This window comes from Oncorhynchus gorbuscha, linkage group LG13 (genome assembly GCF_021184085.1).
Source record: "Oncorhynchus gorbuscha isolate QuinsamMale2020 ecotype Even-year linkage group LG13, OgorEven_v1.0, whole genome shotgun sequence".
Taxonomy (NCBI): domain Eukaryota; kingdom Metazoa; phylum Chordata; class Actinopteri; order Salmoniformes; family Salmonidae; genus Oncorhynchus; species Oncorhynchus gorbuscha.
The window spans coordinates 61,274,890-61,346,978 of NC_060185.1; the positions used below are offsets into that span (position 1 = coordinate 61,274,890).

Genomic DNA, 72,089 nt, shown 5'->3' on the forward strand with positions numbered 1-72,089 from the left:
ATGTGTCTGCTCAAACGGTCAGAAACAGACTCCATGAGGGTGATATGAGGGCCCAACGTCCACAGGTGGGGGTTGTGCTTTCAGCCCAAACCGTGCAGGATGTTTGGCATTTGCCAGAGAACACCAAGATTGGCAAATTCGCCACTGGCTCCCTGTGCTCTTCACAGATGTAAGCAAGCACATGTGACAGACAGATGTGCTCGCCAGATGTAGCTTGACTGCCATTAGGTACCGAGATGAGCTCCTCAGACCCCTTGTGAGACCATATGCTGGTGCGTTTGGCCCTGGGTTCCTCCTAATGCAAGCCAATGCTAGACCTCAAGTGGCTGGAGTGTGTCAGCAGTTCCTGCAAGAGGAAGGCATTGATGCTATGGACTGGCCCGCCTGTTCCCCAGACCTGAATCCAATTGAGCACATCTGGGACATCATGTCTCGCTCCATCCACCAACGCCACGTTGCACCACAGACTGTCCAGGAGTTGGCGGATGCTTTAGTCCAGGTCTGGGAGGAGATCCCTCAGGAGACCATCCGCCACCTCATCAGGAGCATGCCCAGGCGTTGTAGGGAGGTCATACAGGCACGTGGAGGCCACACACACTACTGAGCCTAATTTGGACTTGTTTTAAGGACATTACATCAAAGTTGGATCAGCCTGTAGTGTGGTTTTCCACTTTAATTTTGAGTGTGACTCCAAATCCAGACCTCCATGGGTTGATACATTTGATTTCCATTGATAATTTTTTGTGTGATTTTGTTGTCAGCACATTCAACTATGTAAAGAAAAAAGTATTTAATAAGAATATTTCATTCATTCAGATCTAGGATGTGTTATTTTAGTGTTGCCTTTATTTTTTTGAGCAGTGTATATCCCATAATATTTTAACAGGAATTAGCTGTTCTATCATTCAGCCTACAGTAGCAGCCAATGTGTGGTGTTCAATGTAGGTCTATATTCCATGAGACTTTTGAAAAAAACATGCAGTGCTTGACATTAACCTGTTTATCCACTTTATACCTGTTTATCCACTTTATCCACTGTCTCAAAATACAACACTACCCCTTTAAGACAAAACAAGTGATTTACCTGACTCGCTTTTCAAAGATGTCTAGAAATGTACACGTTTTGTGCTCTTGTAGGAAGCGATCACTACCCTACTGTTGACTACAAATGATCTATAACTGGGCTATTATCTCACTAACTTACAAGGGATATTAACAAAATGTGCAGGTGGCTACATGCAGCTCTTGCCTTGATTTCAGAACAAGCGCTTCTACTCATGACCGCTCATGCTATTAAACATAGTCCAGTTCAAAGTAAATTGCACAGATCCGTATATCCATCTATATCCATATATCCATCTATTTTCATATAGGCCTACTGCAGCTCTGATTGGTTATGCCGCACAGGTCTGTGTAGAGTACATCGTGCTTGTCAATGCAACAGAATCCTACTCAAATGCGTTCTGCCTACAACAAAACCTATCTTGCATAGTTCATTTGTTTCAGTATGTTGCATTGGAAGTGGCTAATATTGCGTTGATTCGATCACAATTGCCACAGGGAAACGTTGATAGTGTTAACAGGGAAAACTCTAGAACAGTGGTCACCAACCTTTTCTAAGTTAAGATAATTTTCTAAGTCAAAATGCTAGCTGAGATCTACCGCTCAGATGTATTTTTTAACATGACCTTCAACAATAGCCTATGTAACATGAACCAATTAAAAACATTACTGTAGAAATGAGGTTTGTGCAGTGTAGGCCCAATACATTATCACTACGTTTTGGCTTTGCTTGAATTGCCCTGTCAATGCATTGTTGTTCAGGACGTTTAAAAATATATATATTTCAAAATGTGGTGTAGGCTGTATGATCACACCAGTAATAGAGCCTTTATTGTATTACTTGTGAGGCACAGCTGAATGAGCATACATTTAACCCTTGTGTGGTGTTCATGTTTTTGTTATTCACCCAATGTTCGCGGGTCTGATGGACCCACAACATGATTGGGTTTTTAAAACAATACAGCCATAACAATTTACATAAATACTTAACCCACCTGTTGTGTTAGTTTCATGTTAATTCATTCTGTGTTCCTGGTCCAAAATGACCACCCCATTATAGCTTATTATAGCTTATTATAAATCTAAACTTTCAGCTCATACAAGGAGAAGACTGATCAGAGATGCAGCCAAGAGGCCCATGATCACTCTGGATGAACTGCAGAGATCTACAGCTGAGGTGGGAGACTCTGTCCATAGGACAACAATCAGTTGTATATTGCACAAATCTGGCCTTTATGGAAGAGTGGCAAGAAGAAAGCAATTTCTTAAAGATATCTATAAAAAGTGTCGTTTAAAGTTTGCCACAAGCCACCTGGGAGACACACCAAACATGTGGAAGAAGGTGCTCTGGTCAGATGAAACCAAAATTGAACTTTTTGGCAACAATGTAAAACGTTATGTTTGGCGTAAAAGCAACACAGCTCATCACCCTGAACACACCATCCCCACTGTCAAACATGGTGGTGGCAGCATCATGGTTTGGGCCTGCTTTTCTTCAGCAGGGACAGGGAAGATGGTTAAAATTGATGGGAAGATGGATGGAGCCAAATACAGGACCATTCTGGAAGAAAACCTGATGAAGTCTGCAAAAGACCTGAGTCTGGGACGGAGATTTGTCTTCCAACAAGACAATGATCCAAAACATAAAGCAAAATCTACAATGGAATGGTTAAAAAATAAACATATCCGGGTGTTAGAATGGCCAAGTCAAAGTCCAGACCTGAACCCAATCGAAAATCTGTGGAAAGAACTGAAAACTGCTGTTCACAAATGCTCTCCATCCAATCTCCCTGAGCTCGAGCTGTTTTGCAAGGAGGAATGGGAAAAAATGTCAGTCTCTCGATGTGCAAAACTGATAGAGACATACCCCAAGCGACTTACAGCTGTAATCGCAGCAAAAGGTGGCGCTACAAAGTATTAACTTAAGGGGGCTGAATAATTTTGCACCCCCATTTTTCAGTTTTTGATTTGTTAAAAAAGTTTGAAATATCCAATAAATGTCGTTCCACTTCATGATTGTGTCCCACTTGTTGTTGATTCTTCACAAATAAATACAGTTTTATATCTTTATGTTTGAAGCCTGAAATGTGGCAAAAGGTCGCAAAGTTCAAGGGGGTCGAATACTTTCGCAAGGCACTGTATGTAAACGTCTGATCCACAGGAATTGTAGTCTGTAAACAATTGTTGGAAAAATGACGTGTGTCATGCACAAGGTAGATGTCCTAACCAACTTGTCAAAACTATAGTTTGTTAACAAGAACATTTTGAAGTGGTTGAAAAACGTGTTTTAATGACTCCAAACTAAGTGTATATAAACTTCCGATTTCAACTGTAAATCTCCAGCTTCAGTGATTTTTGCAATTCGTTCCTGTCATTGGCAGCAGAGAACTGCAAGGAAAGGCAGCCAAAGCAGGAGTTGGCTTTGTGGATGACCAGTGAAATATACCTGCTGGAACACATGCTACGGGAGGGTGTTGCTATGGTGACCAGTGAGCTGAGATAATGCAGGGCATTACCTAGCAAAGACTTATAGATGACCTGGAGCCAGTGGGTTTGTAACGAATATGAAGCGAGGGCCAGCCAACGAGAGCATACAGGTCACAGTGGTGAGTAGTATATGGGGATTGCACTATCACAGATGGCACTGTGATAGACTACATCCAATGATCGGAAGGATAGTCAGTTTTACAAGGGTATGTTAAGCAGCACGAATGATGGAGGCTTTGTTGTGAAATACGGAGCCGATAGGGAGATGCTTTAATGTGAGTCTGGAACGAGAGTTTACAGTCTACCCAGACACCTAGCTATTTGTAGTTATCCACATATTCTAAGTCAGAACTGTCCAGAGTAGTGATGCTAGATGGTTGAAGATCAGTTGAAGAGCATGCATTTAGTTTTACTAGCATTTAAAAGCAGTCGGAGGCCACGGAAGGAGTGTTGTATGGCATTGAAGCTCGTCTGGAGGTTTAACACAGTGCCCAAAGAAGGGCCAGAAGTATACAGAATGGTGTCATCTGTGTAGAGGTGGATCAGAGAATCACCAGCAGCAACATCATTGATATATACAGAGAAAATAGTCAGCCAGAGAATTGAACCCTGTGGCACCCCCATAGAGACTGCCAGAGGTCCGGACAACAGGCCCTCCAATTTGACACACTGAACTCTATCTGAGAAGCAGTTGGTGAACCAGGCGAGTCATTTGAGAAACCAAGGCTGTGAGTCTGCTGATAAGAATGTGATGATTGACAGAGTCGAAAGCCTTGGCCAGGTTGATGAAGACGGCTGCACAGTACTGTCTTTTATTGATGGCGGTTATGATATCGTTTAGGACCTTGAGCGTGGCTGAGGAGCACCCATGACCAGCTAGGAAACCAGATTGCTAAGCGGAGAAGGTACGATGGGATTCGAAATGGTCGGGGGATCTGTTTGTTAACTTGGCTTTCGAAGACTTTAGAAAGGCATGGCAGGATAGATAGAGGTATTTTATTTTATTTCCATTGACGGCCTACCCCATCGAAACCCTAACCCGGACAATGCTAGGACAATTGTGCGCCGCCCTATGGGACTCCCAATCACGGCTGGTTGTGATACACCCTGGCATCAAACCAGGGTCTGTGGTGACACCTGACCAATAGGATATTATTTCAGAACCAAAATTCTAAAACCAAATTAGTATTTTTATAGAATCGGGATATATTGTATAAAAATACTTATTTGTTTTTAGAATATTGGTTCCAAAATAATATCCTATTGGTCAGCCAACTGGTAAATGCAGAGGGTCGTTTACTTAGTTATAAGGAATTCTTATCACTTTACAAGGTCCCTGTAACACCTAAAGATTTCATAATTGTTTTAGATGCCATTCCCTCAGGTGTTGCTCTGTTATTCAGGAACGTGTCAAGACCTGACCCTCAGAACCTACTTTCCATTGAGCCTGTTTACTCATCAGCAGGAAAGATTTGTTTCTCTTTTGGTCCATTCAACAACAGAGCGAAACAAACCTTGTTTCAGCAGGATGTTGTATCTATAACTTATGTCATGCCTTATTGGAATGGATTTATTGATAATATCTGTTGGAAAAAAGTTTGGATGTTGCCACACATACCTACTTGTTAACAAAATTAAGGAAGTTTCCATTAAAATTATTCATAAATATTATCCTGCCAACCACTATATGAAGAAGTTTAAGGAAATCATCAACTCAAATAGTTCCTTTTGTAATGACCACCCAGAAACAGTGTTGCATATATTTTGGAATTGTATTCATGTAAGAAAACTGTAGCAAGACATCAGTAGATTTATAATCAAACACATTTATGAAGATCTTACACTATTGTGGAGATGTACTGCTTGGATTCTTTACCTACGATAGAAATAAGATAAAACATTTATGTATTAAATTTTTCTGTATTTAATTTCATTATTCTTTTGGCCAAATTTAATATTCACACATGTAAATTTACAAACAAAACACCACATTTTCTTACCTTACAAAAATAAATTCAACTGTATTTTAAGACAATACTCTACTAACAAAAAAGCTGTATAATAAGTGTATGTATGTCCCTTAAGGTCCTTGTGTAATGTGATATTGTACCCCCTAGCCCAATTGTCCTTTGTATATTATTTATATATACTTGTTTTCCCACATGTACTTCCTGTATTGATTTTTGTTAAAAAATATGTATAAAAAATAAAAACATTTGCAAGGTTCCGCATAGGATATTTGGATTGATTGTGATTGTGTAAGACGCCGCCTCTTGTATTTGCAGATATCCACGTGATTGGATTAGAAGGGGCACTAGTAGAGGTGGGCGTTGCGTCGAGAGAGAAAGACATTTGTGTCTGCTGCACCCGGTAGATTTTTAAAAAGCTGTCTAAAAATAATTTGACCTTTTATATAAAAAAGTGCGATGTTGTCCAGTCCGGATTGACCCTTCTCTGGGTCCAGACTCAGACCACCAGTTGAGTTTGGCTGGCCTACATTATGATCAAATAGCCACAGTAGCCTACATGGTCACTGTTAAAACTGTAACTTAAAGCAGGTACAGCCAGAGTTCACAATAAACGCACACTGGAAGTTGCATAGAATTTTTACAATATTCAAGTTTGCGCTCAGCAGACGTGAAATTTCACAGTGCCTATTTTTTTTTAGAGGGAACGTTGGTTGAGTGCTATTGTTGATTTTGCCTTTAGAATGTGCTGGCAATACAGAATCCGTATTAACTATTGTAACGAATTCAATGGCCGTGTTCGACAGCATCAAAACCTTGATGGATCATGGGAAAATTGTTTCTGCCTGATCTACAAATCACTACTCATTATTTGTAGATCCGTCAATCGATCACAATTTACCCATGATACATAAGAGTTTTGATCCTCTCGAACACGGTTAAAAACACTGAATGTAAAAAATTCATGAGACTCACCAACAATATCTTTTGAGTCCTCTTTATTTCACCCTCAGAGCTTCTTGTGCCATCTAGTGTCCATAAGATGTAATGGTCAAATCAGCAACATTTTCACAACTTTCATTTTTAACCCAACAGTGTTTTTTTCTAATGGGGGCAGGTATCCTAGCAGTTGGGCCATTAACCGAAAGGTCGCTGATTCGAATAGCCGAACTAACAAGGTGAAAAATCTGCCAATGTGCCCTTGAGCAAGGCACTTAAACCTAACTTGCTCCTGGGGTAACGTACTATGGCTGACCCTGTAAAACCACACATTTACCTGCACCTATCTGGTGTATGTGACAATAAAAAAAAATCTAATGTGGGATGTTATACTCGTGTGCGATGTAAAATACACTAGCTAGTAACCCCATTCCAAAACACCATTTAATTCTTAGACGAAAGCTGGATCATAAACACCTACAGTACCAGTCAAAAATGTAAGTGGCTTTCATATGGGGGAGCCGGCCCTTTAAAGTTAGCAATTAAGATAAATAATTAACCAGAAAAGTTGGAATACTTTTGTTAGTGTTGAAATTATTTACAGCCCAAATCAGTGGACCAGGCTATAGTTATTGGAATTCATCTTGGAACATCTTGCAAAAACAAAGAACAGTATTCATTCTAAAATAATAGTCCATATAAAAAAAGCTTTTAAAATGACCATTTCAATGCATTGTACTTCATATCAATATATTCTTAAAGCATTACAGACTGGTATGACAAATATCATGACACAAATACTAACAAACAATATCTGGATGTTATGAAGAAAAACAAATACAAATAATCCTGGTTAGCAGTAGCCACTCATCTTTCAAATTCTTTAAAAAAAGGTCAACTGATGTGACCAAGATGCCAGAAGCAAGCTTAGGCACAACGTCAGTAAAACCACACTCACTGTTAAATTGAGTATAGTTGAGTGAAATAACATTGGCTGGGTACTGTACAGTGCTTTAAGTGAAAGTGAGTTAAATACAATGAGCTTGGGGGTTTTCATCCAAAGCAGGGGACATCAAAACCACAATTTCTATCTCATGACATCACTGAGAAGCAGACGACAACAGGGCATTGTATAACAAAGCACCCCTCCAAAAAAGTGACCCTCTTGAGGCGAGATGGATGGAAATGCTCCGTTTGGTGCTTTAATTGAGGAGAAGTGGGGGGAGCGGGCATAGGGTCATATAAAACATCAGGGTTCAGGGAATATGGGGATATAGTTCTGTAGCTCGTCCTCCATGTTTCCATCTCGGTGTTCCACAGAAGCTGAGGAGGCTTAGGACACAGGGAGGGTAGTAGAACTGCTATTGGCCAACAGGGAGGCAAGGGAATCAGAATCCAGATGGTGTCAGGACGTTCATGTCCCTGGGTTTGAGTTTGTGTGGGCGGGTCTGGAGGGGTCTGTTGCCCTCGATGCTGTTGATCTCAATCTTGGGGGGGTTGAACTTGGCAGGGTCATCCACCATGAGGTTGACCTGGGTCTTGATGCCCTCCATGGTGCTAGACTTCTGCATGCCAAAGTATGACTTTAGTGTGAAGCCTGAGGAAGAGCAGAGGAGACGAGGTTGTTAACGCACCTGACAAAAAGGTATGGCATCATCAAAGCAAAAAAACTGCAACATCCATTACATTTCAAGTTATTTTTTAGAAACCGAAATGCTGACTTGACCATGACTATAGAAGACTATAATTCACACATTCTCTCTTGGGAACACAAAGTCTATTCTTAGACCCTTCTCACTTAAAAAAAAAAGTATACAAAGAAAGCTCTGCCAACAGTCCTGATAATTGAAACTCCTGAGGGACTGATTTCTCACCTGTGTTGGTTTCTGAACCGGGGTCAGTAGTGGACTTCTGTACTACTGGGCGAGAAGTTCCAAATAAGCTCCACCTCTCCCCTCCCGCTCCACCTCCTCCCTCGTTGCCTCCCATTTCAGGGCTGAGGTTAGGACTACTGAGCTCTGGGGCAGCAAGAAATGGTGCAACAAAGCTGTTAGAGACAGAACAATTGAACCCAATGTGCCATCTGAAAATGTTTCTCAGATTTGAATCTAGTGCTCATTCAGAGGGATGTGGACGTCTATTCTACTACAGGAACTCTTACAAAATAGCCATTTGATACATACCTGCGGTTGAGTATCGGTGAGGAGTTGGGGCTGATGCTGGGGGTAACACAGGGGGTGCTGGAAGGGGTGCCACAAGGGGTGGATTGAGCTGATGTCGTAAGCCTGTCCTCCTTGAAGTCCCCGCTTGGCATTCTCAGCTTCTGCAGAGACAAAGAGGTAGAAAGATGCAGCTTAGACATGTTGTTCAGTAGCACTCTTGTCTGCAGCCCATGAGGGAGCGAGAGGCATGCGTTTTGCATGGTAAAGACACGTATACACAGACAACTACCCAAATGACGAGACCCAAGAGCAAGATTGTGACATTGAGGCGGGTCAAATGATGGTGGGCCACGTAAACACACAAACCAAAGACCAGTTTGGCCTGTTTTCCCCCATCAACATTTGTTTTTGCATCAAACTAAGGATATTTGGAAACTGTTGACCGCAGTCAGTGGGAGAAATGAGTGATTAACCTAAGGGGCCCACCAGGCTACACAATGTCCATTTGACTGGTGCCCAGACTAATGATCTAAGACCCCTCTCTATGCAGGAATAACATTCTTGTCAGCAGTGGTAAAGAGTACAGAGGTAAAAAAAAAAAAACTTGAAAGTACTACTTAAGTAGTTTTTTAGGGTGTCTGTACTTTACTATTTATATTGTTGACAACTTTTACTTTTATTTCACTTACATTCATAAAGAAAATAATGTACTTTATACATTTTCCCTGACACCCAAAAGTACTCGTGCCCTTTTGAATGCTTAGCAGGACAGGAAAATGGTCTAATTCACACACTTATCAAGAGTACATCCCTGGTTATCACTACTGCCTCTGATCTGACGGACTCACTAAACACATGCTTTGTTTGTAAATGATGTCAGTGTTGGAGCATGCCCCTGGCTATTTGTAAAAATAAAATACAAAATGTTCTTTATATAAGGAGTTAGAAATTATTTATACTTTTAGTATATTTTAGCAAATACATTTACATTTGATACTTAAGTATATTTGAACCCAAATACTTTTAGACTTACTCAAGTAGTATTTTACTGGGTGAGTTTTACTTTTTCTAATAAGATATCTTTACTTTAACTCAAGTATGAAAATTCTGTAATTCTTCCACCACTACTCCTCAGTCCAAAATTCTATGATCACTGCATGCCACGTATTTTCATTATACACAAGTATATAACTCAGAGGCATCAAGCCAGGGAGTGTTTTCCCCAGGCCAAATAATAAACAGGCAGACCACAACTGTCCTGCACCCACCAGCACAAGTCAAGACCTGTCACCAAACAACCCCTATTCCCTATATAATCCATAGCAGGGTACCCAGAGTCAAATAAGGTTTCCCAACTAGGTATCAATATTCCCAGAAGACTCAGCCTAGTCTCCTATCTAGAGAGTTTCCCAGCTAATGAAATCCATAGAACCATGATAGGCTAATGAAAAAGCATGCTTCCCAAGCTCCAATCTTCCCTTTTTGAGTCAGTATTAACCAAAATCAACAATCTCTAGAACAATATTCTCTATGTTCCATCATTCTACATTCCTTCTGGGAATGTTGGGAGGAATATCCTATACTTCTGTGTGTATTATGCTCCTGCAATCTCGGTCTGTCCTCACTGTTGCAATCCTTTCCTTTCGAGTTCTGATCACTCTCGTGCTCATCATTTGAATGCAGCGTATACCCTGTTCCCTCTTAGACTGTTAGGAGCAGAGAAAACTATCTAGAGGTTTCTTCTAGGGTGTCAGCAAAAGACCCAAACATATTTGGAACCCTGCCCTTTCGAAACCTAAACTGGTGTTCAGCACAGCACAAGCCGGTTGGGGACCACATTTTGATGTCATACAACCACTTAGCCCTTGATCATGACTCTCAGTTCCATTACATTACAGAAGAATCATGGTGAAGAAGACGTCTTCTGTATGGGGGAGTTTCAGAACAGTAACTCCGTCTGAACAGTAACATGCATCGCTTGTGGTACGGTTTGGGAAGCATAAAGGACCTTATCTTTCATATCAGTGAGAAGCAATTTACAAATAAACAGAACGTTGAAATGACACACACCTTTATAGTAGGGATGCACGATAGAGTCGGTAAGCATATCGGAATCGGCAGATATTAGCAAAAATGCCAATATCGCGTCGGCTCTATGTCTAGTTTAACACCGATGTGCAAAACCGATGTCAAAGCTGACGTGCATATCTATATAACGTAGGTAGATGAGGTAATGACGCCACGAAAAATACAGCCTTCCTAACCGAGCCCACAATGTCTGCTGTGTGGGTCTATTTTGAAGTTTCAAAGGAAGATAACAAAAAGACCATATGCAATGTTTGTGCTGCTATTATTTCCCAAGGACCGGAGAAAATGAAATCTTTTAATACCACAAACTTAACTACTCATTTGAAAGTGCATCCCCCCCAGACGTTCAACAAAGTATTGTTGAAACGCACATCCATGAGCTACTTGCTATGGGCGTCACTGCTATTAGCTTCACAACTGACATTTGGACCAGCGATGTCAGCCCCATGAGCATGCGGAGTCTGACAGCACAGTGGATAGACAAGGATTTCGTACATGCTCAAGAATGTGCTGGTTCTCATACCGCTGCTGCCATTTCAATGGCATTTGAGAACATGTTTGAAACTTGGAAAATCCCCAAGAACAAAGTACATGCTGTGCTACGTGATAATGCACGTAACATGACAAAGGCTTCGGAAGAATGCGGAGTCGACAGTTTGCCATGCATGGCACACACGCTGCAAATGGCTGCGAACAAAGGTGTTTTGGTTCCAATGCAGCATATCTGACAGTGGCAACAGGTAGGAAGATAGTGGGTCATTTTAAACACTCACAGCTAGCATACAGCCACCGCCTGCAAGCAATACATTTACATTTACATTTAAGTCATTTAGCAGACGCTCTTATCCAGAGCGACTTACAAATTGGTGCATTCACCTTATGACATCCAGTGGAACAGCCACTTTACAATAGTGCATCTAAATATTTTAAGGGGGGTGAGAAGGATTACTTTATCCTATCCTAAGTATTCCTTAAAGAGGTGGGGTTTCAGGTGTCTCCGGAAGGTGGTGATTGACTCCGCTGTCCTGGCGTCGTGAGGGAGTTTGTTCCACCATTGGGGAGCCAGAGCAGCGAACAGTTTTGACTGGGCTGAGCGGGAACTGTACTTCCTCAGTGGTAGGGAGACGAGCAGGCCAGAGGTGGATGAACGCAGTGCCCTTATTTGGGTGTAGGGCCTGATCAGAGCCTGGAGGTACTGAGGTGCCGTTCCCCTCACAGCTCCGTAGGCAAGCACCATGGTCTTGTAGCGTATGCGAGCTTCAACTGGAAGCCAGTGGAGAGAGCGGAGGAGCGGGGTGACGTGAGAGAACTTGGGAAGGTTGAACACTAGACGGGCTGCGGCGTTCTGGATGAGTTGTAGGGGTTTAATGGCACAGGCAGGGAGCCCAGCCAACAGCGAGTTGCAGTAATCCAGACGGGAGATGACAAGTGCCTGGATTAGGACCTGAGCCGCTTCCTGTGTGAGGCAGGGTCGTACTCTGCGGATGTTGTAGAGCATGAACCTACAGGAACGGGAGCAGTACAGTACAGGAGCAGCTTGGAGTGAAAACAAAAAGGCTTAAGCAAGACGTTTCCACCCAATGGAACGGTACTTTTTACATGATGGAGAACCTGCTGGAACAGAAATGAGTGCTTGGTGGGTACGCAGCCGACTATCAGTTACCTGCAATAATCAGTACAAACCTGTGGACTCTCATTGAAAACATGAACACACTCCTAGCTCCATTCAAACAACTGACTCGAGAAATAAGCTCATAAACTGCGTCTGCAGCAGACGTGGTACCCTCTTATGGCATTGAAACGCCTGCTCAACAAAACTGCCGACACATATTGCAAAAGTACTCTACTAGAGGCTGTGAACAAGCAATTCGGTGGCATTCTCTCTGAGCCTCTTTACTGTGTTGCCACCATGCTCGATGCTAAGTAGAAGGATTGCTACTTCGATGCAGACAAGCAACAGGGTTTACGTGAAATGTTACAGACGCAGCTGGACAAGATGGAAATGGACAGTGCGCACCGAGGAAGAGGACCCATGACAGAAGAGGCCACGGACAGACTGAGCTGAAACTTCACTGTTTGACATGTATGATGAAATCCTGGTTGAGAATGAAATGACTGATCAAATGAATGAAACAGCACAGCAAGTAAGTTAAATAAATAGGTTTTGATAATGTTTCACTGGTAATGGGGACATACAGTTGAAGTCGGAAGTTTACATACACAGGTTGGAGTCATTAAAACATGTCTGTGGATGTATTTCAAGGCCTACCTTCAAACTTAGTGCCTCTTTGCTTGACATCATGGGAAAATCAAAAGAAATCAGCCAAGACCTCAGAAAAAAGATTGTAGACCTCCACAAGTCTGGTTCATCCTTCTGAACAATTTCCAAACACCTGAAGGTACCACGTTCATCTGTACAAACAATAGTACGCAAGTATAAACACCATGGGACCACGCAGCCATCATACCGCTCAGGAAGGAGACGTGTTCTGTCTACTAGAGATGAACGTACTTTGGTGCGAAATGTGCAAATCAATCCCAGAACAACATCAAAGGACCTTGTGAAGATGCTGGAGGAAACAGGTACAAAAGTATCTATATCAACAGTAAAATGAGTCCTGAAAGACCGCTCATCGACATAACCTGAAAGACCGCTCAGCAAGGAAGAAGCCACTGCTCCAAAACCGCCATAAAAAAAGCCAGACTACGTGGGGACAAGAATGTATGCACACATGGGACAAAGCTAAATCATATATTATTATTATATTATATTATCTTACTTTTTGGAGAAATGTCTGGTCTCTGGTCTGAAGAAACAAAAATAGAACTGTTTGGCCATAATGACCATCTGTCAGAAAGATATCAGTTTGTCTCTGTGAATGGTTTGTCCTCTGACAAATCAACTGTAAATTTCGGTGTTCCTCAAGGTTCCGTTTTAGGACCACTATTGTTTTCACTATATATATTTTACCTCTTGGGGATGTCATTCGAAAACATAATGTTAACTTTCACTGCTATGCGGATGACACACAGCTGTACATTTCAATGAAACATGGTGAAGCCCCAAAATTGCCCACGCTAGAAGCGTGTGTTTCAGACATAAGGAAGTGGATGGCTGCAAACTTTCTACTTTTAAATTAGGACAAAACAGAGATGCTTGTTCTAGGTCCCAAGAAACAGAGATTTTCTGTTGAATCTGACAATTAATCTTAATGGTTGTACAGTCGTCTCAAATAAAACTGAAGGACCTCAGCGTTACTCTGGACCCTGATCTCTCTTTTGACGAACACATCAAGACTGTTTCAAGGACAGCTTTTTTCCATCTACGTAACATTGCATAAATCAGAAACTTTGTCCAAAAATGCAAAAGCATTAATCCATGCTTTTGTTACTTCTAGGTTTGACTACTGCAATGCTCTACTTTCCGGCTTCCTGGATAAAGCACTAAATAAACTTCAGTTAGTGCAAAATACGGCTAATAGAATGCTGACTAGAACAAAACAATTTGATCATATTACTCCAGTGCTAGACTCTCTACACTGGCTTCCTGTCAAAGCAAGGGCTGATTTCAAGGTTTTACTGCAAACCTACAAAGCATTACATGGGCTTGCTCCTACCTATCTTTCTGATTTGGTCCTGCCGTACATACCTACACGTACGCTACGGTTACAAGACGCAGGCCTCCTAATTGTCCCCATATTTCTAAGCAAACAGCTGGAGACAGAGCTTTCTCCTATAGAGCTCCATTTTTATGGAATGGTCTGCCTACCCATGTGAGAGACGCAAACTCGGTCTCAACCTTTAAGTCTTTACTGAAGACTCATCTCTTCAGTGGGTCATATGATTGAGTGTGGTCTGGCCCAGGGGTGTGAAGGTGAACGGAAAGGCTCTGGAGCAACGAACCGCCCTTGCTGTCTCTGCCTGGCCGGTTCACCTGTTTCCACTGGGATTCTCTGAACCAACCGTGAAGCACGGAGGTGGCAGCATCATGTTGTGGGGTGCTTTGCTGCAGGAGGGACTGGTGCACTTCACAAAATAGATGGCATCATGAGGGAGGAAAATTATGTGGATATATTGTAGCAACATCAAGACAGTCAGGAAGTTAAAGCTTGGTCACAAATGGGTCATCCATATGGACAATGACCCCAAGCATACTTCCAAAGTTGTGGCAAACTGGCTTAAGAACAACAAAGCCAAGGTATTGGAGTGACCATCACAAAGCCCTGACCTCAATCCTATAGATAATTTGTGGGCAGAACTGAAAAAGTGTGTGCGAGCAAGGAGGCCTACAAACCTGACAGTTACACCAGCTCTGTCAGGAGGAATGGGCCAAAATTCACCCAACTTATTGTGGTAGCATTATGTAAACTTCTGACCCACTGGGAATGTGATGAAATAAATAAAAGCTATAATCTACTATTATTCTGACATTTCACATTCTTAAAATAAAGTGGTGATCCTAACTGACCTAAAACGGGAAATTTTTACTAGGATTAAATATCAGGAATTGTGAAAAACTGAGTTTAAATGTATTTGACAAAGGTGTATGTAACCTTTGACTTCAACTGTACGGAAATGCCAACAAAACTTTTATGCCAGTGTCTGTTTGTCTCAGAGAGAGATACGCATTGTATTTTCATTTTCTGTTACTACATCGGCCAACATTTGCAAATGTAGACCTATGCCTATTGATACTTTGGAATGCAAGAATAATGCAATCTGTTGTATTAAACGTACTAGGTTTTCAGTGCAGCTTCACACATTGTAGACAAAAAAAGAAACAGACTCTCGTGACAAAGTCTAGCAGGTCCTCTTTGTGAAGAAACACCTCCCCCAAATGTTACAATTGTAAATATGCAGTCATATTGTAACCCAGCCATCTAGAGTCACTGGGGAAAAAATGACTAAGCCCAATGGCTATTCTGTTGTTTATTCATGGCTGGTATAGGTCAAGATTTTCATCTAATTTTAAACAAAGCACTTTTGTTCATTTTCTAAATGAAAGATGAACTGTGTTGTAAATTTTCTCTCATTTTTAAGTTGTGCCATTCATAGCAGTTTAACAGCCTAGAGACAGAAATGTTTTCAAGCAGTTGAAGCTAAAATGCTTAACTGCATTTTTAGTTAACCTGTTACTCCTACCCCCTACTTTTTCAAACATTCTGTTAAAAATCGCGCAACATTTCAGCGCCCTGCTGCTCATGCCAGGAATATAGTATATGCATATGATTAGTATGTGTGGATAGAAAACACTCAGACGTTTATAAAACTGGTTAAATCACTGCTGTGACTATAACAGAACGTGTGTTTCATCGAAAAGTGCAGGAAAATCTGATCACTGAAAATGGAAATAAATATCCATGCGCCACTTCCAGGAATTGTTAAAGAAGAACCAAATTAAATGAGGCCGAGGTTGCAGTACCTACAGCTTCCACGCGATGTCTAGAGTCTTGTCATTTGCTTCGGCTTTGATTCTTGGTCAAACCTGAATCTAGGGAACCGATTCCCTCCGGTCTCTGACCGGATGTTTTGGTTGAGAAATATCCGGACATTTTTTACAGACGGACACCTACAGAATTGACATCGCCTCCTGATGAATTTTATCGCTTATTAACGTGTACTAATACCTAAAGTTGCATTACAAAAGTATTTCGAAGTGTTTTGTGAAAGTTTATCGTCGACTTTTTTAATTTAAAAAAATGACGTTACATTATGAAACGCTATTTTTTTTATCACACAGTCTTCATAGATCGATATCTAGGCTATATATGGACCGATTTAATCGAAGAAAAGACCCAATAGTGATTATGGGACATCTAGGAGTGTCAACAAAGAAGATGGTCAAAGGTAATGAATGTTTTATATTTTATTTGTGCGGTTTGTGTAGCGACGACTATGCTAATTATTTTGTTTACGTCCCCTGCGGGTCTTTTGGGGTGTTACATGCATTCAGATAATAGCTTCTCATGCTTTCGCCGAAAAGCATTTTAAAAATCTGACTTGTTGCCTGGATTCACAACGAGTGTAGCTTTAATTCAATACCCTGCATGTGTATTTTAATGAACGTTTGAGTTTTAACTAATACTATTAGCATTTAGCGTAGTGCATTTGCATTTCCAGATCTCTAGATGGGACGCCTGCGTGCCAGGTAGGAGCAAGAGGTTAACCAATATTTTTTTCAAAGAATTTTTACCTTTCTCCATACAGTCAAGATTGGATAGTAAGAAGAGCCACCAACAACTGAATCATCTTTGTAATGCGGTGCAGCTAAAATATTTGTGTCATGAATGTCTGTTGTGCGATAAAATACATTCATGGATTTGTCATTTACAAGTTATTTAAAAAATCTGTTCCTAACTGAACATATGTTACTTTGTTTCAACTATACTAGAATGCTTAAAAAAAAAACGCTAAAATTGTAAATATTGGTTATCGGTATCTGTATCAGGTATTTTGGTAAGGAAAAGATTGGATATCCAGTAATGGCAAAAATGTTATATCGGTGCATCCATAATTTATAAGGTTAGGGTTAGTTCCCACACATCCATATATCCATGTTACAGCACTTGTTTCCAGAAGACCGATAATTAGCTATCTAGCATGCTCCGAACACCTGTGTGCAATGTTCCCTCTAAGCGGCATGCGGGCTCGCAGCTCCACCGTGACTACCGTGCAGAAGAAATATCGCAGAGAAGCACGAGATTTAACTTTCACCTAACTTTCTAGAGTTTTCCCCGTTAATTAAAACTCTCAATGTTTCCCTTCACTGTGATAATTGTGATCGAATCAATGCAATATTAGCCACTTTCAATGCAACATACCAAAACAAACTATGCAAGAGATTTTGTTGTGGGCAGAACGCATCAGAGTAGGATTCTATTGCATTGACAGACACCACTCAGGCCTGTACTCTACACTGACCGGTGCGCCATAACAAGCAGAGATGCAGTAGGCCTATATACAAATAGACCATTGCCATATATGGATCTGTGCCATTCACTTATACGGGACTTTTTACAGCATGAGCGGTCATGCTTGTTTTGAGATCAAAGCGAAAGCTACACATAGCAACGTGTGCACATTTGTACATATCCTTTGTTAGTGAGGTAATAGCCTAGTTATAAATGATTTGTAGTCAGCATTGGGGCGAGTTGCTTCCTACATGAGCACAAAACATTGGCATTTCTATAGACACTTGAAAAGCAAATCAGGTAATAACTTTTGTTTGTCTTAAAGGGGCAGTGTTGTATTTTGAGACAGGCTTGAATAAGCTAGGTAGCCAATAGGCAGAAGGAAGCATCATTTGCCGGATTCTCTGTAATAGTGTTATGGGAATAATAATTCATTTTATAAAGTGGTATCTTGCATCAAACAACAACATTTTCATTCACCTCCTTATCTGAAGGACAAGTGTATTAACTGTATGTTTTTTTCAAAAGTCTAATGAAATGTAGGCCTATATTGAACACCACACATTGGCTGCTAATGTAGGCTGAACGATAGAACAGTTAATTCCATGTTAAAATGTTATGGGATTAATTTTCACAACATTCAAGTTGGCTGAAATTTGGTCAGTGCCAAAAAATGAGGGAACGTTGCCTGTGTGTAACGAAAAAAGGCTGCCAAAAACATGTTGTCACTGAAAAATACTTTTGCTGCAACTGTGATAAAGCTGGTTAAAACAGTGGACAGTAAGTGTGCATTTAGCATTTATGAAATTATTTTGATGTGAAATGAAAGTAAAGGGCTTTATGTTCCCAGAACCGTTTTGCAATTGAGAATCGATTCACATTTCAATGGAGTATTTGGCTCTCAGAGCCAGTCTACCTCTGAAAATAAAATAAGGTCCTTGGACCTTCAAGAGTAATGGTAATAGAGCCTCCACAGTGGAGGTTTCATAATACCCATAAAACCTAGCAGTCAAACAGGTAAATGGTTCCAATCGTTATCCCACCATTAATTTTCCTATAGGGAATTTTCGAAACAATTAAAATGAGGTGTGTGTTTCGTCTGTGTTTTGTGTAGGCTTACCCTGGCGTGAAATTGTAATAACTATCTTGGACAAGGTGACTTTTATACATTTATTTGTCTCCACTTACTCTCAGATTACGTGCAAATCTACAAATCCCTGCAGGTCATCTCTAGCTGACACCTTTGCTAACAGGTTCTCTGTCAATTTAAAATGTACACAAGACAGTTCACAGAAATGTCATTTGAAAGAAATGTAGCTAAATTATTGATTACTACAATCGAGGCCAAAGGTTTTGAGAATGACAAAATATTAATTTTCACAATGTCTCAGTTTGTATGATGGCAATTTGCATATACTCCAGAATGTTATGAAAAGTGATCAGATGATCAATTCATTGCAAAGTCCCTCTTTGCATTGCAAATGACCTGAATCCCCAAAAACCATTTCCACTGCATTTCAGTCCTGCCGCAAAAGGAACCAGCTGACATGTCAGTGATTCTCTCGTTAAACACAGGTGTGAGTGTTGATGAGGACAAGGCTGGAGATCCCTCTGTCATATCGTTTGAGTTCAAATAACAGACTGGAAGCTTCAAAAGGAGGGTAGTGCTTGGAATCATTGTTCTTCCTCTGTCAGCCATGGTTACCTGCAAGGGAACACATGCAGTCGTCATTGCTTTGCACAAAAAGGGCTTCACAGGCAAGGATATTGCTGCCAGTAAGATTGAACCTAAATCAACCATTTATCAGATCATCAAGAACTTCAAGGAGAGTGGTCCAATTGCACCCAAGAAAGTCCAGCAAGCACCAGGACCATCTCCTAAAGTTGATTCAGCTGCGGGATCGGGGCACCACCAGTACAGAGCTTGCTCAGGAAAGGCAGCAGGCAGGTGTCAGTGCATCTACACGCACAGTGAGGTGAAGACTTTTGGAGGATGGCCTGGTTTCAAGAAGGGCAGCAAAGAAGCCACTTCTCTCCAGGAAAAACATCAGGGACAGACTGATATTCTGCAAAAAGGTACAGGGATTGAACTGCTGAGGACTGGGGTAAAGTCATTTTCTCTGATGAATCCCCTTTCCAATTGTTTGGGGCATCCGTAAAAAAGCTTGTCCAGAGAAGACAGGCTGAGCGCTACCATCAGTCCTGTGTCATGCCAACGGTAAAGCATCCTGAGACCATTCATGTGTGGGGTTGCTTCTCAGCCAAGGGTGTGGGCTCACTCACTATTTTGCCTAAGAATACAGCCATGAATAAAGCATGGTAGCAACACATCCTCCGAGAGCAACTTCTCCCAACCATCCAGGAACAGTTTGGTGATGAACAATGCCTTTTCCAGCATGATGGAGCACCTTGCCATAAGGCAAAAGTGACAACTAAGTTGGAACAAAACATTGATATTTTGGGTCCATGGCCAGGAAACTCCCCAGACCTTAATCCCATTGAGAACTTGTGGTCAATCCTCAAGAGGCGTGTGGACAAACAAAAAGCCACAAATTCTGACAAACTCCAAGTATTGATTATGCAAGAATGGGCTGCCATCAGTCAGGATGTGGCCCAGAAGTTAATTGACAGCATGCCATGGTGGATTGCAGAGGTCTTGAAAAAGAAGGGTCAACACTAGAAGTCGACTGATTAATCGGAATGGCCGATAAATGAGGGCCGATTTCAAGTCTTCATAACAAATCGGAACTTGGCAAGTCGGTTAAGAACACATTCTTATTTTCAATGACTGCCTAGGAACGGTGGGTTAACTGCCTTGTTCAGGGGCAGAACGACAGATTCAGCTCTGGGATTCAATCTTGCAACCTTACGGTTAACTAGTCCAACGCTCTAACCACCTGCTTTACATTACACTCCACGAGGAGCCTGCCTGTTACACGAATGCAGTAAGAAGCCAAGGTATGTTGCTGGCTAGCATTAAACTTATCTTATAAAAAACAAACAAATCAATCTCAATCATAATCACTAGTTAACCAATAATATCATCAACCATGTGTAGTTATCTAGCATTTCCTGCATATAACCGATGTGGTGCGCAGTCGCGAAAAAGGACTGTCGTTGCTCAAACGTGTACCTAACCATAAACATAAATGTCTTTCTTAAAATCAATACACAAGTATATATTTTTAAACCTGCATATTTAGTTAATATTGCCTGGTAACTTGAATTTCTTTTAACTAGGGAAAATGCAGCAGTTTGGGCCGCCTGGCTCCTTGCGAACTGTGTGAAGACTATTTCTTCCTAACAAAGACAGCCAACTTCGCCAAACAGGGGATGATTTAACAAAAGCGCATTTGCGAAAAAAGCAAAATCGTTACACAGAAGTATATATTTTTAAACCTGCATATTTAGCTAAAAGAAATCCAGGTTTGCAGGCAATATTAACCAGGTGAAATTGTGTCACTTCTCTTGCGTTCATTTCACGCAGAGTCAGGGTATATGCAACAGTTTGGGCCGCCTGGCTTGTTGAGAACTAATTTGCCAGAATATTACGTAATTATGACATAACATTGAAGGTTGTGCAATGTAACAGGAATATTTAGAATAATGGATGCCACCCATTAGATAAAATACGGAACAGTTTTGTATTTCACTGAAAGAATAAACATTTTGTTTTCGAGATGATTGTTTCCAGATTCGACCATATCAATGACCTAAGGTTCGTATTTCTGAGTGTTATGTTATAATTAAGTCTATGATTTGATAGAGCAGTCTGACTGAGAAATGGTAGGCACCAGCAGGCTCGTAAGCATTCAGTCAAACAGCACTTTTGTGCTTTTTGCCAGCAGCTCTTTGCAATGCTTCAAGCATTGCGCTGTTTATGACTTCAAGTCTATCAACTCCCGAGATTAGGCTGGTGTAAACGATGTGAAATGGCTAGCTAGTTAGCAGGGTGCGCGCTAATAGCGTTTCAAACGTCACTCGCTCTGAGACTTGGAGCAGTTGCTCTGCAAGGGCCGCGGATTTTGTGGAGCGATGGGAAACAATGCTTCAATGGTGGCTGTTGTCGTTGTGTTGTTGCTGGTTCGAGCCCAGGGAGGAGCGAGGAGAGGGACGGAAGCTATACTGTTACACTGGCAATACTAAAGTGCCTATAAGAACATCCAATAGTCAAATGTTAATGGTAGAGGGAAATGGTCCTATAATTCCTATAATAACTACAACCTAAAAAACTTACCTGGGAATATTGAAGACTCATGTTAAAAGGAACCACCAGCTTTCATATGTTCTCATGTTCCGAGCAAGGAACTGAAATGTTAGCTTTCTTACATAGCACATATTGTACTTTTACTTTCTTCAACACTTTGTTTTTGCATTATTTAAAACAAATTGAACATGTTTCATTATTTACTTGAGGCCAAATTGATTTTATTGATGTATTATATTAAGAGTAAAATAAGTGTTCATTCAGTATTGTTGTAATTGTCATTATTACAAATAAATAAATAAAAATTGGCCAATTAATCGATATCTGCTTTTTGGTCCTCCAATAATCGGTATTGGCGTTGAAAAATCATCGACCTCTAATATACAAACACACACACACAACGAAATATACATATATATATATTTTTTTCCTTCCTCCCTTGCCCCGCAAGTGTATACTCGTCAGACATCAGAGGTGTCCACTTAATTTGAGGGCTGAGGGGATAGGATGTCTTTTAAGTGTTTGGAAAGCAGCCAGGGTTTCCCAAACTCGGTCATGGAGGCCACGTCTTGGTGTTTGCCCTAGCACTACTACACAGCTGATTCAATAATCAAAGCTTGACGAGTTGACTATTTCAATCAGCTGTGTAGTGCTACGACAAAAAAAAACGTGCACCAAGGGCCGAGTTTGGGAAACCAGGTCTAAGAGGTGCGCCAATGGGCCATTTCTGAAACATAGCATAGGCTTATTTGTTTAGCTCGAAATGACAACCAACCATGTGGCTTGACAAATCTTTTGAGTTGGCTAACTAAACAACAACTTAGCTAGCTAACTAACTAACCTGCCACCAAGTAAACTCTTTAAAGGTACCCATAACGTTAGTGTGATGTTTCTTTGACGACAAACACAGCTAGCTAGTAGCTAACGCGTTAGCTAGCCCAGTGAAAACGCGAATATTGCATGGACCAAATTGGCTAGAGCCTGAGCAGCGGTAAACGTCGGCGAACTAAAAAAGCTTAAACTAACGATGTTAGCGTTATTTAACACACAATGATTACAAAAATAACGAACGTTACTTTGCTGTCCTGATACGATATCGGCAGAATACACTCAAAGAGGTACACTTTGTGCTAGCTAAATTCGCTACGTTGACGTTACGTAAAGGTCGGTTAACTATTCAACTGTTGTGCCTTGACAAATAGCAAGATATGGCTCTGATCAAATACCTTTTCATGTGAAGATTTCTTTGACTCTCCAGGCCAATCCACTCTCTCATTTTATCCATTATTCGTTGTTTTTCAAGTGTAATAAACAAATACAGCACGGAGGTACAATGTGTATTGCAGCTACGAACCTAAAAATGGCCTCATTCTCCCTTTGTTACAGGTGTTCTGATTGGCTGTTTTAGGAAAACGTGGGCTCGTCTCATTTTACTGTGTTGCCTGGCAACATGCACAGCACAAATAGCACTCAAATGTGGAACAGGCAGTTCTTCTTTGTTTCAACATTGTTTCAATAATATATAGAACTTTTCTCACAGCTCTGGTATATAAAGTTTTTTTATTCTGCGCTTTTTTATTCTGCCGACAATGCATTCTGTGGCAGCACAATGATCGATATATGTATATATGTATGTGAGGATCTTGATCAAATCTTTGATCATGACACTGGTGAGGAGGAGAGAGGCCAAGAAACTGACTGTGAAGTAGTAGTCTATGATAAATAGCACAATATGTTTCATCTGAGTATTGGTTATAGACAAAATAATCCATACATTGTGCTTTTCTTTACTCAAAAACTATTTGTATGAGCTCAGGTCAATGAGGCCTACAGGCCATAAATAGCCAATTGAAGTTCACAACTTGGAATGTTCACAAGAACTTAAGTTGATAAAAATATCTAACACAACATTAGGTGATAATATATGTATTGTTATGGATTTATATTCAGATATAATGGGGCGGTCATTTTGGACCAGGAACACATAATTAATTTTTATTTATTTATTTATTTCACCTTTATTTAACCAGGTAGGCAAGTTGAGAACAAGTTCTCATTTACAATTGCGACCTGGCCAAGATAAAGCAAAGCAGTTCGACAGATACAACGACACATAGTTACACATGGAGTAAAACAAACATACAGTCAATAATACAGTATAAACAAGTCTATATACAATGTGAGCAAATGAGGTGAGAAGGGAGGTAAAGGCAAAAAAGGCCATGGTGGCAAAGTAAATACAATATAGCAAGTAAAACACTGGAATGGTAGTTTTGCAATGGAAGAATGTGCAAAGTAGACATAAAAATAATGGGGTGCAAAGGAGCAAAATAAATAAATTAAATACAGTTGGGAAAGAGGTAGTTGTTTGGGCTAAATTATAGGTGGGCTATGTGCAGGTGCAGTAATCTGTAAGATGCTCTGACAGTTGGTGCTTAAAGCTAGTGAGGGAGATAAGTGTTTCCAGTTTCAGAGATTTTTGCAGTTCGTTCCAGTCACTGGCAGCAGAGAACTGGAAGGAGAGGCGGCCAAAGAAATAATTGGTTTTGGGGGTGACCAGAGAGATATACCTGCTGGAGCGAGTGCTACAGGTGGGAGATGCTATGGTGACCAGCGAGCTGAGATAAGGGGGACTTTACCTAGCAGGGTCTTGTAGATGACATGGAGCCAGTGGGTTTGGCGACGAGTATGAAGCGAGGGCCAGCCAACGAGAGCGTACAGGTCGCAATGGTGGGTAGTATATGGGGCTTTGGTGACAAAACGGATTGCACTGTGATAGACTGCATCCAATTTGTTGAGTAGGGTATTGGAGGCTATTTTGTAAATGACATCGCCAAAGTCGAGGATTGGTAGGATGGTCAGTTTTACAAGGGTATGTTTGGCAGCATGAGTGAAGGATGCTTTGTTGCGAAATAGGAAGCCAATTCTAGATTTAACTTTGGATTGGAGATGTTTGATATGGGTCTGGAAGGAGAGTTTACAGTCTAACCAGACACCTAAGTATTTGTAGTTGTCCACGTATTCTAAGTCAGAGCCGTCCAGAGTAGTGATGTTGGACAGGCGGATAGGTGCAGGTAGCGATCGGTTGAAGAGCATGGATTTAGTTTTACTTGTATTTAAGAGCAATTGGAGGCCACGGAAGGAGAGTTGTATGGCATTGAAGCTTGCCTGGAGGGTTGTTAACACAGTGTCCAAAGAAGGGCCGGAAGTATACAGAATGGTGTCGTCTGCGTAGAGGTGGATCAGGGACTCACCAGCAGCAAGAGCGACCTCATTGATGTATACAGAGAAGAGAGTCGGTCCAAGAATTGAACCCTGTGGCACCCCCATAGAGACTGCCAGAGGTCCGGACAGCAGACCCTCCGATTTGACACACTGAACTCTATCAGAGAAGTAGTTGGTGAACCAGGCGAGGCAATCATTTGAGAAACCAAGGCTGTCGAGTCTGCCGATGAGGATGTGGTGGTTGACAGAATCGAAAGCCTTGGCCAGATCAATGAATACGGCTGCACAGTAATGTTTCTTATCGATGGTAATAACATGAAACAAATCCAACAGGAGTTCATGCAAGACGTAGAGAACACATATATTTATTAGAAGCTGGAAAGGACATCCGTAGTATAGGCTACCATTTTTGTGTACAGTGTACCTGCAATGTGGCACGAGAGTGCAAGCTTTCCTTCTGTTAGCTAGACCTGTCTCAGGCATCTCTATTTACGTGGAGTGCTCTGCTCTTTTGCAGCCACCAGATGGCACTATTTACAAGATTCCAGGTTCAAAACCATTAACAATGTTCCTTCTCATTTGATACATTTTGCTTTATAACAAAATTATCCAGTGAAACGCATAAAAAAATCACGAGAAAATAGATTTATTAAAGTATTTTAAATCACTTTAGGCAACAACTGTGCAAAACAGAACACAAAAGCATAACATCCCAACACAGACATATGAAATTGAAATATAAAAAAAGTACAAAATAGAAGTATAAAGTTCATTAGAACAAGAAGCTTCTGCATTAAACTGCTTTGACATTGACTTGGTCTTAAACATTCAGAGTGATGGGATGTCAGACCTTATAGGATAACAACACATTTGTCCCGCCGTGCACATTTTATTTTTGTTTTTGCCCTAGCACTACACAGATTAATCAAATCATCAAAGCTTGACTATTTATGGTTATTTGAATCAGCTGTGTAGTGAGTGCTCGGGCAAAAATCTAAACGTGCAGCAAGTGGGGGCCCCAGTACCGAGTTTGGGAAACCAAGCTAAATGGAGTCATAGAGGGAGTCTGAGACAGGGAATCAGATATCAGCAGAGTCAATGCTTCTCTCATTAGAGATGGCCTCAATTGGAGTGGGGACAGTTGGGGGAGAGGACTTATTCCTGTGAATTAAGCAATTGGACACAATGGTGAGACAAGCCCATGCACTTTTCACTCATATGTCCTCAACAAACTGTTGTACTAAATAATAAACAAATGAAATCAACAATGTTAGTTCTTTAAAGAATGATTTAATCTTTCGTACAGTAAATTATGACACTCCTAAAGAGAAAATAAATTGGTTTACATGACTCACATCAGGCGAGCGAGAAGTCTCTGCACTTTCCTCATACTGGGGTCCAGGCAGTACTGCACTCCATTCTTAAGGCTAACACTATCAAGATATAGAATGATTCAATTGGTATTTTCTCATTTTAAATTTTAATTGATGTCATCATATTATCATCATCCTCATCATAACTGATAAGATGATATATACTCACATGAACTCCAGCCTGTCACAGGAGGGAGTTGGAGGATAGATCTGGATGTCCTCAACAGTGTTTGGAGCGCCAAAGCTGTTCCGCACCTTCCGACACAAACATCGCTGGCTCACAGAACCTATACAGTGAATCAGTGGACAATGAATTGAGTACAATCGAGCTACTTGGAATGACTTAATCGCAATACAAAAACAATTAACCATGCTCAAAAAATGTAAACATCATATTGGCATGTAATAAACGTCCCATACCATAGTGATAATAATTATGGTAAAAAAAAGAGGTAGACTCACGCTGGGCGACTGTGATACAGATGGTGACAGCAAGGAGCAGGAGTATTCTGGTGATCATGGTCATGTTTTCAAGGTGTGATGTTCCCTGCGGGTACAGCTGTTGGTCGAGATGAGTCTGTCTGGTGTGAAGAGATGGTGGACTGGAGATAAGATTTGAGTGTGTAAAGAGATATATGAGATGAGATGAGAGAGAGGTGCTATGAGTAGTTGAGAGAAGGGGCCCCTTATATACACAGCCTTTATCTGTCCAGTGATCATAAGAAATGTCCTTTTATGATGGAAACTGAAACTAACTAGCAACCACAAGAACATGCCCCCCGCTCTTATCCACCCACTCTTTTACTCTGCAACCTCACTTATTTATTACATTTTAGTGTGGCTTATAATACATCTGGCTTTTCAAGATTGATAGTTTTTCAATTGGCTTTGAGTCACTGTTTTCAAATTCTAGTTAAATAAATTGTTTAGTCAGAGGAATGGTGACATAAATACAATTTCTATAGATCAGAGGAATAAACAAAATCCCTTTATGTGATGTGGTTAATCTCCCTAATCCAAGTATCTGGAAAATATGTATATGCCTTTAAAAAATATGATTCATTATTATTTCAAATTCTCTGTGGAAAATTATTTTTCACCTCAGTAGGCCTATCACTATGTTAAGTTAATTTAATCTGTTTTGTAGGAACTGAATCGAATAAATTAGGAACTGAAATAATGGATAGAAATATAATTTAATCCCCTAGAACTATCTATGACTGGGATGTATTTTCAATCATCATTTGCTGTATTTTTAATGTCATACATCAAACAATTGTTTCAGAGATGTGGGGGTTAAAATGTGTTGTGTTTGTTGTGTGCCTGCATCTTTATGTGACGGAGGAGGGTAAGTATTAAGGGGTTTCAGACTGTTCCATTGCGAAGTGAGTCTTTGCCGAACTGCTCTCATCACACATCATCAACACATGTAGTATCTCTGCAGATGAACCTCCTCTAATATTTCCAGTGTAAGAAGATTTATAATTCTCACCTTTCTGTTCCCCATCAAAAAAAACATGTCACACATTTTTCCACCAACTGTCCATTTGCTGAGTTATGTGGTCATTGACAAACTGAGTTTTGTCTCTAGGGCTCCCGAGTGGTGCAGCGGTCTAAGGCACTGCATCTCAGTGCTGGAGGTGTCACTACAGACCCTGATTCGATTCCTGGCTGTATCACAACTGGCTGTGATTGGGAGTCCCATAGGGCAGTGCACAATTGGCCCAGTGTTGGCCGGTGTAGGCCGTCATTGTAAATATGAATTTGTTCTTAATTAACTGACTTGCTTAGTTAAATAAAGGTTATACAAATTAATCAATCTGGTTCACATCACGTGTGTAAACTTGATCAGTTGTAATTGCGATAAAGACACTTTAGGTGGGCTTACCATTTTTTTATTGCATATTCTTTCATTGAGACTAATTAAAGTGCCTTCAGAAACTATTCACACCATTTTATTTTGTGCCATTGATCTACACACAATACCCCACAATGTCAAAGTGGAATGTTATTTTTTCAATTTAATAAGAAATTGAAGCTGAAATGTCTTGAGTCAATAAGTATTCAACTCCTTTGTTATGGCAACCTTAAATAAGTTCAAGAGTAAACAGTAGCATGGACTCACTATTTAAGAAATAATTGTGGTTAACATGATTTTTTAAAATGATTACCCCATCTATATACCCAAATACAGTGCATTCAGAAAGTATTCAGACCCCTAAACTTTTTCCACATTTTCTTCCTTTACAGCTATATTCAGTAATGGTGTCACGACTTCGCCGAAATCATTCGCTCTCCTTGTTCTCCGGCGTTGGGCGGTCGACGTCACCAGCCTTCTAGCCATCACCGATCCACTTTTCATTTTCCATTTGTTTTGTCTTTGTTTTACACACCTGGTTTCAATGAATGTTCGGTCCATTATTGTGGGCTCGGTATTACGACATGTTATTGGAATATTTGAGTAAAGTTACTTGTGGTACTCATCCTTGCTGTCCTGCGCCTGACTCCTCTGCACCAGCTACACCCAGACCATTACAAATAGATTAAATACCCATAATGACAAAGCAAAAACTTGTTTTTAGACATTTTTGCAAATGTATAAAATAAAAGAAATATTACATTTACATAAGGATTCAGAACCTTTACTCAGTACTTTGTTGAAGCACCTTTGGCAGCGATTACAGCCCTGAGTCTTCTTGGGTATGACGCTACAAGCTTGGCACACCTGTATTTGGGGAGTTTCTCTGTCAGGTTGGATGGGCAGTGTCGCTGCACAGCTATTTTCAGGTCTCTCTAGAGATGTTCGATCGGGTTCAAGTCTCAGGCTTTGGCTGGGCCACTCAAGGTCATTAAGAGACTTGGCCCCAAGCCACTCCTGCGTTGTCTTGGCTGTGTGCTTAGGGTTGTTGTCCTGTTGGAAGTTGAACCTTTGCCCCAGTCTGAGGTCCTGAACACTCTGGAGCAGGTTTTCATCAAGGATCTCTCTGTACTTTACTCCGTTCATCTTTCCCTCAATCTTGACTAGTCTCCCTGTCCCTGCCACTGAAAAACAACCCCACATTATGATCCTGCCACCACCATGCTTCACCGTAGGGATAGTGCCAGGTTTCCTCCAGATGTGAACCTCGGCATTCAGGCCAAAGAGTTACATTTTAGTTTCAATCAGACCAGAGAATCTTGTTTCTCATAGTCTGGGAGTCCTTTTAGGTGCCTTTAAGCAAGCTCCAAGTGGGCTGTCATGTGCCTTTTACTGAGGAGTGGCTTCCGTCTGACCGCTCTACCATAAAGGCCTGATTGGTGGAGTGCTGCAGAGATGGGTGTCCTTCTGGAAGGTTGTCCCTTTTCCACATAGGAACTCTGGAGGTCTGTCATAGTGACCATCGGGTTCTTTGTCACCTCGCTTACCAATGACATTCTCCCCCGAGTGCTCAGTTTGACCGTGCTGCCAGCTCTTGAAAGAGTCTTGATGGTTCCAACCTTCTTCCATTTAAGAATGATGGAGGCCACTGTGTTCTCGTCGACCTTCAATGCTGCAGAAATGTTTTGGTACCCTACCCCAGATCTGTTCCTCAAAACAATCCTGTTTCGGGGCTCTACAGCCAATTCCTTTGACCTCTTGACCTCTTTGCTCTGACATGCACTCTCAACTGTGGGACCATATATAGACAGGTGAGTACCTTTCCAAATATTGTCCAATCAATTGAATTTACGACATGTTTTAGAGAACGTTTTAGAAATTGTTGCAACCCCTAATACTAGCCTGTTCAACCTCTCTTTCATATCGTCTGAGATTACTAAAGATTGAAAAGCTGCCGCGGTCATCACCCTCTTCAAAGGGGGTGACACTCTAGACCCAAACTGCTACAGACCTATATCTATCCTACCCTGTCTTTCTAATGTCTTCGAAAGCCAAGTTAACAAACAGATTGCCGACCACTTCGAATCCCACCGTACCTTCTCCGCTATGCAATCTGGTTTCAGAGCTGGTCATGGGTGCACCTCAGCCATGTTCAAGGTCCTAAACGACATCATAACCGCCATCGATAAGAGACATTACTGTGCAGCCGTATTCATCGACCTGGCCAAGGCTTTCGACTCTGTCAATCGCGACATTCTTATTGGCAGACTAGACAGCCTTGGTTTCTCAAATGATTGCCTCACCTGGTTTACCAACTACTTCTCTGATAGAGTTCAATGTGTCAAATCGGAGGGCCTGTTGTCCGGACCTCTGTCAGTCTCTATGGGGGTGCTACAGGGTTCAATCCTCGGGCCGACTCTTCTCTGTATACATTAATGATGTTGCTCTTGCTGCTGGTGATTCTCTGATCCACTTCTACGCAGACGACTACTCTGGACGGCTCTGACTTAGAATACGAGGACAACTACAAATACCTAGGTGTCTGGTTAGACTGGAAAATCTCCTTCCAGACTCACATTAAGCATCTCCAATCCAAAGTTAAATCTAGAATTGGCTTCCTATATCGCAACAAAGCATCTTTCACTCATGCATCCCAACATACCCTCGTAAAACTGACCATCCTACCGATCCTCAACTTCGGTGATGTCATCTATAAAATAGCCTCCAACACTCTACTCAACAAACTGGATGCAGTCTATCACAGTGTCATCCGTTTTGTCACCAAAGTCCCATATTCTACCCACCATTGCGACCTGTACGCTCTCGTTGGTTGGCCCTCGCTTCATACTTGTCGCCAAACTCACTGGCTACAGGTTATCTACAAGTCTCTGCTAGGTAAAGCCCCGCCTTATCTCAGCTCACTGGTCACCATAGCAGCACCCACTTGTAGCACGCGCTTCAGCAGGTATATCTCACTGGTCACCCCCAACGCCAATTCTTCCTTTGGTCGTCTTTCCTTCCAGTTTTCTGCTGCCAATGACTGGAACGAACTGCAAACATCTCTGAAGCTGGAGACTCATATCTCCCTCAATACCTTTAAGCACCAGCTGTCAGAGCAGCTCACAGATCACTGCACCTGTATATAGCCCATCTGTAAACAGCCCATCTACCTCATCCCAAATCAAATCAAATCAAATGTTATTTGTCACATACACATGGTTAGCAGATGTTAATGTGAGTGTAGCGAAATGCTTGTGCTTCTAGTTCCGACAATGCAGTGATAACCAACAAGTAATCTAACTAACAATTCCAAAACTACTGTCTTATACACAGTGTAAGGGGATAAAGAATATGTACATAAGGATATATGAATGAGTGATGGTACAGAGCAGCATACAGTAGATGGTATCGAGTACAGTATATACATATGAGATGAGTGTGTAGACAAAGTAAACAAAGTGGCATAGTTAAAGTGGCTAGTGATACATGTATTACATAAGGATGCAGTCGATGATGTAGAGTACAGTATATACGTATGCATATGAGATGAATAATGTAGGGTAAGTAACATTATATAAGGTAGCATTGTTTAAAGTGGCTAGTGATATATTTACATAATTTCCCATCAATTCCCATTATTAAAGTGGCTGGAGTTGGGTCAGTGTCAATGACAGTGTGTTGGCAGCAGCCACTCAATGTTAGTGGTGGCTGTTTAACAGTCTGATGGCCTTGAGATAGAAGCTGTTTTTCAGTCTCTCGGTCCCAGCTTTGATGCACCTGTACTGACCTCGCCTTCTGGATGATAGCGGGGTGAACAGGCAGTGGTTCGGGTGGTTGATGTCCTTGATGATCTTTATGGCCTTCCTGTAACATCGGGTGGTGTAGGTGTCCTGGAGGGCAGGTAGTTTGCCCCCGGTGATGCGTTGTGCAGACCTCACTACCCTCTGGAGAGCCTTACGGTTGTGGGCGGAGCAGTTGCCGTACCAGGCGGTGATACAGCCCGCCAGAATGCTCTCGATTGTGCATCTGTAGAAGTTTGTGAGTGCTTTTGGTGACAAGCCGAATTTCTTCAGCCTCCTGAGGTTGAAGAGGCGCTGCTGCGCCTTCTTCACGACGCTGTCAGTGTGAGTGGACCAATTCAGTTTGTCTGTGATGTGTATGCCGAGGAACTTAAAACTTGCTACCCTCTCCACTACTGTTCCATCGATGTGGATAGGGGGGTGTTCCCTCTGCTGTTTCCTGAAGTCCACAATCATCTCCTTAGTTTTGTTGACGTTGAGTGTGAGGTTATTTTCGTGACACCACACTCCGAGGGCCCTCACCTCCTCCCTGTAGGCCGTCTCGTCGTTGTTGGTAATCAAGCCTACCACTGTTGTGTCGTCCGCAAACTTGATGATTGAGTTGGAGGCGTGCGTGGCCACGCAGTCGTGGGTGAACAGGGAGTACAGGAGAGGGCTCAGAACGCACCCTTGTGGGGCCCCCGTGTTGAGGATCAGCTGGGAGGAAATGTTGTTGCCTACCCTCACCACCTGGGGGCGGCCCGTCAGGAAGTCCAGTACCCAGTTGCACAGGGCGGGGTCGAGACCCAGGGTCTCGAGCTTGATGACGAGCTTGGAGGGTACTATGGTGTACCCTCGCGTCTTGTGACGGCCGGCCGCCCAACAACCTGCCCGCTTGACCCTATCCCCTTCTCTCTTCTCCAGACCATTTCGGGAGACCTTCTCCCTTACCTCACCTCGCTCATCAACTCATCCCTGACTGCTGGCTACGTCCCTTCCGTCTTCAAGAGAGCGAGAGTTGCACCCCTTCTGAAAAAACCTACACTCGATCCCTCCGATGTCAACAACTACAGACCAGTATCCCTTCTTTCTTTTCTCTACAAAACTCTTGAACGTGCCGTCCTTGGCCAGCTCTCCCGCTATCTCTCTCTGAATGACCTTCTTGATCCAAATCAGTCAGGTTTCAAGACTAGTCATTCAACTGAGACTGCTCTTCTCTGTATCACGGAGGCGCTCCGCACTGCTAAAGCTAACTCTCTCTCCTCTGCTCTCATCCTTCTAGATCTATCGGCTGCCTTCGATACTGTGAACCATCAGCTCCTCCTCTCCACCCTCTCCGAGTTGGGCATCTCCGCCGTGGCCCACGCTTGGATTGCGTCCTACCTGACAGGTCGCTCCTACCAGGTGGCGTGGCGAGAATCTGTCTCCTCACCACGCGCTCTCACCACTGGTGTCCCCCAGGGCTCTGTTCTAGGCCCTCTCCTATTCTCGCTATACACCAAGTCACTTGGCTCTGTCATAACCTCACATGGTCTCTCCTATCATTGCTATGCAGACAACACACAATTAATCTTCTCCTTTCCCCCTTCTGATGACCAGGTGGCGAATCACATCTCTGCATGTCTGGCAGACATATCAGTGTGGATGACGGGTCACCACCTCAAGCTGAACCTCGGCAAGACGGAGCTGCTCTTCCTACCGGGGAAGGACTGCCCGTTCCATGATCTCGCCATCACGGTTGACAACTCCATTGTGTCCTCCTCCCAGAGCGCTAAGAACCTTGGCGTGATCCTGGACAACACCCTGTCGTTCTCAACTAACATCAAGGTGGTGGCCCGTTCCTGTAGGTTCATGCTCTACAACATCCGCAGAGTACGACCCTGCCTCACACAGGAAGCGGCGCAGGTCCTAATCCAGGCACTTGTCATCTCCCGTCTGGATTACTGCAACTCGCTGTTGGCTGGGCTCCCTGCCTGTGCCATTAAACCCCTACAACTCATCCAGAACGCCGCAGCCCGTCTGGTGTTCAACCTTCCCAAGTTCTCTCACGTCACCCCGCTCCTCCGCTCTCTCCACTGGCTTCCAGTTGAAGCTCGCATCCGCTACAAGACCATGGTGCTTGCCTACGGAGCTGTGAGGGGAACGGCACCTCAGTACCTCCAGGCTCTGATCAGGCCCTACACCCAAACAAGGGCACTGCGTTCATCCACCTCTGGCCTGCTCGCCTCCCTACCACTGAGGAAGTACAGTTCCCGCTCAGCCCAGTCAAAACTGTTCGCTGCTCTGGCCCCCCAATGGTGGAACAAACTCCCTCACGACGCCAGGACAGCGGAGTCAATCACCACCTTCCGGAGACACCTGAAACCCCACCTCTTTAAGGAATACCTAGGATAGGATAAGTAATCCCTCTCACCCCCCCCCCCCCTTTAAGATTTAGATGCACTATTGTAAAGTGACTGTTCCACTGGATGTCATAAGGTGAATGCACCAATTTGTAAGTCGCTCTGGATAAGAGCGTCTACTAAATGACTTAAATGTAAATGTTAAATGTGTTGAATGCCGAGCTGTAGTCGATGAACAGCATTCTCACATAGGTATTCCTCTTGTCCAGGTGGGTTAGGGCAGTGTGCAGTGTGGTTGAGATCCCCATACTGTATTTATTTATTTATCTTGCTCCTTTGCACCCCAGTATCTCTACTTGCACATTCATCTTCTGCACATCAATCACTCCAGTGTTTAATTGGTGTATTGTAATTACTTCGCCACCGTGGCCTATTTATTGCTTTACCTCCCTTATCTTACCTCATTTGCACTCACTCTATATAGACTTTGTATTATTGACTATGTTTTGTTAATTCCAAGTGCAACTCTGTGTTGTTTTATGTGTTGAATTTCTATACTCTATCTTGGCCAGGTCGCAGTTGCAAATAAGAACTTGTTCTCAACTAGCCTACCTGGTTCAATAAAGGTGAAATAAATCAATAAATAAAACAATTAAAACATCTCAAGGATGATGAGGTTGGATCTACAACATTGTAGTTACTCCACAATACTAACCTAAATGACAGAGTGAAAAGAAAGGTAACAATGTCTATACATGCATCCTGTTTGCAATATGGCACTAAAGTAAAACTACAAATTAATTGGGCAAAGAAATTAACTTTTATGTCCTGAATACAAAGCATTATGTTTGGTTCAAATCCAACACAACACATCACGGACAACCACTCTTCATATTTTTAAACATGGTGGTGGCTGCAAAATGTTCGTCATTGGCAAGGGAGTTTTTTGGGGGAATGAAAATAAACGGGATAGAGCTAAGCACATGTAAAATCCTAGAGGAAAACCTGGTTCTGTCTGCTTTCCAACATACACTGGGAGACAATTTCACCTTTCAGCATAACAATGACCTAAATCTCAAGACCAAATATACACTGGAATGTCTCACCAAGACGACATTGAATGTTCCTGAGAGGCCTAGTTACAGTTTTGACTTAAATCGTCTTGAAAATCTATGGCAAGACATGAAAATGGCTGTCTAGCAATGACTAACAACCAACTTGACAGAGCTGGAAGAGTTTGTGCAATATTTGCCAATTATTTTTTTAATCTACAGTAGGTGTGCAAAGCTCTTTGAGACGTACCCCAAAAGACTCACAGCTGTAATCGCTGCCAAAGGTGCTTCTAACATGTATTGACTCCGGGGGGTTGAATACTTATCTAATCAAGATATATTAGTGTTTTTTTAGTGTTTAGAATTTTTCTTCCACTTTGACATTAGAGTAATTTGTGTATATCGTTAAAAAAAGAAGACAATTAAATCCATTTTAATCCCAATTTGTAAAACAACACAATGTGGAAAATGTCAAGGGGTGTGAATACTTTCTGAAGGCACTGTATACACACCATAGTTAATGATTTGGAGTTACTTTGGGGAGATTCCACCCCCCTTCTCACTTTCGTTTTTTCCTTCTTTTTTCTTTTGTTTTCACTCTCCCTTTCTCTTTCTTTAAAAAAGTATGTTTTTCTTGTAAAAGTGGTACTGTCACAATTTAAAGATTTTGCTAGTTTCAGGTCCTGTTTGGGTCTGTAGCAGCAGAGTGATCACAGTTCCAGGCTAAAATGGAATGTCCCTGTCTGGATGTCATCGTGGGTGAAAAGGAGTTTGGAGCACAACTATGGGAAGTGAAGTATATAGTTTACAGGAAGTGACATGACAGTTTAGAGAAATTCAAATGAGATGGGCTTGAATATGATAAAATAGCATTACATCAGCTTGTCTATCCCTGGGAGAAGGGAGAAGTCTTGGTTAGTAGTTTCAGGGTCAAATGCATTTCAGTTCAGTCAATTTAGAACATGCCTGATATCTTTGGAGGTTATGTATGAGGTCAAGCAATACCAAGCTTATGGGAGAAGTTGGGTAAGAGAGCTATGGCCAACTGATAATGTGCAATGTTGAAGTAAATGTTAACGTCATTTAGTAGGCGAGTTTCAGTGTACGCGTATGCAAGATCAAATCCATAGCTTGGTGATGTATGCAAAAGGGTTGGGCTCAATTCTGGAATTGACTCCAATTCAACTCATGAGGTGATTCTAACATGTATTGACTCAGGGGGTTGAACAGTTTTATATTAGTGCTTTATTTTTTAATTATTTATTTTTATTTTTACAAATGTTAGACATTTCCTTCCACTTTGACATTAGAGTATTTTGTGTAGATTGTTGACAAAAAAAGACAATTAAATCCACTTTAATCCCATCATGTAACACAACAAAATGTGGAAAAGTCAAGGGGCGTGAATATTTTCTGAAGGCAATTGTAACGTTCGTCGTCCTCCTCTAATGAGGAGTATGAAATGTCGGACCAATGCGCAGCGTGGTATGTGTTCATGACGTTTATTAACTGAACAACAAAATTCAAAATAACAACGTGAAATAAATGAAAACCGAAACAGTCCTAAAAGGTGCAGAAAACACTAGACAGAAAATAATCACCCACAACTCAAAAGTGAAACCAGGCTACCTAAATATGTTTCTCAATCAGGGACAACAATCAACAGCTGCCTCTGATTGAGAACCATACCAGGCCAAACACAGAAATCACGAAAAATAGAAAAAGGAACATAGACAACCCACCCAACTCACGTCCTGACCATACTAAAACAAAGACATAATAAAAGAACTAAGGTCAGAACGTGTCAGTACACCCCCCAAAGGTGCGAACTCCGGCCGCAAAACCTAAACCTATAGGGGAGGGTCTGGGTGGGTGTCTGTCGCGGTGGCGGCTCTGGCGCGGGACGTGGACCCCACTCCACCATAGTCCGTCTCTCCGTGGCCTCTTTAACGCGGCGACCCTCACTGCCGACCTCGGACTGGAGACCCAAGCCACGGGTCCCGAACGAACAGGAGATTCCGGCAGCACCGGAGTGAAGGGCGACACCGGCAGCTCCGGGCGACTCCGGCAGCTCAGGACAGACGGGCGACTCTGGCAGCGCTGGGCAGGCGGGAGCACCTGTAGGAAGGAGACGGAGAGACAGCCTGGTGCGGGGGGCTGCCATCGGAGGGCTGATGCTTGGAGGTGGCACCGGATAGACCGGACCGTGAAGGCGCACTGGAGCTCTCGAGCAACGAGCCTGCACAACCTTACCTGGTTGAAAGCTCCCCGTAGCCAGGCCAGTGCGGCGAGGTGGAATAGCCCGCACAGGACTGTGCTGGCTAACTGGGGACACCATGCGCAAGGCTGGTGACATGTACCCCGGCCCGAGGAGAAGCACTGTAGACCAGATGTGCTGAGCCGGCTTCATGGCACCTGGCTCGATGCCTACTCTAGCCCGGCCGATCCGAGGCGCTGCTATGTATCTCACCGGGCTATGCCTGCCAAGCGGGGACACTCTGCGCCTCACGGCATAACACGGTGCCTGCCCGGTCCTTCTCTATCCACAGTAAGCATGGGGAGTTGGCGCAGGTCTCCTACCTGACTTCGCCACACTTCCCGTGTGCCCCCCCCAATACATTTTTGGGGCTGCCTCTCGGGCGTCCAGCTGCGCTGCCGTGCTGCCTCCTCATACCGCCGCCTCTCAGCTTTCGCTGCCTCCAGCTCTGCCTTGGGATGACGATATTCCCCAGCCTGTGCCCAGGGTCCTTTGCCATCCAGGATCTCCTCCCATGTCCAGGATTCCTGAGATCGCTGCTGCTGCTGCCCGTTACCACACTGCTTGGTCCTTTGGTGGTGGGTGATTCTGTAACGTTCATCGTCCTCCTCTGATGAAGTGTATGAAATGTCGGACCAATGCGCAGCGTGGTATGTGTTCATGATGTTTATTAACTGAACAACAAAATACAAAATAACAACGTGAAATAAACGAAAACCGAAACAGTCCTGAAAGGAGCAGAAAACACTAGACAGAAAATAATCACCCACAACTCAAAAGTGAAACCTGGCAACCTAAATATGGTTCTCAATCAGGGACAACGATAAACAGCTGCCTCTGATTGAGAACCATATGCCAGGCCAAACACAGAAATCCCAAAACATGGAAAAAGGAACATAGACAACCCACCCAGCTCACGCCCTGACCATACTAAAACAAAGACATAATAAAAGAACTAAGGTCAGAACGTGACAGCAATGTAAGCTAATGAAAGAGCAATTACATTATTCAGATCACATCTCTAAGTTTTTTTGTGTTGATTTTCAAATTATGGAAAATATAGTATATTGGTTTTGTCCTGAAAATCAGTTGTTTCAACAATATTTTATATGTATCCATTTAACAATTTATTTTATGCTTAAGATCTATATTTGAGTGTCTTTCCAAAATGCTATTTATCCATTTTCAGAAATGTTGTTAAATCAGCTTTTATTGTTTCATCTTAAGAGTCTATTGGTTCAATCTAAATAACATAATAAAAAAATCCCCATCAGAATCTGTCAATTTCAACTAGAAATACAGTGCATTCTGACCGTTTTCAGACCCCTTTTTGTTACGTTACAGCCTTATTCTAAAATGGATTCATGTCCCCCCCCCATCAGTCTACACACAATACCCCATAATGACAAAGCAAAAACAGATAAAAAAACAAATGCCTTATTTACTAATTTACATAAGTATTCAGATCCTTTGCTATGGGACTCACAGTCATGAGCCGGCTACCACCAGCTTACTCAACCCTGCACCTTAGAAGCCTCATGTACATAGACATGAAATTACTGGTCAATTTAATAAGGAACACTGACTGGTCACTAATAATGTTTACGTACTGTTTTACTAATTTAATATGTATATGCTGTATTCTAGTCAATGCCATTCTATTCAACTATTGCTGTATATGTACTATATTATCTTACATATTCTACAGATATACCATATATTCTATCCGCATACTCTCCATAATGTTTATACCATCCCGTCACATATATACAGTACCAGTCAAAAGTTGGACACACCAACTCATTCCGGGGTTTTTCTTTATTTTTACTATTTTATACATAGAATAATAGTGAAGACAGCAACAAGATCTGTATGTAAAACATTTGCATTTTTCATTGAACTAAAATGGTGCCGGAAGAAATGGCAGCAGTTTTACGGGCGTCTAAACAAATGTGCTATTATATGATTTTTTTTGCTCGATTTGTAACTTATTTTGTACATAATGTTTCTTCCACCATATTTTACGGCAAAAAAGAGCTTCTGGATATCAGGATCAGGATCACTCACCTCGGATTAGACAAATATTTTTTTCTTCAACAAGCAGGAAGAACGGGATATACTGCAAACACCCGACAAGGCCGACATCCCCATTACTGGCCAGAGAAAGAGACGCAGGTACAGAGGACACAGAGCGGGGTGCCTCATAAGGATCTGGAGAAGGCGAGAGGGAATGCTGCCGTTACCGTCAATATTACTCACCAACGTACAATCATTGGACAATAAATTAGACGAGGTACAAATATCCTACCAGCGGGACATCAAAAGCTGTAGCGTCTTATGTTTCACGGAATCGCGGCTGAATGATGACATGGATATTCAGCTAGCAGGATATACGCTGCACCAGCAAGATAGAACAGCACACTCCGGAAAGACGAGGGGGGCGGTCTGTGTATATTTGTAAACAACAGCTGGTGCACGAAATCTAAGGAAGTCTCTAGATTTTTCTCGCTTGAAGTATGGTTTATCTTATGATAAACTGTAGACCACACTATTTGCCAAGAGAGTTTTCATCTATACTTTTCGTGGCTGTTTATTTACCACCACAGACGGTAGCTGGCACTAAGACCGCACTCAGTCAGCTGTATAAGGAAATAAGCCAACAGGAAAGCAGTAACCCAGAGGTGGCGCTCCTAGTGGCCGGGGACTCTAATGCAGGGAAATTTAAATCAGTTTAACCCAATTTCTATCAACATGTCAAATGCGCAACCAGAGGGAAAAAAATATAGATCGGCTGTACTCCACACACAGAGATGTGTACAAAGCTCTCCCTCTCCTTCCATTTGGTAAATCTGACCACAATTATTTTCCCCTGATTCCTGCTTACAAGCAAAAATTAAAGCAGGAAGCACCAGTGACTCGATCTATAAAATAGTGGTCAGATGAAACATAGACTGGAACATGTTCCGGGATTCTTCCGATGGCTTTGAGGAGTACATCACATCAGTCACTGGCTTTATCAATAAGTGCATTGATGAAGTCGTCCCCTCAGTGACTGTACGTACATACCCCAATCAAAATGCCATGCATTGAAGGCAACATTCACACTGAGCTAAAGGGTAGAGCTGCCGCTTTCAAGGTGCAGGACTCTAATTCTGAAGTTTATAAGAAATCCTGCTATGCCCTCCGATGAACCATCAAACAGGCAAGCACCAATACAGGGCTAAGATTGAATCATACTACACCGGTTCCGACGCTTGTCTTATGTGGCCGGGCTTGCAAACTATTACAGACTAGAAAGGGAAGCACAGCCGCGAGCTGCCCAGTGACACAAGCTTACAAGACGAGCTAAATCACTTCTATGCTCGCTTCGAGGCAAGCAACAATGAGGCATGCATGAGAGCATCAGCTGTTCCGGACGACTGTGGATCACCCTCTCCATAGCTGACGTGAGTAAGACCTTTAAACATTCACAAGGCAGAGGGGTCAGATGGATTACCAGGATGTGTGCTCCGGGCATGTGCTGACCAACTGGCAAGTGTCTTCACTGACATTTTCAACATGTCCCTGATTGAGTCTGTAATAACAACATGTTTCAAGCAGACTACCATAGTCCCTGTACCCAAGAACACTAAGGCAACCTGCCTAAATGACTACAGACCCATAGCACTCACGTCCGTAGCCATGAAGTGCTTTGAAAGGCTGTTAATGGCTCACATCAACACCATTATCCCAGAGGGCAAGACATCTGCCACACTGATCCTCAACACTGGACCCCCTCAGGGGGGCTTGCTCAGTCCCCTCCTGTACTCCCTGTTCACCCACGACTGCATGGCCAGGTACGACTCCAACACCATCATTAAGTTTGCAGACGACATAACAGTGGTAGGCCGACAACGACGAGACAGCCAATAGGGAGGAGGTCAGGGACCTGGCCGGGTGGTGCCAGAATAACAACATATCCCTCAACTTAACCAAGACTAAGGAGATGATTGTGGACTACAGGAAAAGGAGGACCGAGCACGCCCCCATTCTCATCGACGGAGCTGTAGTGGAGCAGGTTGAGAGCTTCAAGTTTCTTGGTGTCCACATCACCAACAAACTACAATGGGCCAAACACACCAAGACAGTCATGAAGAGGGCATGACAAAGCCTATTCCCCCTCAAGAAGCTTAAAAGATTTGACATGGGTCATCGGTACCGGAGCACAAGTCTAGGACCAAAAGGCTTCTCAACAGCTTATACTCCCAAGCCACAAGACTCCTGAACATGTCATCAATGACTACCTGGACTATTTGCATTGCCCCCACTCACTCCCAACACCTCTTTACACTGCGGCTACTCTCTGTTTACCATATATGCATAGTCACTTTAACTATACATTCATGTACATACTACCTCAATTAGCCAGACTAACCAGTGCTCCCGCACATTGGCCTCCCGGACTATCTGCATTGTGTCCTGCCACCCACCACCCGCCAACCCTTCTTTTACGCTACTGCTACTCTCTGTTTATCATATATGCATAGTCACTTTAACCATACCTACATGTACCTATTACCTAAATTAGCCAGACTAACCAGTGCTCCCGCACATTGGCCTCCCGGACTATCTGCATTGTGTCCTGCTACCCACCACCCGCCAACCCCTCTTTTACGCTACTGCTACTCTCTGTTTATCATATATGCATAGTCACATTAACCATACCTACATGTACCTATTACCTAAATTAGCCTGACTAACCAGTGCCTGTATATAGCCTTGCTACTATTATAGCCTCACTACTGTATATAGCCTTGCTACTATTATAGCCTCACTACTGTATATAGCCTTGCTACTATTATAGCCTTACTACTGTTATTATTCACTGTCTTTTTACTGTTGTTTTTTAATTTCCTACTTATCTATTGTTCATATTATATTATATTCTTTATATAAGAAGATATTATATTCTTTATATAAAAATTGCACTGTTGGTTAGGGCCTGTAAGTAAGCATTTCACTGTAAGGTCTACCTACACCTGTTGTAATCTGCACATGTGACAAATAAACTAATTTAGCAGATGCTGTTATCCAGATCGACTTACAGTAAGTGCATTCATCTTAAGAAAGCTGCGTGAGACAATCACATATCACAGTCAAATATATAGCAGGGGAGAAAGGGGTAATTGAGACACCTTTTTCTAGGAAACCATACTCAAAATGAATAATTTGACCCCAAATTTAGAAGAGGTCATCATTTCATCAAGGAAGAAACCACACGGGAAAAGTTAGGACCCCCAAAAATAATTTATTTTGTTACAGGTTACAAGATCCTGGTATCTAAACCAAAGTATGTCATTTTAAGATGGTTCTATACATCATTTCATGTCTCTATAAGCTTCAATATGATGTCCTAAATCCAACATGAAAGTGCATCCTTGTAGCTGTGTGGGCTAATACTGTCAAAATGTTTGCCTTGGGGTAAATTGAGCCAATGGTCAGCCAATGGCAAGATGAGCAAATGTAAGTGTTTTCTTCCCAGACGTAATGCAGGGCATTCTCACAGGCATATGAGGTAATAACAGGGCCTGGCCTATGTTGAAAGTGTTTAAAAAAAAGTACAAAGTGTTACGTATTAAGCCTGTGTTAAAACATGCTTAAAATGCTTAAAACATTAAAAAAAAGTGATTGTGTTGTATTTGGGAAGTAATGATAGATATGGTTTAAAAAGGTAGTGGTAATATTTATTCAGTATAGAAATGTGTAGGTTGCTTAACATACTGTGTTCTGCAGCTGAACTTACCCCATACCCCGGGACAGTTTTTTGGGGTATCTGTATTTACTTAACTATTTATGTTTGTTGAAAATGTTTACTTTTACATACACTACATTCCTATACATGTCAGAGTCTATCTAGAAGATAGCGAAGGAGTGAGGCGCAGGACACAGGTAAGAGTAAAAAAAAACACTGTATTTACTCTATCCAAGAACGGAACAAAAATCCTGTTATGTCAAACAAGGACAAAACAGGATAGAACTCCAACACACGAAAGACAATCACGCACAAACAGAAAGGGAAAGCAGAGGGTTAAATAAGGAACATAATTATGAGATGGGAACCAGGTGTGTAAACAGACAAAACAAAAGGAAAAATGAAACATGGATCGTGGCAGCTACAAACCCGGTGACGTGGACTTAGATGACTATATTTCCCTTGACTGAGTGATGAATGTAAAACAAATTGGCTCAACTTACCCCACTCTTCCCTCTACAAACATTCTATTCCAGCTAAACAATGGATATATAGCGTTTAACTAAAATAATCATTTGAATATATACCCAAAATCTATTAATAAAACATCTGAGAACAGTATTATATGAAGAAAAACAAACTCTTCATTTGTACAGACTACACCTAATATACTGTAGAATAGAAGAGACATTTGAATTTAACTGAATTCAATTCTACAGTATTTCCTTTAATTCAAATTTGAATTGCAATTCGATATCCTGTTTACTACTTCAATACACCCAACTGTAGTAAGCAAGCATCGTGGCCATGCTTTGACCAACTGAGACATTGGAACCAATTTGTACCTCAGAAATTGTCAGTGTGTCCCAACCTCTGTGGAGCAAAGTTCAGCGCCAGAGCTAGCTTTAGAGAAGTGGTTACTGTGTTGGATGAGACATCTCCACTGAGTCAACATGCACTGTGTAGGGTGAGGTAAGTCTAGCCACCAGCCACACACTGCCTTTATAAATGTAGGCTAGTTGGGGCCTCCCTTATGCAAAAATCACTGAAGCTGGAGACCCATATCTTCCTCACTAGCTTTAAGCACCAGCTGTCAGAGCAGCTCCCAGATCACTGCACCTGTAAACAGCCCATCCAACTACCTCATCCCCATACTGTATTTATTTATGTATTTATTTATCTTGCTCCTTTGCACCCCAGTATCTTCACTTGCACATTAATCTTCTGCACATCTACCATTCCAGTGTTTAATTGCTATATTTTAATTACCTTGCCACCATGGCCTATGTATTGCCTTACCTCCCTTATCGTACCTCATTTGCACACACTGTATATATATTTTTATTTTTCTACTGTATTATTGACTGTATGTTTGTTTATTCTATGTGTAACTCTGTGTTGTTGTATGTGTCGAACTGCTGTGTTTTATTTTAGCCAGGTCGCAGTTATAAATGAGAATTTGTTCTCAACTAGCCTACCTGGTTAAATAAAGGTGAAGTTAAAAATACATTTAAAAAATCTAAATAAATATGCTCTACCCCCTAGGTACTTTCTGATGATATAAAGGCACTTAATTAACACCCATAAGTGTGTTAGAATTTGGCATTAGAAGCTGACAGTAAACATTAAATGTCATTGTTCTTAACAAAAAGGTATTTTAAGACTTTCCATCGGAGCTACATTACAGACTGCATGTGTAAATGGAGGGAGGATGTGTGTCGTATCTCGCAGATCTCATGTGGTTTGGCTTTCCACCCAGATAGTAAAGGTGTTTGAGATTTGCTGTGGCCAGATGTAGCTGCAGATAACCCTGGTCTTTTTCTATCTCCACTGAAAGCAGCCTTTTGTCAGCTCCCACTTAAATATTTGATACGCGTGAACATTTCATGTTTTATGTTTAGTAATGCAGAGTGATGTATACGGCCCACCTTAGATAGAGCAAATGGACACAATGTTCCTGCAGTCTCATTTTGATGAGAGAGGGGACACAATTTTCAAAAGGAGGATGAGGTCGTACTCATTGTTTTGTTTTCTCACCTACAGACAGGAAAGACGCTTGCACGCTTCCCCCTTCTTTCAGCTGTCTGCAGAACTAGAGCAGGATATTAACATCATGAAACTGCACATATTTCCAAACCACTAAACAGCAAAAGCCCCCTTCCTATACAGAAACCACAGAGAAACAGCTACAGCATCATCATCTCTTCCCCCACAGACAAGTGAATATGACTGTGTAAGAGATTTACTGTAAACTGGACGGACATTTGAGTATTCATCTAATAGATAATGAATGATAAAAAAAACATAAGATCAGTCCATAAACAAACGTAATGTATGTCAGTCACGTTAATCTTATTTGTTTTTCAGACAGGGTCGACCAGGATGCACAAACAGTGTGCGCCTGCGTGTGTGTGCCAGTGCGGCTGTTGTCTCTGTGGTGTATGATTAGCATGAGTATGCTTGTTCCTGTGCACATGTTTGTAATGCCTTAGCTTCGTGTCCACAACGCTGTACAACCCTAACCCAAGCCATAACCCCAACCCTAACCCAAGCCATAACCCCAACCCTAACCCAAGCCATAACCCCAACCCTTACAAAAGCCTGCACATACTTCAGGTTATGGATTGATCACCACTGATGTAACGGGAGTTTTGCCTGCATATTTAGGGCTCAATTCAATTCAACCCGCATTGCAGTATTTAAGCAGTATACCTATTTTTTCAACAGTCAAATTAACTCACAGACCGGTCTTGGTTACTGTATAAAAACCTACAGCTTCTACCAGAGTGACCCCCTCACATACTTTCACTTTTCAGAATTAGGTAGTAAGTGGGAACAGGATTAATATTGTAAATAAAGACACTGCCTAAACATTGCTATGGAGGGTTTGAATGAATCCCAGCCTTAGGGCTCTAATCAGTCTGTATCGCTGAAGCATTACAGATTGCCCTCTAGCAATGTAAAGGTCATTTCAGATTGAACTGACCTATGCAGCGTTTACGATGAATTTAGTCTCTGTAACATTGCCTTTAAATTTCAATCACGCTGTAATGCTGAATTTCCCCCGATATGCATTTGAATGGAGCCCTAAGAGAAATCCCATGCAGCCTTGTTTACAAGTTCAGACACTGGAATGTGAGATGTAATCCACAGCTCGATTAGGCTGACAGAAATCCTCATTATTTAGTTGAATGATTTTCAATTTGAGCGTAACTATTTCTATATAGCCTACACTCTCATTCTCATTCTGACCTATCTGGAGATGGGGCGGGTGTGACTTCATGACCATGATCAAGAGCAGCTGCTCCCCAATTTTACACCTCCAATGCAGTTACTCCTGCACCCCAGACACTGCCAACCCATCAGCTCCCCGGGTGTCTGCTATCGCCGGTTAACGCTTCATCTGATTGAATCTAGGGGCTCTATTTAATCACTGAAATTTGACTGCATGAACTTTACAACAACCATGTGATCGAAGGTCATGAAGTTCCGAATCAAATCAAATTGTATTGGTCACATACACATGGTTAGCAGATGGTATTGCGAGTGTAGTGAAGTGATTGTGCTTCTAGTTCTGACAGTGCAGCAATATCTAACATGTAATCTAACAATTTCACAACAAATACCTAATACACATAAATCTAAGTAAAGGAAATGAATAAGAATATATACATATAAATATATGGATGAGCAATGGCAAGGCAGCATAGTCAAGATGCAAAATATAAAATACAATATAAAATACAGTATATAGATATGAGATGAGTGATGCAAGATATGTAAACATTATTAAAGTGACATTATTAAAGTGACTAGTGATCCATTTATTAAAGTGGCCAATGACTTCAAGTCTGTATGTAGGAAGCACCCTTGTGGGGCCCCAGTGTTGAGGATCAGCGAAGTATAGGTGTCGTTTCCTACCTTCACCACCTGGTGGCAGTCCATCAGGAAGTCCAAGGACCCAGTTGCACAGGGCGGGATTGAGACCCAGGGCCTCAAGCTTATTGATGAGCTTGGAGGGTGCTATGGTGTTGAATGCTGAGCTGTAGTCAATGAACAGCATTCTTACATCGACTGCAGTCCACTTCAATATTCTGCATTTGCACCTCACCAGCTGTCACCTGCATTGTGGAAGGCACTCTTTGTCAACCAATCATCAGTGTTTTCGTTTGACTGCAACGTGACCAAAGACATGACTAAACAGGAAGCAACTTTGGCTCAATTCTTATGGATGCAGTGGATATGTACAAATTAATGTGATATTTAAGTCTCTCTCTCCCCAAGTACAATGTTCACATATATATTTACAGTTTGTGAGTGTGTGATATGGGGGTTAGAGACATGTTTACTTGCTTACAGAGCTGCAAGATGAACTGCCCCTCTCTACCTTCAGGTTATGCTCAAACACTACACCCCAACAACTCTGGTCTCTTGGTCCTACCACCCCTATGGGGTGCAGCTCCGACTCAGCCCAGTCCAAGCTCTTCTCTGTCCTGGCGCTCCAATGGGTGGAACCAGCTTCTCCCTGAAACTAGGACAGCAGAGTTGCTGCCCCGTAGGGCTGGGCAGTATCTAGATTTTCATATCGTCATACTTTCCTATATACAGTATATACGGTATTACTGGCTTAGTGCACGAGGGGGCGCCAAACAAAGCGCAAAAAACCAATTGGTTGTCTATTACCAGAATGCTAACATAATTAGCACAAGTAATAGTGAATTTCAATGGAAGCTTTTAGCTAAATATGCTAATGAGCACTGATGAAAATAAACAAATTGCAAAGATAGGCAATCCAGCTCATAAAGTTATACATATAAGTAGGAGCTACCGAATGCCATTTGTTTTAGGTGAGTTTGGACATTTACAAGCAAATGTGAATGAGATGTTGTGCAAATGAACAAAGTTTTGATGCATGCTTGTCTGAAAGAAGAACCGTACTGGTTCTGCAGCAGCATGTGTAGGCTACATGCTGTGTGGAGTCTGGAGTCGCTAGGGCAATGGACCTGCCTGCTCTGCTTGGAGAAGCGGGAGGGGAGAAAAAATGCAAGGAAACGAACATAGTGGCAGCTGTACAAATAACTAATCCAAAGGGCTTTGACTTCTCAAACACGGCAGGAAGCTAAGACAATATGATATCCAGTCAATTTATTAATTCAGGCACTTACTTGGATTAAATAACAAATTCAATTTAGGGGTTGAGTTAATGCACAATTCTGCGTTTTTCACGCAGGAAAAAAAATATAAAACACATACGAGATGTCTTGCTGCATTTGTTGTCATGCCGGTGAAAGAGGACCCAAAAGCGACTTGGCGAAAACAGAGTCTTTAATCCAGTAAAGTAAATACAATCAAAAAACACAACTTTCACTCGAAATGACGAGGACAAACTGGAGACTCGATCTTGAACAGCAGGTGAACAGCAGGTTGCCTCGGGAAGGCACTTGAACCAAACAGACTCAGACACCTGCTCACCACGCAGCATCTGAGGAAAACACGACACGACAGGGCGATACACAAACACAGCACGGTGAATTCTAGACAAGGAACCGACAGGGCAGAAACGAATAACAAGGAGAGAAATAGGGACTCTAATCAGGGAAAAGGATCGGGAACAGGTGTGGGAAGACTAAATGATTGATTAGGGGAATAGGAACAGCTGGGAGCAGGAACGGAACGATAGAGAGAAGAGAGAGCGGGAGAGTGAGAGAGGGAGGGGGAGAGAGAGGGATAGAAAGAGGGAAAGAACCTAATAAGACCAGCAGAGGGAAACGAATAGAAGGAGAAGAACAGGGACAAGGCATGATAATCAATGACAAAACATGACAGTACCCCCCACTCACCGAGCGCTCCTGGCGCACTCGAGGAGGAATCCTGGCGGCAACGGAGGAAATCATCAATGAGTGAACGGTCCAGCACGTCCCGAGACGGAACCCAACTCCTCTCCTCAGGACCGTAACCCTCCCAATCCACTAAGTATTGGTGACCCCGTCCCCGAGAACGCATGTCCATGATCTTATGTACCTTGTAAATAGGTGCGCTCTCGACAAGGACGGGAGGGGGAGGGAAGACGAACGGGAGTGCGAAGAAAGGGCTTGACACAGGAGACATGGAAGACAGGATGGACGCGACGAAGATGTCGCGGAAGAAGCAGTCGCACAGCGACAGGATTGACGACCTGGGAGACACGGAACGGACCAATGAACCATGGAGTCAACTTACGAGAAGCTGTCGTAAGAGGAAGGTTGCGAGTGGAAAGCCACACTCTCTGGCCGCAACAATACCTTGGACTCTTAATCCTGCGTTTATTGGCGGCTCTCACAGTCTGTGCCCTGTAACGGCAAAGTGCAGACCTCACCCTCCTCCAGGTGCGCTCACTGAGCGGAGGGAACGCTGACTCGGCAAGCTGGGATGAGAACAGAGGAGGCTGGTAACCCAGACTACTCTGAAACGGAGATAACCCGGTAGCAGACGAAGGAAGCGAATTGTGAGCGTATTCTGCCCAGGGGAGCTGTTCTGCCCAAGACGCAGGGTTTCTGAAAGAAAGGCTGCGTAGTATGCGACCAATCGTCTGATTGGCCCTCTCTGCTTGACCGTTAGACTGGGGATGAAACCCGGAAGAGAGACTGACGGACGCACCAATCAAACGACAGAACTCCCTCCAAAACTGTGACGTGAATTGCGGGCCTCTGTCTGAAACGGCGTCTAACGGGAGGCCATGAATTCTGAATACATTCTCGATAATGATTTGTGCCGTCTCCTTAGCGGAAGGAAGTTTAGCGAGGGGAATGAAATGTGCCGCCTTAGAGAACCTATCGACAACCGTAAGAATCACAGTCTTCCCCGCAGACAAAGGCAGACCGGTAATGAAGTCTAGGGCGATGTGAGACCATGGTCGAGAAGGAATGGGTAGCGGTCTGAGACGACCGGCAGGAGGAGAGTTACCCGACTTAGTCTGCGCGCAGTCCGAACAAGCAGCCACGAAACGGCGCGTGTCACGCTCCTGAGTCGGCCACCAAAAGCGCTGGCGAATAGACGCAAGAGTGCCTCGAACACCGGGATGACCAGCTAACTTGGCAGAGTGAGCCCACTGAAGAACAGCCAGACGAGTGGAAACAGGAACGAAAAGGAGGTTACTAGGACAAGCGCGCGGCGACGCAGTGTGCGTGAGTGCTTGCTTAACCTGTCTTTCAATTCCCCAGACTGTTAACCCGACAACACGCCCATAAGGAAGAATCCCCTCGGGATCAGTAGAAGCCACAGAAGAACTAAACAGACGGGATAAGGCATCAGGCTTGGTGTTCTTGCTACCCGGACGGTAAGAAATCACAAACTCGAAACGAGCGAAAAACAACGCCCAACGAGCTTGACGGGCATTAAGTCGTTTGGCAGAACGGATGTACTCAAGGTTCTTATGGTCTGTCCAAACGACAAAAGGAACGGTCGCCCCCTCCACCACTGTCGCCATTCGCCTAGGGCTAAGCGGATGGCGAGCAGTTCACGGTTACCCACATCATAGTTGCGCTCAGATGGCGACAGGCGATGAGAAAAATAAGCGCAAGGATGAACCTTATCGTCAGACTGGAAGCGCTGGGATAGAATGGCTCCCACGCCTACCTCTGAAGGCCAACTCGACAATGAATTGTCTAGTGACGTCAGGAGTAACGAGGATAGGAGCGGACGTAAAACGTTCTTTTAGAAGATCAAAAGCTCCCTGGGCGGAACCGGACCACTTAAAACACGTCTTGACAGAAGTAAGAGCTGTGAGAGGGGCAGCAACTTGACCGAAATTGAATGAAACGCCGATAGAAATTAGCGAAACCTAAAAAGCGCTGCAACTCGACACGTGACCTTGGAACGGGCCAATCACTGACAGCTTGGACCTTAGCGGAATCCATCTGAATGCCTTCAGCGGAAATAACGGAACCGAGAAAAGTAACGGAGGAGACATGAAAAGAGCACTTCTCAGCCTTTACGTAGAGACAATTCTCTAAAAGGCGCTGTAGAACACGTCGAACGTGCTGAACATGAATCTCGAGTGACGGAGAAAAATCAGGATATCGTCAAGATAGACAAAAACAAAGATGTTCAGCATGTCTCTCAGAACATCATTAACTAATGCCTGAAAAACAGCTGGCGCATTGGCGAGACCGAACGGCAGAACCCGGTACTCAAAATGCCCTAACGGAGTGTTAAACGCCGTTTTCCACTCGTCCCCCTCTGATGCGCACGAGATGGTAAGCGTTACGAAGGTCCAATTTAGTAAAGCACCTGGCTCCCTGCAGAATCTCGAAGGCTGATGACATAAGGGAAGCGGATAACGATTCTTAACCGTTATGTCATTCAGCCCTCGATAATCCACGCAGGGGCGCAGAGTACCGTCCTTCTTCTTAACAAAAAAGAACCCCGCCCCGGCCAGAGAGGAAGAAGGCACTATGGTACCGGCGTCAAGAGACACAGACAAATAATCCTCGAGAGCCTTACGTTCGGGAGCCGACAGAGAGTATAGTCTACCCCGAGGAGGAGTGGTCCCCGGAAGGAGATCAATACTACAATCATACGACCGGTGAGGAGGAAGGGAGTTGGCTCGGGACCGACTGAAGACCGTGCGCAGATCATGATATTCCTCCGGCACTCCTGTCAAATCGCCAGGTTCCTCCTGAGAAGTAGGGACAGAAGAAACGGGAGGGATGGCAGACAGTAAACACTTCACATGACAAGAAACGTTCCAGGATAGGATAGAATTACTAGACCAATTAATAGAAGGATTATGACATACTAGCCAGGGATGACCCAAAACAACAGGTGTAAACGGTGAACGGAAAATCAAAAAAGAAATAGTCTCACTGTGGTTACCAGATACTGTGAGGGTTAAAGGTAGTGTCTCAAATCTGATACTGGGAAGATGACTACCATCTAAGGCGAACATGGGCGTAGGCTTCTCTAACTCTCTGAAAGGAATGTCATGTTTCCGAACCCATGCTTCGTCCATGAAACAACCCTCAGCCCCAGAGTCTATCAAGGCACTACATGTAGCACCCGAACCGGTCCAGCGTAGATGGACCGACAAAGTAGTACAGGATTTTGATGGAGAGACTTGAGTAGTTGCGCTCACCTGTAGCCCTCCGCTTACAGATGAGCTCTGGCTTTTACTGGACATGAATTAACAAAATGTCCAGCAACTCCGCAATAGAGGCACAGGCGGTTGGTGATCCTCCGTTCCCTCTCCTTAGTCGAGATGCGAATCCCTCCCAGCTGCATGGGCTCAGTCTCTGAGCCAGAGGAGGGAGATGGTTGCGATGCGGAGCAGGGAAACACCGTTGATGCGAGCTCTCTTCCACGAGCCCGGTGACGAAGATCTACCCGTCGTTCTATGCGGATGGCGAGAGCAATCAAAGAGTCCACATCTGAAGGAACCTCCCGGGAGAGAATCTCATCCTTAACCACTGCGTGGAGTCCCTCCAGAAAACGAGCGAGCAGCGCCGGCTCGTTCCACTCACTAGAGGCAGCAAGAGTGCGAAACTCAATAGAATAATCCGTTATGGACCGTTCACCTTGGCATAAGGAAGCCAGGGCCCTAGAAGCCTCCCTACCAAAAACTGAACGGTCAAAAACCCGAATCATCTCCTCTTTAAAGTTCTGGAACTTGTTAGAGCAATCAGCCCTTGCCTCCCAGATAGCTGTGCCCCATTCTCGAGCCCGGCCAGTAAGGAGTGAAATGACGTAAGCAACCCGAGCTCTCTCTAGAGTATGTGTTGGGTTGGAGAGAGAACACAATCTCACACTGCGTGAGAAAGGAGCGGCACTCAGTGGGCTGCCCGGAGTAGCAAGGTGGGTTATTAACCCTAGGTTCTGGAGGCTCGGCAGGCCAGGAAGTAACAGGTGGCACGAGACGTAGACTCTGGAACTGTCCAGAGAGGTCGGAAACCTGAGCGGCCAGGTTCTCCACGGCATGGCGAGCAGCAGACAATTCCTGCTCGTGTCTGCCGAGCATGGCTCCTTGGATCTCGACGGCAGTGTAACGAGCGTCTGAAGTCGCTGGGTCCATTCCTTGGTCGGTTCCTTCTGTCATGCCGGTGAAAGAGGACCCAAAAGCGACTTGGCGAAAACAGAGTCTTTAATCCAGTAAAGTAAATACAATCAAAAAACACAACTTTCACTCGAAATGACGAGGACAAACTGGAGACTCGATCTTGAACAGCAGGTGAACAGCAGGTTGCCTCGGGAAGGCACTTGAACCAAACAGACTCAGACACCTGCTCACCACGCAGCATCTGAGGAAAACACGACACGACAGGGCGATACACAAACACAGCACGGTGAATTCTAGACAAGGAACCGACAGGGCAGAAACGAATAACAAGGAGAGAAATAGGGACTCTAATCAGGGAAAAGGATCGGGAACAGGTGTGGGAAGACTAAATGATTGATTAGGGGAATAGGAACAGCTGGGAGCAGGAACGGAACGATAGAGAGAAGAGAGAGCGGGAGAGTGAGAGAGGGAGGGGGAGAGAGAGGGATAGAAAGAGGGAAAGAACCTAATAAGACCAGCAGAGGGAAACGAATAGAAGGAGAAGAACAGGGACAAGGCATGATACTCAATGACAAAACATGACATTTGTATTAAACGCAGATGTAAAATGCTTCTAATTGTAATATCTGCTCAGCATCAGACACATTTCATGCTTCAGTTGCACTTCTCCACTCAGATGAAAATTCACAAATGTACATTCTATCAGGAGAGCGCTCTGACTGATGTGTAACCAGCCAACTCTTCTCTGTAAAATGCAATATTAACATGAGGAAATGTAGTTGGCTACATTCTTTCTTTTAGAAATATGATGGACATTAATAGTTTTAATGCCGTTTTGTGTTGCACTAATGTATTTTTTTGCGAAGGAAAATTATATTTGCTGTTACGGATACCAGTATCCTGTGTGTGTATCCTGTGTGTGTGGGGTGTGTGTGTGTGTGTGTATCCTGTGTTCTTTTCTCTCCTTCTCCCCTCACAGGTGAAAATCATCACTACCCAATCAGTCACCAATCCAATCATCAATCAGAAGACACACCTCCTCCTGTTTCCTACCCTATCACAGTTCCTTTCCCTTGGTTTAAAAACCCTGTCAGTTGTTTGCTCTAGAGCTCAATCTCTCTGTAAATGCCATGTTTGTAGATCTCTGTGTTTTACTCTCTCTTTGTGTATTAACCTTGCTTTTGTTTGAGCACCTCCATAGCACTTTGTCATCACCTTTGAGTATTGTTTTGGTTATGGTGTTTGTGTTTGATTCCTGGTGGGGAAACCAAGACAAGTTGCCCATGGGCATACACTACCTGTAGGTAGACTTTGTTAAATACACTAGTTAGAACTGGGTGGACCACCCACTGTATTTTTGGTTAGTTAGCTGTTGTTAAAGTAGGCTAGTCTAGCTTAGGGGTGTTTTTGATTTTTTATTGTTTCTTTCCTTGGGTCCAGCTCAGCCCCTTTTCCTGCCCCCCCCCCCCCCCCCCATTACCGTGTGTTTATTAATAAACCATGAGTTTGATGGTAGATTTCAGTAGTTGTGGTTATTTTGTTCTCACTTTTACTTTGTCACAATTATAATTTGCATGAGTTATGTTACGGGTCTCATTACCACCCCCACCCCCTAGACTGTCGGGCCAACGGGGATTCGTAAATTAAGTGGGGGCTCGTCCGGGATCTGTCATAACAGACACCATGCCGCTCATGTAGCTTGTGATAGTGGTATAGTTCAGTGTTGAGCGTCATAGCTGAAGTAGCATTAGTGTTTGTTATATTCTGTGAAGTAGTTAAGATGGCTACTTTTGATTTGAAATCCTTTTTGGATAACCCTTTGTGGGAGGTTTTTGATAAATGTCGTAGAGTTGATTTAATGACCTTGGCTGACCATTATTCAGTATCGATTCCGCAAATGTATTGTTGGAAGAGCAGGTGCTTGTGTTACCGCTGCCTGAGCCTACTACCCCTGTAGGGGATGTTGCTGCTCCTGTAAGCCCATTGGTGTCTGATAATGAGGGCGAGGCTAAAACACCAGCCACATTGTCCCGTTTTGATCCACTCTCCCCACTGTCAAACGGTGATGCCAGGAGGGATGTCCGTTTAGCACAGTTCCAACTGGAGGCGGAAGAGAGCCCAAATTAGGCGAGAGACTCTCCAGTTGGAGATGTGTAAAATTGAGGCAGATAAAGAACAGTGGCAGATGACGTTTAAAATGCGCCAGATGGAACTGGAGGCAGAGACAGCGAGACAAGCCTCCGGTCCTGCTGTCACTGTTAGTGAGTCGTCCTCACCTGCTGTGTCCTCAAGCACGTTTGTCATTAGTAGGCAGATTGCCTTAGTACCTTTGTTCAGAGAGTCGGAGGTTGACTCCTATTTTTGTGAATTTGAGTGTATTAGCCGTAGCATTGAAATGGCTTGAAGAGGTATGGTGTCTATTACTTCAGTGTAAATTAACTGGTAAAGCCCAAGAGGTTTTGTCAGCGCTACCTCTGGAGGACAGTTTGAATTATGACGTGGTCAAAGCTACTGTTTTTCGTGCCTATGGGCTTGTGCCTGAGGCATACCGACAGAGATTTAGGTCTCATAGAAAGTCTTCTCGTAAGACTTATGTGGAATTTGCTAGAGATAAGGGAAATCTGTTTGATAAATGGCATGCTGCTAGTAAGGTAACTGATTTCAACTCTCTCCGGGAGTTAATCTTGTTGGAAGAGTTGAAACATTGCTTACCCAAACGCATTGTAGTTGACCTAAACGAACAGACGCTCCCTGGCAGAAGCGTCTGTGTTGGCAGACGAGTTTGTGTTGGCGCACGAGTGTGTTTTCGGCTCAAACTGAGAGTAGAGCAACTGAGTTTCCTGCCTTTAGCCCTAGTCGGCCAGCAGTAGTATATCAAGCATGCCAGAAGAATGAGCGTTCCTGTTTCTATTGTCAAAGTGGGATATATGATTAATGATTGCTTCCTGCTTAAACGCAAACAAGGGATGCCTCTTCGTGCCAAGCCGCCAACAGGTGTTGCTCTAATTTGTACGGTTGTGAGGTCTGTAACAAAACAGGTGCCTCAGGGTAACTGTAGTTTGAAAGTCTCAGTCCCCGACCGCAGTTATGAACCATTCATTTCCGAGGGGTTTGTGTCCCTAACGAATGACAAAGCGTCTCAGCGTCCGGTTAAAATTCTTAGAGATACTGGTGCGGCGCAGGCGTTTATATTGTCTGATGTGTTGCCCTTATCTGACGATACATACTGTGGTTCCAGTGTGTTAGTGCAGGGTATTGAAATGGGTTTTGTGCCATTGCACTTTGTGACGGTACACTCTGAGTTAATCAGTGGAATATTCAGAGTGGGGGTACGTCCAAAGTTGCCAGTGAAAGGTGTGACCTTTATAATGGGTAACTATATTGCCGGAGGAAAGGTAGTACCCGTATTGGAAGTATTGGATAAAAGTGACCACTCTCTCTCGAATGAGCTGGCACAGAGTTATCCACATGTGTTCCCCACTTGTGCTGTCACTCGTGCTCAGGCACGACAAGAGGGTGACGTGATAGATTTGTCGAACACTGTTCTGTTCAAAGAGGTTGATTAAAGAGGATGGATTGTGTGATACCTCTGAGAAGCTGATCACCTCTGACAAACAGCCCAGGAAAGAATCAAAGAACGTTGAACTTTTTGCTGATGCAATACAGTTACCAGTCACTCGTGAGCAGCTGATTGCTAACCAAAAGGTTGACAACAAGCTTGCTAAATGTTTTTCTAGTGTTGTCTCATTGGAAGATGTGAAGAAGAAGAACGTGGCTTACTTCATTGATGGTAATCTCCTCATGCGTAAATGGAAATCCCATGTTGACGCGTGTGGAGATTGGAATGCTGTTTACCAAATAGTGATTCCGACAGCCTTTCGAAAAAACTGTATTATCCCTCGCTCATGATCACCAGTGGTCTGGTCATTTAGGAATTACAAAGACTTATGATCGGATCCTTCGACATTTCTTTTGGCCGGGTTTAAAACAAGATGTGGCTCAGTTCTGTCGGACATGCCACACATGTCAGATAACAGGAAAACCAAATCAGGTTATTCCTCCCGACAAAATCGGGTAACCAGTTATTGTTAACGATAATGTGTATGGCTACAAGATACCCCGAGGCCATTCCTCTGCGAAGGATTACAGCCCCGGTAGTGAGTAAAGCCTTAATAAAATTATTCACGACATTCGGGTTACCTAAGGTGGTACAAAGCGATCAAGGTACCAATTTCCTATCCAAGCTCTTCAAGCAGGTGTTAAAATCCTTATCAATTACGCACCGTGTGTCAAGCGCCTATCACCCAGAGTCTCAGGGTGCGCTTGAAAGATGGCATCAGACACTGAAGTCTATGCTACGTAGATATTGTTTGGAATCTGAGAAAGATTGGGATGAGGGAGTTCCTCTAGTTTTGTTTGCTGCTCGTGAAACTGTGCAGGAGTCCCTAGGTTTCAGCCCGGCTGAACTAGTGTTTGGTCACACAGTGAGAGGACCAATGAAAGTCCTTAGAGAACAGTTATTTTCCCAAGAATTGTGTACAGGAGATGAGAATGTGTTGTACTACGTTAGTCGCTTTCGTGAGCGCCTACACCAAGCTTGTGCTCTCGCAAAGGCAGCTCTGTCTTCCTCACAGAGGAGCATGAAAAGACACTATGATAAAGAGGCTGTTTCTCGCCCACTACAGCCAGGTGACCAAGTACTGGTGTTATTACCTGTTCCAGGATCTTCACTGTCAGCTCGTTTCTCTGGTCCTTATTTAATTGAAAAGAAAATAACTGAAACTGACTATGTGTGTGTCCCGTGGAGATTATAAGGGTACATGGCCATTAAGGCCAGATTGTTCCTCAAGATTCAAAACGGTAACAGATGACCAGCAATGTCAACAAAATAATCAGTGGTTATAGAGGGTGCTACTGGTCAGTACTTAAGGAGTAAATGTCATTTGGCTTTTCATATAGAGAGAGAGAGAGATTCAGGACAAGGTAGCGCGTAGGTTGAACAGGTCAGGGTTCCATAGCTGTAGGCAGAACAGTTAAAATTGGAGCAGCAGCATGACCAGGTGGACTGGGGATAGCCAGGAGTCATCAGGCCAGGTAGTCCCAAGGCATGGTCCTAGGGCTCAGGTCCTCCAGGAGGGGAGAGAGGGAGAGTTACAGGGAGCATGTGCCTTTTGCTCGGAAAATATTTAGAAACCTGACTTTTACCACAATTTCTTACGTTACAGCCTTATTCTAAAAAAAATATTTTTATCTCAACATTCTACACACAATAACCCATAATGACAAAGTGAAAACAGGTTTTTAGAAATGTTTGCAAATGTATTAAAATACAAAACAGAAATACCTTATTTATATAAGTATTCAGACCCTTTGCTATGAGAATTGAAATTGAGCTCAGGTGCATCCTGTTTCCATTGATCATCCTTGAAATGTATCTACAACTTGATTGGAGTCCACCTATGGTAAATTAAATTGATTGGACATGCTTTGGAAAGGCACACACCTGTCTCAGGGGCGAGAATCTGATATCAACTTTGGAGGGGACAATTACATAACATTTTCTCAAGAGCAATTCCTGAGTGGGACACCAAAATTAGTGCTGTAACACACAGCCTATGTTGTAATGTGTTAATTGGGGCAGCAGCGTAGCCTAGTGGTTAGCGCGTTGGACTAATACCCGAAAGGTTGTAAGATCAAATCCCCGAGCTGACAAAATACAAAATCTGTACAAAGCAATTAACCCACTGTTCATAAGCTGTCATTGAAAATAAGAATTTGTTCTTAACTGACTTGCCTGGTTAAATAAAAATGTATATTGAGGAACCATAATTACTACTACCTGATAATTGATAGGTACAGTAGTTAACTGAAAGGATGTTTAAATCATTATAATACTACTAATAATAGTTATAGCAGTTTTCCTTATCAGTACTGTATGTATGCAGGTATTTGTATTTACAACCAGCAATACTCACGTCACCCCGCTCCTCCGCTCTCTCCACTGGCTTCCAGTTGAAGCTCGCATCCGCTACAAGACCATGGTGCTTGCCTACGGAGCTGTGAGGGGAACGGCACCTCAGTACCTCCAGGCTCTGATCAGGCCCTACACCCAAACAAGGGCACTGCGTTCATCCACCTCTGGCCTGCTCGCCTCCCTACCACTGAGGAAGTACAGCTCCCGCTCAGCCCAGTCAAAACTGTTCGCTGCTCTGGCCCCCCAATGGTGGAACATTTACATTACATTTACATTTAAGTCATTTAGCAGACGCTCTTATCCAGAGCGACTTACAAATTGGTGCATTCACCTTATGACATCCAGTGGAACAGCCACTTTACAATAGTGCATCTACATATTTTAAAGGGGGGGGGTGAGAAGGATTACTTTATCCTATCCTAGGTATTCCTTAAAGAGGTGGGGTTTCAGGTGTCTCCGGAAGGTGGTGATTGATTCCGCTGTCCCGTCGTGAGGGAGTTTGTTCCACCATTGGGGAGCCCAGCGAACAGTTTTGACTGGGCTGAGCGGGAACTGTACTTCCTCAGTGGTAGGGAGGCGAGCAGGCCAGAGGTGGATAGTGCCCTTATTTGGGTGTAGGGCCTGATCAGAGCCTGGAGGTACTGAGGTGCCGTTCCCCTCACAGCTCCGTAGGCAAGCACCATGGTCTTGTAGCGGATGCGAGCTTCAACTGGAAGCCAGTGGAGAGAGTGGAGGAGCGGGGTGACGTGAGAGAACTTGGGAAGGTTGAACACCAGACGGGCTGCGGCGTTCTGGAACAAACTCCCTCACGACACCAGGACAGTGGAGTCAATCACCACCTTCCGGAGACACCTGAAACCCCACCTATTTAAGGAATACCTAGGATAGGATAAGTAATCCCTCTCACCCCCCCCCTTTAAGATTTAGATGCACTATTGTAAAGTGACTGTTCCACTGGATGTCATAAGGTGAATGCACCAATTTGTAAGTCGCTCTGGATAAGAGCGTCTGCTAAATGACTTAAATGTAATGTAATGTACCAAGAAAGGCCAGTAGGTGGCAATGGTACTGTACACTGTGTATGGGGAACAAGGAACATGGTGTGATCTCATCTAAAATAATCTCCGTTGAGAACCATCACAAAGTTGGTCTCCATATTGAATTGACCTTTTCATTTGACTTTTTCTGATACATTTATATAGTCATTAAATATGTGCCCCTGGCCTGAGTGTAATACAATAGCTTTACAAGAACAAAACGCTCAAATAAGTACAGTTCTAAAAGCGAAATAACTGCTTTAATGAATAACTCAAATAAATCAACCAAAATATCCTTCAAAAATGTTTAGTCAGTGTCTCAACTCTTCAAACAGCATCTATGGACAAGTATGTCACACGTAGGCCATTTAAAATAAAATAACATAAAATAAATAATTAGTAAGTGTACTGCCATGTACTAAAAACTGAAAACTACTAAACAAAAGAACAAATGTTATACTATACACCAAGGGTTCTCAGTCAGGGGACTGTGGACCCCTAGGGGTCCCTGGTGTAATTGCAAGGGGTCCGTGAAACAAAAAAAGCATAATGAATGTATTAACCACCACAAGGATTCCAGTAACTTTACATATAATATAGAGGGGGTGGAGGTCCCTGAGGGCCACTGAAAACCTTGTCTGCCTTGCCTCAAAATATGCAGGGGTTCCAGTACCCAAAAAAGGTGAGAACCACTGCTAAACACACTACTGAACAAAAGAACCAAACATATGTTTGCGGGTTTCAATGGATCCAACAAATTGCTGGCAGATATTTTCCCTTTTGAGACTGTCCATCCTGTCTTTATGTACATTACAGACAAATACGCCGTTCAGTCTCTCTTGGCCCATGCTAGCCCGTAGCCACGCCTTTAAACCTGCGGAGTGCACTGAAACTCCTCTGAAGCCTCACATGAAGACACTGGCACCACAAACAAAATTCTGATCAGCACCTCAACTTGGTCAAACAACCCCAACACCTCCACTGGAAGACTCCTGACGACCTCTGCTGCCTCTCCACTGCTGCTACAGGGGTATTGTTGCAAAAGAGAGACAACTGCACGGAAAGAGAATCTATGTTCAGCTCATGGTACTGATCTAGAGACTCATCCAACTCCTCTGTGAGAAGCGCTCTTTACAACTTTTGCAGGACGTTTAGACTGTCCTGGTCAAAACTGTCACCAAACAACCTCCACACCACCCAACACTGCTTTGCCAGCAAATCGTCTTGGGTGCGTCTCATTGGATTCAATCGAGTCAATCAATGTTGTTGCTTTCTCATATAGCGCAAGGTAGCTTTCGTCATTTGTCTTGCCCCTAAGAGATGACCGCACACACTCGACTACAGCCTGTATACCAGAGACAGTCTGAATTTTCTTTTGCAGTGAAATGTTTATGCATTCAAGCTCTCCAAGAACAGCAGAGGCAAGTGTGAAGCCCAACACAGTCTTGGATTTGCTGAAGTGCTCAAATAAGCCACTGACATTTGAAGCTGTCTTGGATACAGTTTTTGCCATTCCTCTAGGCTGCTCATACTGCCCTAGCACAGCTAATAGCTGACACCCTGTATAGCCCAATAAACTCCTTGTGAAGGATCAACATAACGCAGGCAGACACTCTATTGTTCAGCACCAGAGACATCTCGAGTACCATCAACAATTAATGAAAATTGTACAATCGGAAAAGACCTCATCTCAGCTGCAATGCCTCGAATGACTGTATTGGCCATGATATTCAGAATTTCATTCTGTACTTTGGGGCCTGTGTACGTTGGGGTTACGCTCTGTTAACCACTTCAGTAAAATAGGATCATCCTCTTCTGCCCTAAGTTTCAAAAGCTGGTATAAATTCCCAATATCATCCGTGTGGCCTCTAAAGGTTTGTCCCTGTCTTACTACATGTCGCACAGAACTAACAATGCCTTGCGTCCTCCTGCTGTTAACCCCACGCGCTGGATAACTGGGCACTGATTGGATATAGCTTGTTCTGCTACAGTTACAAAGTGGCGGTGGGTTTGGCAGTTTTGATGTGCTGTGAATTTTTCAATGGCTTTTCTCCCGTTCCTAAATCCTGCACTAATGAAGGCAGCATCTGCTCTTTGGCCAAAAGATGGCTGACTTGAAAACCCTTGACTACAGTGAAAGCACAACACTCCTTTTACTGATGGATTATAAGGTAGCTAGGGGAAATCGTGAAACCATCTCTCTTGAAACGTCAACTATCTGTTGGCAAGAGTTTCCGGTTCTATAAATTGGGTGTGGCTGATATGGTTTTGTGCCATCACTGAGGTAACTGGACAATGCTGTGCCACTGTCCACTATACCGGTGCTGCTGGCAACAAGGTTGACACCTGGTCCTGCCGTGGCTGTGACACTGTCCTCTGAAGTCTCTCTCCCTGGCTCTTTCCCTTTCACCACCCTCACTGACTGTCTGTCTCCTAGAAAATAAACAAGGTGTCTGCCGTACTCTTAATACCAGGTATTATATCCAAAACTACACAATCACAACAGCAATACCATTGCCTTAAACTGGTTTCTAAACTAAATTTGTTTAAGTTGAGAGTGGGGGTATCCATGGCATTTTCCAATTATGTCCCTATTTTACAAGTCTAAAAAAGAGAACCTTTCATAATGTTGCCAAACAGACTCCACAAACTTACCTGAGACTCCTTGTTTCTGTCAGTCTGTCCCTGCCTATCTGTCCCCAGCTGTGCTGTCTGTGTGCCATATGTTGCCTGCTCTGCCTAATGACATCATTGTGAAACATTGCCATTAGCATTTCACTTCACTTTGATCTAAAAGGTAGCTAGCAAATGAAGCCGACTCAGCGAATCTGGTCTCCAGTGCGTCTCCTCAGCCCGGGTTATATGGCACCAACCCTACGCACGGTGTCCCCGGTTCGCCAGCACAGCCCAGTGCAGCCTGTTCCAACTCTCCGCACTTACCGGGCTTCAGGGGGTATCCAGCCAGGTATCCATCCTGAGCTGCCAGAGCCGCCCGCCAGTCCTGAGCTGCCAGAGCCGCCCGCCAGTCCTGAGCTGCCAGAGCCGCCCGCCAGTCCTGAGCTGCCAGAGCCGCCCGCCTGCCCGGGCGCTGCCAGAGCCGCCCGCCTGTCCGGGCGCTGCCAGAGCCGCCCGCCTGTCCGGGCGCTGCCAGAGCCGCCCGCCTGTCCGGGCGCTGCCAGAGCCGCCCGCCTGTCCGGGCGCTGCCAGAGCCGCCCGCTTGTCCGGCGCTGCCAGACGGTAAGCGTCGCCACTCCAGAGGCACCACCTAAGTGGGCCAAGACTAAGGTGGAGTGGGGTCTATGTCCCGCACCAGAGCCGCCACCGCAGTGAAATGCCCACCCAGACCCTCCCCTATAGGTTCAGGTTTTGCGGCCGGAGTCCTCACCTTTGGGGGGGGGGGGGGGTACGTACTGTCACGTCCTGACCTTAGTTACTTTTTTATGTCTCTATTTTGGTTTGGTCATGGCGTTAGTTGGGGTGGGCATTCTATGTTTTGTACTTCTATGTGTTCCGTCTGGTATGGTTCCCAATCAGAGGCAGCTGTCAATCTTTGTCTCTGATTGAGAACCATACTTAGGTAGCCTGTTCCCACCTGTGTTTGTGGGTAGTTGTTTTGTGTTTCACCTGACCGGACTGTTTCGTTTCTTACATTCTCGTTGTTATTTTTGTTTTCGTGTTCTGTTATATTAAAATATTAACATGGACACTAACCACGCTGCGTGTTAGTCCGATCTTGACTGCTCTTCCTCAGACGAAGAGGAGATTCGTTACAGTAGTTCTGTTCAGTTTATCGCTAACCTTATCACAGGGACTTCGAAGCACTACAGCTGCATGCTGATCTTGAATAAACTGACGATAGCAAAGATTCCGTCTTTGACGAAACCACATAAATGGAATAGGAACTAGCTAGCTTGACAGTTAATGTTTGCTCGCTAGCTCTGCAAATTCAGCTATTGTGTACGTGAACCCTGCCAACATAAAACAAAATCGCTATGGTGCGATTGACTGGATTAACCTCACATGAGTTACGTGCATTGAGTGCCTTTCAGATGGTAAACACAAAACCCGCAGATGGTAAACACGAAACCCGCATTGCTAGCTTCTCTCATTGACTCAAATTCAAATAGCTGCAAACACTTGTTAATGTTACTGTAGGTAGCTAGCAAACACCAGCTAACATAGAGAGTGACCTGTAATTTGATGCAGCGAAAATGAAGACTGGTGAAGGTTATAAATGTCTTTTCTTGTATTGAGTGGTCAAGTAAAGAAATATCTAACATATCCTTTGTTTGAACTACTTACTGGAGGTCAGCCACCAACGACAGACTGTCAGATTCCCACACATGCACAGCCCTACTTACTGGAGGTCAGCCACCAACGACAGACTGTCAGATTCCCACACATGCACAGCCCTACTTACTGGAGGTCAGCCACCAACGACAGACTGTCAGATTCCCACACATGCACAGCCCTACTTACTGGAGGTCAGCCACCAACGACAGACTGTCAGAATCCCACACATGCACAGTCCCTGCATCACGTGCCACTGATGAGGGCTAGGGGGTTGGGAGGCAGTGGATCAAACCAGGCAAAAGGCAGGGGTCGCAATCTTTTCAAACTTAAAAATGTGCTATTAAGTGTCTATAATCAGCACAAGTACTTTCTTTGCGTATTATTCATATTATTGAAATTACATAGTTATGTTTACAGTGATATATTGGGGGGGCGAATCAAATTTTTCCCAGGATGGGGGGTGTCCCCCCGATTTCCGCCTATGACCTGTCTATATAAGATCCCACAGTTGAAGGTGCATGTGAAAGCAAAAACCAAGCCATAAGGTTGAAGCAATTGTCCGTATACCTCTAAGACAGCATTGTGTTGAGAAACAGATCTGGGTAAGGGTACCAAAAAAATGTCTGCAGCATTGAACGTCCCCAAGAACACAGTGGCCTCCATCATTCTGAACCTGATGCCTGATGGTCACTCTGACAGAGCTCCATATATCCTCTGTGGAGATGGGAGAACCTTTCCAGAAGGACAACCATCTCTGGAGCACTCCACCAATCAGGCCAGACGGAAATCACTCCTCAGAAAAAAGGCACATGACAGCCCACTTGGAGTTTGCAAAAGGCACCTAATGGACTCAGAGACCATGAGAAACAAGATTCACTGGTCTGATGAAACCAACATTGAACGCTCTGGCCTGAATGCCAAGTGTCACGTTTGGAGGAAACCTGGCACCATCCCTACAGTGAAGCATGGCGGAGGCAGCATCATGCTGTGGGGATGTTTTTCAGTGGCAGGGACTGGGAGACGAGTCAGGATCGAGGGAAATAATGAATGGTGCAAAGTACAGCGAGAACCTTGGTGAAAACCTGCTCCAGAGTGCTCAGGACCTCAGACCTGAAAATAGCTGTGCAGCAATGCTCCCCATTCAACCTGCAAGATCTTGAGAGGATCTGTAAAGAAGAATAGGAGAAACTCCCCACGTATAGGTATGCCAAGCTTGTAGCGTCATACCCAAGAAGACTCAGGCTGTAATCACTGCCAAAGGTGCTTCAATAAAGTACTCAGTAAAGGGTCTGAGTACTTGTGTAAATGGGATATTTCCAGTTTTTAAATCTGAAACCTGTTTTTTTTCTGTGCCATTATGGGGTATTGTGTGTAGATTGATGAGGGAAAAAAAAGATTTAATCCATTTTAGAATAAGGCTGCAACGTAACAAATTGTGTAAAAAGTCAAGGGGTCTGAATACTTTCCAAATGCACTGTACTTAAATTCACACAGGACACCAGATAAGACAGGATAATTACACCAGTTTTAACAGACTGACCCTAGCCCCCTGGCACATAGACTATTGCATTATAGATACTGGAGGCTGAGACGAGGGGGTTGGGGGACACTGTGGCTCCGTCCGACGATACCCCCGAACAGGGCCAACCAGGCAGGATATAACCCCACCCACTTTGCCAAAGCACAGTCCCCACAAAACTGAGACAGCCTATAGGGAGGAGGTCAGAGACCTGGCCATCTGGTTCCAGGTCAACAACCTCTCCCTCAAAGTGATCAAGACAAAGGACATTGGACTACAGGAAAAGGAAGAGCGAGCATGTCCCCATTCTCATCGACGGGACTGTAGTGGAGCAGGTTGAGAGCTTCAAGTTCCTTAGTGTCCACATCACCAACAAACTAACATGGTCCAAACACACCAAGACAGTCGTGAAGAGGGCACCACAAAGCCTATTCCCCCTCAGGAGACTTTTGCACGGGTCCTCAGATCCTCAAAGTTCTACAGCTGCACCATCGAGAGCATCCTTACTGGTTGCATCACTGCCTGGTATTGCAACTGCTTGGCCTATGACCGCAAGGCACTACAGAGGGTAGTGCATATGGCCCAGTACATCACTGGGGCCAAGCTTCATGCCATCCAGGACCTCTATACCAGGCAGTGTCTCAGAGGTAGGCCCCAAAAATTGTCAATGACTCCAGCCACCCTAGTCATAGACTGCGGCAAGCGGTACCAGAGTGCCAAGTCTAGGTCAAAAAGAAAGCTTCTACCTTGAAGCCATAAGACTCCTGAACAGCTAATCAAATGGCTACCCAGACTATTTGCAGACTACCCTCTTTTACTCTGCTGCTATTCTCTGTTTATTATCTATGCATAGTCACTTTAACTCTACCTACATATTACCTCAATTAAATCAAATCAAATCAAATTTTATTTGTCACATACACATGGTTAGCAGATGTTAATGCGAGTGTAGCGAAATGCTTGTGCTTCTAGTTCCGACAATGCAGTGATAACCAACAAGTAATCTAACTAACAATTCCAAAACTACTGTCTTATACAGTGGTGACTAATGTCCTGTACTCGTTCTCCAGTGTAGCACAAGGGTTGTCTATCAATTATAACAATTGAGCGCAAGAGAACCAGTTATGTCTGATCATCAATGAATTTGGGAAAAAGCCATTTGATTTTTAATAAAGCAGCCCACATATGCACAGTTTCCAAAATGAATATCGGCCTATCATTTTTTATTACATTATTGTTGTTACAAAATAGATTTGTGTTGACTGTGATTAGGCATGAAAATGTAAGCACATCTGCTAGGCTAAATTGATCCTCAAATCAAAGACTGTACAAACTTGTGAGCATTCATTCACCCACACCGCGTCTCACATAGACACAGCGGTTGGAGCCAAAAATCTCCAATTTGGACTCCAGACCAAAGGACAAATTTCCACTGGTCTAATGTCTGTTGCTATTGTTTCTTGGCCCAAGCAAGTTTCTTCCTATTATTGGTGTCCTTTAGTAGTGGTTTCTTTGCAGCAACTCGACCATGAGGGCTTGATTCATACAGTCTACTCTGAACAGTTGATGTTACTTGAACTCTGTGAAGCATTTGGGCTGCAATTTCTGAGGCTTTAACTCTAATGAACTTATGCTCTGGGTCTTCCATTTCTGTGGTAGTCCTCACGAGAGCCAGTTTCATAATGTTTTTAAATCAATGCTCACAAACAATTCCGAACTTGTTATTAATGCCTAAAAAGGACATTTGTTGATGCAAGTCTTTTTAAAGATTTCATGTTTGAAATATTCATGGGAATCACCGACTTGTCCTCTTGCTCAGTGGGGCACCGGGGCCTCCCACTCCTCTTTCTATTCTGGTTAGAGCCTGTTTGCACTGGTTTGTGAAGGGAGTAGTACACAGCGTTGTACGAGATCTTCAATGTCTTGGCAATTTCTCGCATGGAATAGCCTTCATTTCTCAGAACAAGAATAGACTGACTAGTTTCAGAATAAAGTTATTTGTTTCTGGCCATTTTGAGCCTGTGCTCCAGATACTCAACTAGTCTAAAGAAGGCCCGTTTTATTTCTTCTTTAAACAGAACAACATTTTTCAGCTGTGCTAACATAATTGCAAAAGGGTTTTCTAATGATCAATTAGCCTTTTACAATTATAAACTTGGATAGCTAACACATAGTGCCATTGGAACACAGGAGTGATGGTTGCTGACAAAGGGCCTCTGTACGCCTATGTAGATATTCCATAAAAAATCAGCAGTTTCCAGCTACAATAGTCATTTACAACATTACAATGTCTACACTGTATTTCAGATCAATTTGATGTTATTTTAATGGACAAACAATTAGCTTTTCTTTCAAAAACAAGGACATTTCTAAGTGACCCCAAACTTTTGAACGGTAGTGTATATATATTGATTTATTGTGATGGTGGACATTGGAGACCCGTCATTCAGGGAATCTCTTTGTTTTCTTGAGTAATGCAGCTCCAAAATGCAGGCATTTCAGCCATTGCTCAGTGCATTCTGTGGTGGTGGGGCAAGCCAGCCGAAAATACAGTGCTGCTGTCATGTTTTGTCATTGATTATCATGCCTTGTCCCTGTTCTTCTCCTTCTATTCGTTTCCCTCTGCTGGTCTTATTAGGTTCTTTCCCTCTTTCTATCCCTCTCTCTCCCCCTCCCTCTCTCACTCTCCCGCTCTCTCTTCTCTCTATCGTTCCGTTCCTGCTCCCAGCTGTTCCTATTCCCCTAATCAATCATTTAGTTTTCCCACACCTGTTCCCGATCCTTTTCCCTGATTAGAGTCCCTATTTCTCTCCTTGTTATTCGTTTCTGCCCTGTCGGTTCCTTGTCTAGAATTCACCGTGCTGTGTTTGTGTATCGCCCTGTCGTGTCGTGTTTTCCTCAGATGCTGCGTGGTGAGCAGGTGTCTGAGTCTGTTTGGTTCAAGTGCCTTCCCGAGGCAACCTGCTGTTCACCTGCTGTTCAAGATCGAGTCTCCAGTTTGTCCTCGTCATTTCGAGTGAAAGTTGTGTTTTTTGATTGTATTTACTTTACTGGATTAAAGACTCTGTTTTCGCCAAGTCGCTTTTGGGTCCTCTTTCACCTGCATGACAGAAGGAACCGACCAAGGAATGGACCCAGCGACTTCAGACGCTCGTTACACTGCCGTCGAGATCCAAGGAGCCATGCTCGGCAGACACGAGCAGGAATTGTCTGCTGCTCGCCATGCCGTGGAGAACCTGGCCGCTCAGGTTTCCGACCTCTCTGGACAGTTCCAGAGTCTTCGTCTCGTGCCACCTGTTACTTCCTGGCCTGCCTAGCCTCCAGAACCTAGGGTTAATAACCCACCTTGCTACTCCGGGCAGCCCACTGAGTGCCGCTCCTTTCTCACGCAGTGTGAGATTGTGTTCTCTCTCCAACCCAACACATACTCTAGAGAGAGAGCTCGGGTTGCTTACGTCATTTCACTCCTTACTGGCCGGGCTCGAGAATGGGGCACAGCTATCTGGGAGGCAAGGGCTGATTGCTCTAACAAGTTCCAGAACTTTAAAGAGGAGATGATTCGGGTTTTTGACCGTTCAGTTTTTGGTAGGGAGGCTTCTAGGGCCCTGGCTTCCTTATGCCAAGGTGAACGGTCCATAACGGATTATTCTATTGAGTTTCGCACTCTTGCTGCCTCTAGTGAGTGGAACGAGCCGGCGCTGCTCGCTCGTTTTCTGGAGGGACTCCACGCAGTGGTTAAGGATGAGATTCTCTCCCGGGAGGTTCCTTCAGATGTGGACTCTTTGATTGCTCTCGCCATCCGCATAGAACGACGGGTAGATCTTCGTCACCGGGCTCGTGGAAGAGAGCTCGCATCAACGGTGTTTCCCTGCTCCGCATCGCAACCTCCTCTGGCTCAGAGACTGAGCCCATGCAGCTGGGAGGGATTCGCATCTCGACTAAGGAGAGGGAACGGAGGATCACCAACCGCCTGTGCCTCTATTGCGGAGTTGCTGGACATTTTGTTAATTCATGTCCAGTAAAAGCCAGAGCTCATCTGTAAGCGGAGGGCTACAGGTGAGCGCAACTACTCAAGTCTCTCCATCAAAATCCTGTACTACTTTGTCGGTCCATCTACGCTGGACCGGTTCGGGTGCTACATGTAGTGCCTTGATAGACTCTGGGGCTGAGGGTTGTTTCATGGACGATTGTATTTTGATTGTATTTACTTTACTGGATTAAAGACTCTGTTTTCGCCAAGTCGCTTTTGGGTCCTCTTTCACCTGCATGACAGCTGCGCCATGATTGGCTCAGTGTTCTAATGTCATGCAGGTGAAAGAGGACCCAAAAGCGACTTGGCGAAAACAGAGTCTTTAATCCAGTAAAGTAAATACAATCAAAAAAACACAACTTTCACTCGAAAAGACGAGGACAAACTGGAGACTCGATCTTGAACAGCAGGTGAACAGCAGGTTGCCTCGGGAAGGCACTTGAACCAAACAGACTCAGACACCTGCTCACCACGCAGCATCTGAGGAAAACACGACACGACAGGGCGATACACAAACACAGCACGGTGAATTCTAGACAAGGAACCGACAGGGCAGAAACGAATAACAAGGAGAGAAATAGGGACTCTAATCAGGGAAAAGGATCGGGAACAGGTGTGGGAAGACTAAATGATTGATTAGGGGAATAGGAACAGCTGGGAGCAGGAACGGAACGATAGAGAGAAGAGAGAGCGGGAGAGTGAGAGAGGGAGGGGGAGAGAGAGGGATAGAAAGAGGGAAAGAACCTAATAAGACCAGCAGAGGGAAACGAATAGAAGGAGAAGAACAGGGACAAGGCATGATAATCAATGACAAAACATGACATCTAAGGGTAGAGATGGAAAGTTCTAGGACCTTGGGTGCTGCCATGGAGTTACATTAGAAGTGCCCTTCCAAGAAGGCTTAAGGTCATTGGCCAAAAATAAAATGACGTCAAATCACCTTCTATGTATAGTAGCTTTGATTGGACTGATCTTATCAACATCATACTTTCAAAATATTAGCTAGCAGTCATCATGAATCAAGTCGACAATACTGGCAATCCTTTTTAATCCTTGTCATATGAAGAGAAATAAAGAAGATAAATTATAGATTAAATGTATCTGTGCTCATAGGCCATTGGACATAAACATTACACAAGTTGGAATTCAACAAATTCAAATTCAGCAGTGAGTGGTTTGGAAGGAATCAGTGACAGTGCCTAACTGCAAGCATTGCAAAGCAATCACTAGCCTGCCATTCAGCAGAGTGGCTATGTGGTCCCAAATCTGTGATTAAAGGGCTCTTTTCCAAGTTTAATATTATAAACATTAAACATTAGCTATGCTGTCAATGAAGTTGTTTTGAGCGTAGCACAAATCATGCTTATCTCGGAACTGTAAAAACTGTACTTCAGTGAGTTCAAAACAACTGGGAAGTCAGGAATAAACAAGCTAAAATACATGTTAAAATACATCCAACGTGGAATTGTAAATCTGGCCTCTTTTTAGTGCTAACGCCTGAAGATGAATGACATCAGCATGATTCAACCATGTTTTTTTCTGGAGTTCCCAGTTGTTTTGAAAGCACAATAAGTCTGGAGAATGCCAGAATTGAATGACAATTTTCCTGAACCTTCCTGTTCCTTCTTGTTCAAGTAAGCACAACAAGGTGAGTCCAAAAATGTATTGTAAGCTACTGCATATATTACGTAATATAGCAGGGAGATATGTATACTGAAGCTAAGAAAGTAATACTAAGTGTATGTTTCAGCTTTCATTGTCTGCTT

The 72,089-nt window shown here is 43.5% G+C and overlaps 2 protein-coding genes across 2 annotated transcripts; both read right to left on the reverse strand.

Moving 5' to 3' along the window:
- Positions 1-6,497: 6,497 nt before the first annotated feature.
- LOC123993250 (putative monooxygenase p33MONOX) lies at positions 6,498-23,209 on the reverse strand. The gene is made up of 4 exons (XM_046295182.1): positions 23,050-23,209; positions 8,639-8,778; positions 8,330-8,502; positions 6,498-8,052 (listed from the first exon to the last, which is right to left on the reverse strand). The coding sequence occupies exons 2-4, from the start codon at positions 8,767-8,769 to the stop codon at positions 7,844-7,846; spliced, it is 513 nt and encodes a 170-aa protein (XP_046151138.1). The 5' UTR covers positions 8,770-8,778; positions 23,050-23,209; the 3' UTR covers positions 6,498-7,843.
- A 2,469-nt stretch (positions 23,210-25,678) lies between these two features.
- Positions 25,679-27,127, reverse strand: LOC123994036 (C-X-C motif chemokine 11-1-like). Its single transcript, XM_046296518.1, has 4 exons — positions 26,884-27,127; positions 26,591-26,708; positions 26,404-26,481; positions 25,679-26,209 (listed from the first exon to the last, which is right to left on the reverse strand). Exons 1-4 carry the CDS (start codon positions 26,945-26,947, stop codon positions 26,128-26,130), a joined length of 342 nt encoding a protein of 113 aa, XP_046152474.1. The 5' UTR covers positions 26,948-27,127; the 3' UTR covers positions 25,679-26,127.
- Positions 27,128-72,089: the final 44,962 nt, after the last annotated feature.

What these genes read in the sequence shown, in the direction of transcription:
- LOC123993250 (XM_046295182.1), bottom strand. Translation starts at nt 8,769, where the DNA reads ATGCCAAGCGGGGACTTCAAGGAGGACAGGCTTACGACATCAGCTCAA. An exon ending in TCACCGATACTCAACCGCAG is followed by an intron (nt 8,503 to 8,638) that starts GTATGTATCAAA and finishes TGTCTCTAACAG; the next exon opens with CTTTGTTGCACCATTTCTTG. An exon ending in CGGTTCAGAAACCAACACAG is followed by an intron (nt 8,053 to 8,329) that starts GTGAGAAATCAG and finishes GCTCTTCCTCAG; the next exon opens with GCTTCACACTAAAGTCATAC.
- LOC123994036 (XM_046296518.1), bottom strand. Translation starts at nt 26,947, where the DNA reads ATGACCATGATCACCAGAATACTCCTGCTCCTTGCTGTCACCATCTGT. An exon ending in TGTGACAGGCTGGAGTTCAT is followed by an intron (nt 26,482 to 26,590) that starts GTGAGTATATAT and finishes ATATCTTGATAG; the next exon opens with TGTTAGCCTTAAGAATGGAG. An exon ending in AGACTTCTCGCTCGCCTGAT is followed by an intron (nt 26,210 to 26,403) that starts GTGAGTCATGTA and finishes CTTAATTCACAG; the next exon opens with GAATAAGTCCTCTCCCCCAA.